We start from the raw sequence: 72,089 nt of genomic DNA, 5'->3' as shown, positions 1-72,089 counted from the left end.
CAATGAACTGATTAGAATTGGTAAAAATCCTCCCTTTTGGATGAGAACTTTTCTCTTGGAATTGATTGAACGTTTTGGACATGAAATATAACGTAATGCATTTTTATACTTTTTGAGAGCATATAGTTGAGATTTTGATATCTTATGATTTCCTTGTAATGTGTTCAATACTATTTCCACTAATGCTTTCACCGACTCAATATCACAATTACTTATAATTGCATTTCGAAGTTTGTGGTTAGCCCTTTTGAGCACATACAATAAATGTTTGTTCGCTTTCAATCGATTTAGATTCTTTTTGTAAACCATTTTCATCAGCAAAGCAAATTGTGTACACAGAATTAAAAATATCTGTTCGAAATCTCAAGAGATCATTTATTCCCTGAGTAAGGTCAATAAGTAAATAACCATGTGGCTCATCTGTAACCTCCTTATATATTCTAAATAGTTCCTGAGAGTTCTCAGGATAAATTTGTCTTGCCAAGCATTGAAATTGCAGTTTATCTCTGGGGTTTTTGAATGCAACGATGTATTTTGTGTTTAGAGAAATATCTCGCGTATGTGATGATTTATGAAATATGTTTTGTGTAACTACTATTACAGATAAGTTCCTGTGGTGAGATCCTCTCGTGAAAAGCTCGCATACATTTTTATTAAATGCACCCATCATCAAGTCATCTAATATTAAAAGAATGGGTTCATTAGCTTCATTTTCAATTGTTTCAGGAATTCCTTTATAGTATTCGATGTTATTGAAATTTGGTTTAGCGTGTTCCTCACCATAACACCACAGTATTCGATCAATTGAAATACTTAGCATTTCATTCCTTTTGTTTATTAAATTTTCTAAAAACGTTGTCTTTCCAGACCCTGAAGGACCACAAATTAGCATTGTAAAAGGATGTATAAATTGTTTAAACATTTTTTAGTAATTTTTATTTATTAATCATTTATAAATGTTTTCTATAATTTAATTAGGTTTCTCCTGATCGCGTTTTTTGTGACAGTTTTTTTCAAAATGAGTATCAGATCCGCAATAATTACAATAAACAACTTGGGAGTATCCTTTTTTGCGTGGATCATTTTCAAACAAACGCTTAAATGTATCCATTTTAATCAACTAGTTAATTCCAATGCTTAATACATACTGAAATTCTATACATATGAATCACCATTACAGTATACATTATAATTTGAATTTTCCAAGATAACAAAAAGCTTAAATAAATTATTTAGAGCACATCTAAGAGGCATTTTTTTGTGAATTCTACAGTTGGTAAAAAAATTTGGATATAAGGTCAGACTTTTTCCAATATCGATATCAATAATGTTATTTTTTAAATACTTTGATAAAAACTTTTTTTTAATTTCACCTCTTACAATGACAGTGTTAAATCTGTTTAGTGGTGAAAGTATTTCACCTAAACTTAAATATGATATTTCACCGTCTGACCATTCCAATCCATTTATGGTGTGATGATGTATGTTTTGTTGTTTAATCATTTCATTATCCAATTCATTTAGGTTGTATGGTGGTTTGAAATGAAAGAAGTTTGGAGTTACTGTACCGGTTTGCATAAACGCTAATTCCTTAATAAAAATTTGTTTGTTATTTCCAAAGAGATATTGAAAATCAACAATAACGCTTGATTTCCTGTCGATTGTGTTCATGTTGGCTTGAGATTTTGTAATAAACTAAATGAGTCGGTGATAGCTTTCTCCTTTATATACAGCTCATTTCAGTAATAGTTCTCAGTTTAAAAAAAGCATTCAACTCTAATGGACACGCTTCAATCAAAAAGAATTAGGTCTACTAGAAAGAAGCAGGATCACGAAGTCATATTCGGACTCGAATATTATGTAATACATAATTTAAAGTTAAAGTGTGGGTTTTCAACTTCAAGAAAATTCACTCCCATGATCTGGATGCAGCAAAGCAAAAACAATTTCGTTGGATTAGATAAAGATGAATGGATGAAATTGGTTACATACAAGGAGTATATTCAATTAAAACTTGATCAGTATGATTTCTTGATGCCTGATACAATTATAGACCATCCATTATTAGGTACTATAAAATGTAATTTTAGATTTCGAAAATCCGATAAGCAGTATGTTTTTATAATAAATCAGTTTGGAAATAAAATTGAATTTGATAGTGAGTCCTGGAGATCATTTTTAAGATTAGGCATTTTTTTTACTACATTTTTATGTTGGAATACGATACTTAAACAACAAATTACATTTCTTTACTATAATAACATTATTCCTAAGTGTGCAGAATTGCAAAAATTTGATGTTCAACTATCTGATTTAGACGGAACTTATGATAGAAATGTTGAAATAGATTTAACCCGGTTATGTTTCGAAATTTCCAAAAAAATGTGTAATCAAATAAAACGCGATGTTCTCGAGTATAAGCAAACACTATTAAATAAGCAATCAATCAACAATAATATTAAAAGTAAAAATTAATAAAAATGAGTAAGCAGCAAGTTGTTAATGAAATACATAAGCCTGCTAGAAAAAACTTTACTCGTCGCAAATTCGTTCAAAAGGGCATTAATGACACGTGGCAAATAGACTTAGTTGAAATGATCCCCTTTTATAAGGAAAATAAAGGATTTAGATATTTGATAACAGTGATTGATACGTTCTCGAAGTTTTCATATGCAGCTCCCGTTAAGTCTAAAACAGCTTCAGATGTGTCATCAGCAATGAAGAGAATATTTAATATATCTAAACATATCCCTAAAAATATTCAATCCGATCAAGGAAAGGAGTTTTTCAATAGTTCCTTTGGAGAGTTAATGCGAATAAACAACATAAACCATTACCATACATATACACACCTCAAGGCATCTATTTGTGAACGTTTTAATAGAACATTAAAAAATCGTATGTGGAAAATGTTTAGTATGCAGGGTAATCATGTATGGATTCATGCCTTGCAGGACTTAGTAAATGATTATAATAATTCATATCACAGAACCATAAAAATGAGTCCTATAGATGTAGACAAGCAAAATGAAGAGTTTATTTTAAAAACAGTTTATAATATTTGCAAGGTATTCCCCAAAAATAAGTTTTCCATTGGTGATCCTGTTAGAATAAGTAAATATAAAGGTATTTTTACGAAGGGATATGAACCAAACTGGACAACCGAAGTTTTTAAAATTTTAAAAGTCAAGTCTACCAATCCTGTAACATATGAACTGGAGGACTATAAGGGGGAAATGATCAAAGGCTCCTTTTATGATCAAGAACTCCAAAAAGTGAAAGATGAAAATGCTTTCTTAGTTGAAAAAATAATCCGAAGAAAACATGATAAAGTTTTTGTTAAATGGTTAGGGTTTGATGAAACACACAATTCATGGATAGATAAAAAGAATTTATTAAAATAATTAAACATCAAACAATTTTTGATGTTGTTTTTTTTATTTTTTATATACATACATTTTTCATTAAAAGTTATACAAAATATATACAAAATATACAATTACTTATCATATTTTTATACTAAATCTAAATATATTCAATTCAGATTACTTATACAATATTTTGTGTATCATTACTAGAATATAAAATATTTTGAATTTCAAAGTGATTATGAGCTAATGTTGAAATATTATCAGGCAATATAAATCTCTTGTCATCCTTATAATTAAGACTTATCTTATTTACAATTTCAGTATATATTTTATGACCTCTACTTCGAATAACTCTCTGCTGACCATAATAAGTTTTTTTATGTTTAATGCATTCAATATAATGATCATGCGATAATCTTTTCACTACTGACTTTTTGACTCCTTTAACCTTTTTTACGTTATCAAAGTCAGAGCTATCATCTTTTGCAACTAAATATGAGTATGCTTTTGCTTTTAATCCTGCAAAAGAGGTCATTATCCGACCTGCATTTTCGTCTTTCATTAAACCTAGTTCCTTGTTATTAGCACGATGTATACCGAATCTGTTTGAGGTTTGATAGTTTGATGTGTCAAAGCGACTAGGATTGTCTTTAATTAGTTCATAAAAATCTTCTTCTGATGATATAATAAATGAATCTGTATCCATATAAAGTATTTTTGATGATGGACATTTTACAGAATGGAAATTATAGAAATAGTCGTACATTAACCATTTTGAAAGTTCTAATACACTAACTCCAATGTATATGGGTTTATCATAATAAATTTTTGATTTAGTTGATTCAATTGCAGCTAAATTATCTCCAAAGACTTCAACACTGTGAAAATTATGTCTAGCTATGCGTTGTCTAAACCCTGCGGAATTCTGTCTGGATTCATAATTTTTGACTAATGCAACCTCACGACGCTTTTCTACATTTTCCATCGTTTTGCCGTATACGGCATTGACCATTAATTTAAAAAAGTTTATCTCAAACTCATTTACAGCTAATTTTCTTAGTGTTGTATTTAGGTCAATATAAGGCTTTAACCAACAGGACTGTTTAAAAGATAGTATTCGAGATATTTTTTCTACAATCATACCTTGCTCTATACATAACTGCAGCTGTTTTAAATGTATTATATAATTCTTTTTATCTGATAAATCAGCTATTAATTTGGGCTGCTTTCCTCCTGGCGGAATTTTATTTTCGGGGCAGAATGGTAAACTATTATGTTTATTATGAACATTTTTAGGATATTTCAGATCTACTTCTAATATGTATCCTATATTACCTCTGGCTGATATATTAAGAGCGTTGAAAGATAAAATTTCATTATTACTTAGAAATTTAAAATTGGAATATGGAAGTGGTTGACTCATAGCCCATCCATATAAATTGTTGGCGTCAATATATGTCAGGTAGTTTATAGGATCGCTAGACTTGAATTTGTCATTTAAGTATTTGTTATTTGCTGTAGCGATCCTTTGGGTACATTGAGTCAACCCTCCCCGGACTGCAGTTTTTAAAAAGTTATAAATATCAGGATCACTTATAAGTTCCAATTCTATCTTTGTGTATTTAAGCATTGCATCCCATGAAACTGAAGGAGCAGTAACATAATTAATGGGATCTAGTCTGTATACTCGTGAACAAAGAGTTCTAAAATTTTCGAATACATCGGCAAGAATTAGAACATCGCTTTCCAAGTATAATTTTAAGTAATCTCTAATACTAGTACAGTTAAACATTCTCCACACGCTCTGAGCAAAGTTATAATCTTCCACGCTACATTCCTCATCATTCAGAGAATTATAAAAATATTCCCTTGAAGGGAGCTGGGATTCCTCAAATTTTTGAAAACTATCTAAATAGTCATAGGGAAATACTCCTTTTCTTCGTAGCATGTCAAATTTTTCGTTTTGATATTTGCTGTTCAATATTTTGAAATTGGATACATCCATATAGCTAGCAAGTTTTTCTAAGCTCGAATTTAAAAATCTATTTGAATCTATGTATCTTATTTTATATTGATGAAGATGTGAATCAAGCTTGCAAGTTTGAGTTAACGCAATATATAACTCTTTATTGCAAGGAATGGGTTTCAATTCATCTCTTATCGATGTTACAAATAAGTGGATGTCATATCGAGACAAGTTGTGACACACTACAGGGAAAAAGGGATCGCTTAATCTAAATGTTTGCTTACAGACCTTATGAATAGGCCCTACATATTGGCCCGTGAATTGATTGAAGTATTTTTCACGATCATCAACCAAAATTTGCTCATCGCAGGCACAGCACGCTTCGTGTTCCTGACAGTCTTCATCCCAAATATTGAATTCATATATGGGCTTTTTACTAGATTTCCAGTACTTCTCATAAAGGCCATCAGTTTTAGCCCTAAGCACTTGACAGAATTTTTCAATACAATCAGGTCCTGAAATAACGAAGTCGTAATGCTTAGAGTTTATTTATATTTATTTATTTATTTTATAATATTTACCTTCATATGTCCACATCTCATTTAGATGAGGATTGTATTTATGTGCAACATAAAATGAAACTGCACATGCTGTATGCCTCTGCGCCATAGTAGTCGATGATTTGGAGGGATCATTAAGATTTCTATGGAAATTTTCCAAAACAGCTTCGATGTCAGCATAAATTACGACTGGGGGTGAAAGTTTTTTCGACCAACTTTTAAATATGGTTTTAGTATTGGGTTCTGGATATAGAGCCGCAACTTTTCCACACTCCTTAGTGTCGTGAATAGTATTTGTAGTACTATAAAATTGCAAACAGTTATCGCAAAAATATGCTGCACTATGAGATTTACTATGTTGGGAATAGCATAACTTCTTCATGCACGTTATATAGGCATAATGCATCATTTGCATATCACTATTGATGCCTAGCAAGTTTATATGATTAGGACGAATTTTATTAGTCCTCACTGTGGGTCCCACAACGTTTTTACCATTATCATCAATTTCATATATATTGATGCTGAAATCCTCATTGGCTTTTTCGAATCGCTTTATTCCTTTGCTTGTTATTGGAAACTCAATCTCAGAAAAATCGAGTCTAAAACCGTTATAATGAATTATTTCCTGGTTTATGTTTAAAATGCGATAGCTTGATGGGATTGCTAATTTGTCTCGAGCCAACCTTTTTTCAACTGATCTTGTAAATGTAGTTTCTGCATGTCTTTTATATGCTAATGATGCTAAAATACACCACTTGAAACAAAAATCATCTACATTTTTAACATTGATGATAGCATTTCGTGATTTTATTTTTTTAGGAGCTTCTATATACCCCCTTGCAGGGATGTGTTCCAGTTTAATTATTGTTAACTCAAAATATTTAAAATTTTTTATAGCCCAACCTGAATCCTTCTCCTGGAATTCGCTGCTTAAAGTTATAAGGTTTTCCAGAGCGTTATTTAAGTGTTCATCAATGAACTCTTGCTCATATATGGGTTTGTATGAAGTTATGAAATGCTTCATTGTTTCTGTCAAGGTTTCATCATCAGTTTGCTTGACATACAGACCATATACTTTTAAATTGAACTTTACGGCTCTGTACTCGCTCAAACAACAATTAAGTAAATTGATTATATCATTTTTACAATCATTATAAAAATCTTTTAAGTCAATCCGATTACTTTTACTGGATTGAACCCGATATGATTTTATGGGAAATTTCGAGTTTGATGCCAGGTTGATAATATTAGGATTGTTATGTATTTGGTCTGCAGCGGCATTCTTATGCTTTTCAGACATAATATGGCGCTTTTCCTTCGAGGGAGTGTAACTCTCACCGCATATTGCACAGTCAATGTTTTCCGCTGGTGCATTCATTCTAGGCCGTTTTGAAGATCTTGAAGTTGACTGTTCTCGGAGGTCAGTTGTCGAAGAAGATTTCCTCATTAGCACGTTGAAAGCATTTCTTTGAGCAGAACATACCTCATAATGAGAGTCTAGCTCTGCTAAGTCGAGGAAATTCAAACATAGATCGCACTCAACTTTTTTCTGGGGACCTAAGCAACTCTCATAATGAGAGTCGATCTCTGTTCCCTCTAAGGATTTATAGCATAGATTGCACTCAATCGGAATCCGCGGTCCTACGCAACTGTCGTAGTGAGAGGCGAACTCTGTTAATTTAACAAACTCTGAACACATAGTGCACGCGATTTCGGGATTCATTTTGAAATTTTTATATTTTGTTTGATCACTTTCACTATTAGAAGAGAACTAAGAGTTTTTCATAAAAAGCGTTCTATTTATCTGCCTAACGCCTACTCAGTCTTTTGTATTCAACAGGTTCAGTACTCGTTTAAAACCGGTTTCAAAACGATTTCTTCTGCTGACTATGTAATAATAGGATGTGAAATTCAACCAATAAATACATTCAATACCAGGTACCTATACCTGAAATGCACTTATTCTTTTGTGTAATCCTCGCTTGGAAAACCTGTTTCAAACGAATCCTATGATTCTCTGGGGGATGTAACATGTAATAGTAGGAAGTGAAATTCACCCAATCAGAAGTAAGGAAACATTGAAAATAAATTTCTTAAATGTAGTATTCTATTTATTATACCTATGTATGTATGTATATAATATTATGATTAGAAAAATACATCGAATATTTTTATTATACATATGCTTTCTCGCCTTATTTAAATCCAGCCTCAGTTCTTTCCAACGCCGCTATTAACTCAGCGTCATCTTCATCCCGAAGTAGATCCCTGAGTCGATCCCTTTCACCGCAGTCTTGATCATCGACCAAATCGAAAATATGATCATCATCCGGAAAAACGAATGGCGTTTCAGTCATGGAGTCCTCACCGACATATTCCTCAAAAATGTATTGTGATGATATCATGAGGTCATCATCCTCACTATCATCATCCCATTTAATCTCATTAATAGGATTCCAATTCCTCTCGAGATAATTTTGGGTTTTAATTCTAAAAATCAGTGACAGGTCCACGGAGTCTGGCTGAGAATCCAGATTTATGGTTTCCTCCGGTTGCGACTCAATAAAAATGACCTCTAGGTTATCCATCTTTGTATACAGTTTACTAGTTTCTGTAATAGCTTATAGCTGTGAGTAGCTATTATATAGGCACTCAACTATAGGACAGTGTTGGGAATACAATACAGAGAAGGAATTTAAACATAATAGTAAAAAAAGGTTTAAGGTCAACGAGATCCTTTTACAGGTAAATGCTTTGGAAAAAAACTACCTCTAAACTATCACATCAGATATAGTTCAAGGAGATGAAAAACCTGTTTGACAGTGTTTTCGAAGAGCCTGAGTGAGAGGAAGGATCAAAGGGTAGAACTCGTTTAGAGAGAGAGAGAGGGAGAATGTAAGGATTGATTTTGATTTGTCACAATTTTCAGGTAAAAAAAAAATCGATATTGATTTTACAGAATTTCCAGAGGAGAAAAGAACTTAGTTCACATTTTCACCGATAGGTGGCGCCACCAAGTAGTAATGAAAAGGGACCTTCTTCGTATATTTACTATAAAAAGTTCTCTTTGCATTCATCTTATACTTTTATTCATTGATTGCACATCCTATATATAAATATAGGTAACTCTACTCTTGAAGGATATGATTATGGTAAATATCAGAAACTAAAACCATATATATTTTTATAAATTATTTTATTTCAACATGATCATGGTAAATATCAGAAACTGAAACCATTTATTTTCCCAAAACAATATGAAAAAATATTTATTTTGAACATGATCATGGTAAATATCAGAAACTGAAACCATTTATTTGAAAACCACATGTTGCTGAGAATAGGGTTGTTGAATCAAATATCATGTTTCACATCCTTAAGCAACATGTTGCGAATTTAGGATTTACTCGCAACACGTAGAAGGGACCATTTCATTACTACTTGGTGGCGCCACCTATCGGTGAAAATGTGAACTAAGTTCTTTTCTCCTCTGGAAATTCTGTAAAATCAATATCGATTTTTTTTTACCTGAAAATTGTGACAAATCAAAATCAATCCTTACATTCTCCCTCTCTCTCTCTAAACGAGTTCTACCCTTTGATCCTTCCCCTCACTCAGGCTCTTCGAAAACACTGTCAAACAGGTTTTTCATCTCCTTGAACTATATCTGATGTGATAGTTTAGAGGTAGTTTTTTTCCAAACCTTTACCTTAAAAAGGTAAACGTTGACCTTAAACCTTTTTTTACTATTATGTTTAAATTCCTTCTCTGTATTTGCATGTTGAGTGCCTACCTGTAAAATTCTCGGATGGCATTTTTTAAGATCACTCTATGAGAGTTCAACGAATTCGTCTCGGTGACCTTTGATGATGCGTCATGTATGGTGTCTTAACTTCAAACATACTTATCCCATTTTCAGTTGGGGGCCTGTCCGGGGTGAAGACGTCGCTTGAAACAACTCTTGCATGATCATATATAATCGTGCCTTCAGCTTTCATCATCTGATACACTATCAGCATATTTTCGGGAGTTACTGGGAGAATTTGTCCCGGCTTTAAGTGATTCCGTATCTGCTCGAGTTGTTCCTTTAGTTGTCATGGCGAAATTAACACAAGGCTTAAGTAAGTGATTCTCGTTATCCTTAACCTTTGCTATTGTTAAGACCTTAAAGAAAAGTCTAGACATTTGCGAGTTGAGTTGTAAATTCAAACTAAATTTTACTCTTAAAATCAGAACCTTATATCAGTTTACAAACAATGTATGTGGTACCATTGATATTCTATTCTGATCGCTAGACCCATGGAACGGCTACATTTAATGTGGGGGTTGTTTGAGTGCATGCAACGCATTGCATACAACATTAATGCTTAGCTCTACATTTGATAAGTGGGATCTCCACTTGTGCGTTGCTTGTCGCGTATTTATTACCACACATCTTTGCCCTTTCATTCAAATCTTTTCTTAATCTACTGGTACATCGACATGTTCATGTTGGAAAGGCCCGAAGGTGGCAAGGTTTAGTAAAGTATTTTTATTTACCTTCTTGTATTATTTAGAATCATAATTATTGATGATAATTTAAGATAATTTACAGTGGGTAGGGAAGAGCTATTGATTGCAGTCTTCTTGATACTTTCATTTTTCTTATGGTATATCTAATTAATATTAACATTATTATTAGTCCGATAATTACGGCATGTGTCACAATACATGATGGAACTTAAGTCCTTTTAATTCGTGATGACCTTCTTTTAACAATTTTAATTCCTTTTTTAATTTATCAATTTCTTCCGTATGGTTGAAGAAGGTACTCTTAATGGATTCCAAGCAATTTTTGGTATCTTACTTATATTACTTATATAAGAGGATGAGATTGTCTCATAGCTTTCTGTATGAAGACTGTTGTAAGGAAATTCCGCTGGGGTATAGCCTCTCAGTCTGGCAAAGGCCCGATCCACTACAGCAAGATTTTTATTTGCTGCGGAACCTCGAGAAGATCTGTATGACTGTCGCACCGATGCATGGGAATGCGAGGGCGGACGTGTGGAGAGGGGCAGTTACAACGGGGAAAAGGGAAGATCAGACCTACGGGCACCGTGTTTCCACGTCCAGTGCCGCAGACTGACTCTCCAAACTAAAGGGAAATAGCTACGGAGGAAGGGGGGAGGGATTACTAACAGCTGACGTGCTTCCGCGTCCGGCTTCTGTAAGTTGAGGTTGGGATTTTGGTGAATCAACTGGACCACAATCGCGGTTGGAAAGGGGTCGGGGTTACTAGTATGAGCTCCCAGTTCGCTCCCAGGAGAATAAACCGGATAAATTTGGTTCATTCGCTCTGTATTTTATTTAATAAACCCCTACACCCTACCTATCGCACCGCTATTGTTCCCTACTCACTTAAGTGAGGCTAGCTTACCCCTTCCACGGCCTGGTATCCCGGGCGGCTCGTTTGTTTGTTGCGTTGTCCCCTGTGTGTATGCCTCGTAAGCGTGGCCACTTTTGGCGGCAGGGCACGGGTTCTGAATTTCCGCGAACACGACTGGTCTCGTAGGCGATCTCCACTTAACTCTCGAGCCGCACTTTTCGACTCCCTCTTTTCCTTGTGTGGGGGTGAGTCCACCCTCTGTTGAGAGTCTCTGCTGCGAGCCGCTGCTCAGCCTTCGTTCCTCTGCTTGCTGCTCGGCCACTGCGTTTTGTTGCTGGGCCGCATTTTTGAGCGAAGTTGCTCTCTCTGCTGTGGTGCGCCGTTTCGGATCGTAACGTATGTGTAGATCGTGGCCTGCTGTTATCGTTCGTCAGGTGTGACGTCACTTGTTCTTTGCTGTGGCTGTGTTTGTGGGCCTGTCAGAGATGACCATTGCGGTGGTTGTTTCCTGGTCACGTCTTGCCCGACGAATTTACGATGTCTTTCCTTCTGCCCTTATTCGCCACTATGTACAGCTATTATGACTAGGTGTAAGAAATGAAAAGACTTAATGCTAGGCTGGATATGAAATAACTTACGAACTATGAAAAATAATAATAAATGAAAAATGAGCTTCTACCTCCCTCTATTTACATATATACATACCCCTCGTAAGGGCACTCCCTTACACTGTGATGAGGTACTAATATCTTATCATCTGTTCGCACAGTACAGCCATTTATTATTGTTAAGATTCCTTTTTGAGGAAGATCAATTAGTTCTTGATTTAAGTTACTACATTGAATTCTGGCATTAGTGTTTACTGGAACTTTGAAGAGCCAACTACCTTTCTTTTCTAATTCGACCTAAAAGGACCTGGTCTCTGCTACTTTTCTATATACACAATTTGAATGACCTTTTGGTTTGAACGCCAATTACCTTCACATACTCTTTTATTTGTCTACCATTTTTGGCATTTATTCAAGGTAGCCTCAGTCATCGAATGATATGAATCAATTTCAAAATTGTATACTAAATATCTTCTAAATATCTGCGGTTAAAAGACAGTACATTTTTTTTAATTCCGTTCCTGTTCTTTTTCCTGGAAGAACTAATGTTTCTAATAAACTATTTTTTATTTTGGTAATTTCCTTTTTCAACTGCATAGGTTTTAAGATATTAGGATTTAACCTACCATTATTAATATCTATTAACAGACTTATAACTGCTGATTGGATTTTCTCGCACTCATCAATCAAGATGCTTTGATACTGTTTGAGCGAAGAGGCGTCTCAGGGTGTCCACCAGAGAGTCCCAAGATAAAAGGCGTTAGAGTCCGGGTTCTTCAAATATATATTTCGGGGGTTTGTTCTGTATATGTATATGTATATGTCGCGAGCAAAAGCCGGCCGTTTTGCGTTGGGTGGAAAAGCGAATTGAAGCTCGATCGGTTGTACTCCAGCTGCCGAGGGCTGTCGGCGGCGAGAGCGGGAGCGTGATCGTGAGCGTGGGCGGGAGCGGGAGCGCAAGCGTGGTGAATATGCGCTCGAGAGCGCGTCACCGGGGGAAAAAAGCTCCTAAGCGTGAGAGCGAGAGCGAGGGCAACAGCTTGCGTAGCTGAATTGCTAACAGTGGTGTGGCTGGAATGCCCACAGAGCTGTTGCCCCGCCAGCGCCGCCCTCACTCTAAACATTCTCCCCCCCCTTGCAGGATTGCAAAGACTCTATATGCTCCGATCTGGAAGCAAGGAGGTTGCTGCTGGATTCGGAATTCCTATGCCGGGGCGGCTCACAGGAAGACGAGGGCGCACATCGACGCTGTACGCTGAAGATGAAGGCGGCGGTGCCGCAGAGGAGCCAGATGGGCGCCGAGACTCGGGAAAGTGGAGTAACGTGTGGTGGCTCCGGTTACACACCTTACACCGATCACCGCTTCGGCAATCGTGGCCGGAGTGTCGGTGAGCCAGGCAATTGGTGCAGTAGCTGAAGTGGAGGACAGCTTGGAGCCTCCTTTCGGAATCCAGGCGGAGAAAGCGGCGGCATTTCCGTAGAGGATGGGTTTCAGAGCAGACTCGGCATTGGTAGGACTTAGTACCTCGGGAACGTCTGCTCTCCACGGTGCGGTCGAAACGGGATCGAGCAGCCATGTCTGTATGTGGAAGGCTAGGGCGAAATGAAAAAGTCGAAAAGGCATTAGAAGTGAGCTTGGAACGGATTACGGGCACATTTGGGACATTGGAAGCTTCTCTGGAAATTTGACAAGAAAAAGATGCAACTTGATGGCTCGCCGTATCGGACACGGGACCAGTGAGCACCCATCCGAAAATGGTTTCTTGGCCGAGAAGAGAGCCACATATGTTGGGATGTAAGCCGCTCAGCATGACCGATGGTAGGATATCGGCTCCAATCAGGACATCGATTGGTGAGCTCTCGAAGAATGTAGGATCCGACAATGGAAGACTCGGCAGATCTTTCAATAAACTTGGCGAGATAGGATGCAACGGAAGATTCTTTGCCAATTCCGGGATAACATAGGCCGAAGCGTTTAATCGTAAACCCGGCCTTGTTGGGGAGCGAATGGAAACTTGACAGAGCTTATCGGAATGAGCGGATACTGTCTGATTGAGGCTGGAGATCTGTGTTTGAATACGTTGGAATGGCAATTGAATCGTGTTGAAAAGGCGTTCCGTAATGAACGTTGCCTCGGAGACCGAGTCGATCAGAGCGCGGGCGCGGAAATTTTTCCCAAGGTGGAAAATATTAATAATTGCCGTGCCTAGAAGGACAGAGCTTGTGCCGGATGCGAAATACGTCTGAACGTTAGGATGAGGTTCGGAAGAACTTGAATTTTCTGCGGAAGGTACTGGTCGGTTGACGTCTGGCCAAGCTGTCGAATTGGGTACGGATGTGGAATTGGGTACGGATGACTCGCTGGAAGCTGGATTGCCACGATGCAGAAGCGTGTGGTGTCGTCCTCCACAAGTGTTGCAATTGTGGGAGCTTGAGCAGTCGCGAAGCTGATGGCCTCTTGCGAAGCAATTTAAGCAGAGCTGCTTTTGCTTTATGCAGTTGGAGCGGATATCCACGGTCATTTGTAGGAAATTAGGACTGTTCAGTCGCATATTTATGCAGTAATTAATATTACATAATATACACTTATCGAATAAGTCAGGTCGACCCATGTAACGGGAGACATAATAACAAACGACAAGGCATTGTAGCTGAGTCAAAAATAACCGCTTCTGCAGCAATTTCTGCCAACGATGCGATCGCTCGTCAGAGGGCAAAAACACTGGTGCAATTGCTGACTATCACAATTGCCCAATAACACAATATCATATTAAATCCAAATTAATTCAATATTAATTCCAATTCCCTTTTACCATATTCTTACTAGACTCAGCACTTTCTGTACCTTTTGTTACCTATAAATAGAAATTAAGTTTGTTGAATAAAATCAGTATCAGAAACAGTACCATCACTGCCTGTTCACTCATTCTCTACAACTGCAATCAACAGAGGCTGTCGCCGTGTCTTCAGACCCTCATTTGCTCGACGTAGGAATCCCTCTCCGCAGTCCAACTGGTTCAAGTTCTAGTTGCGACGACAAATTTGTAGACGGTTTATGTACCGTATGCATACCAAAACACACACACAATCACACATTAACATTTGGTGACCCCGACGCAGGAAAACCTGCAGATCAAACTGAAGAAGTCACCAGGACTTTTCAATACAAACTGGCAACAAGCCATATACTTACGGTAGAATCTCTTACCAATAAGTAGAACAAATTGGTAGATCTGTCACTTTCAGATCATAAGCCAACAAGATCAACGATTAATAATATCAAGATCACAAGTGCGTTTCACCAGCACAAAACCTCCATCCAGTACGTCGTCTGTACTTATACTTTGTACCACATCGGTTGCGAATAGGAGCGTATCCAGCTGCACAGCGAATAAAATACTCCCAACGGGTCAAAGTATAAGTAAGAGGCGAAATGGATTCCCACAAGGAGGAACACGCTGCCGCCACAGAGGCATTAAATGAGCAGCAAGAAATTGGAGATGAAATTTCGAAGATAATAAGAAACTTCAAAAAAGACTCTTCAGAAAGGAAACAGAATATAACGTACTTCCAAACAAAAAAGGCGGCTCTCGAGGATGCATGGAACAGATTTAACGAAATCGACACCAAGATATCAAAGGCATATAAGACCGACCACTACGTTAAATTTCGTGAGGACTTGCGTAAAACACTAAAAACGTACCTTGCGATGTTTACTGAAAGCATGGACAAGCTAAATCAGGCATCAAGTGCTCAGGTGGGTAAAAATGACGAACCACAATCGAATGATCAGAGCCAGCATCCAACGGAAGTTTACAGCAAATTGCCTTCACTATGTCGCCGACAAAAGGCCATAGTAGCGTCCATAAAACGCATTCTGAGACAATTCTCAGAGGCGGGAGGACGTACATCAAGTGATTTGATAAAATCACTATGGACTCAAGCACAAGAAGTCCATTTTACTATTCACGAAGAATACGATAACCCAGAGGAAGGAGGATACAACATGGAAGCCTACCTGACCCTGGAAAAAGAGGTTCAAAGTGCATTGGCAAAACCAGCCACATCAAACAATAATGACGTGCAGCTTCCACGCATTAACATTCCCAAGTTTGATGGGGACATACTGAAATGGTCCCAGTTCTATGACCTGTTTTCATGTATGATACATGAAACAAACATGCCCACAGTTCGGAAGATGTGGTATCTGAAAACAACCGTAACTGGAGAGGCAGAAAGATTGATCCGACATATCGATCTAAAGGAAGAAAACTATTTGAGCGCCTGGGAAATTCTGATTGATACATACAACAATCCCAGAGACGTCGCTAGCACGGTATTAAACCGCTTCCTAAATTATAACACAGTTAATGACGACTCCAAGTCATTAAAAGAGTTGTACGTTACAACTATCGAATCCCTGGCATCACTAAAGGGATTGGGCATCAATATATCCACATGGGATCCAATATTGATTGCCGTCATCAAAAATAAGCTAGATGTCACTAACAGAGCCTTGTACGAGCAATCATTGGGAAGCTCAAAGGAAATACAGGCCTTGGACACAATGCTTCAGTTCCTAGAACAAAGAGTTCGAGTTCTAGGAACAGGCAAAAAGACACAAATGTCAAGGAAAGAGCCAAAAGGCACAACATGTGCAACAGTAAATACTGGAAAATCGAAGACGCCTCTCTGCTCATTCTGCAAGAAGGCAAGCCATTGGCTCTACGGATGCGATGAGTTTCGCTCCAAATCACCATCAGAACGACTAAATTGGGTACAAAAGCAGAAATTGTGTGTCAACTGTTTTAAAACAAGCCACAAAACAAATGCATGCCCAGGTCGGACATGTTTCAAATGCGACAAAAAACACAATACACTGCTGCACTTGGACATACCATCGGGCGTAAGTACAGAACCAAGAGCACCGACGGTTTGCGCAGCAAGTAACAATAATTACAACCTGTTAGCTACAGCAAAAGTAGCAGTAGAAGCAAACAATGGACAGAGAGCCAATTTCAGAGCCTTGCTGGATTCAGGATCACAGATCAACCTGATCTCTGAACGAATGGCATCAATGTTGTCAGTAAAACTTAATGATACAACATTACGCATCGAAGGAATTGGAGGTCAGTCAAAGACCAGCAGAGCACGAGTAAATGTTCTAATAAAATCACTTCACGGCGGATTTACGCAAAGAATTGAAGCATTCGTACTACCTCAGATAATTGCTGATCAACCAGCGCAGGCACTCGATGAAATGAACTTGAACATACCAAACAATTGCCCATTGGCAGATCCGGATTTCTATAAACCGGGAAAGGTCGACATGCTCATCGGAGCAGAACACTATTATTCGCTACTACTCCCAGACCAAAAACAGCCAAAGTCAGGAGGTCCGTTGCTGCAAAATACATAATTGGGATGGATTGTGGCAGGAAAAATCAGGTCTGCACACAACTCCGCATCCATTTGTGCAATTGGTCTCAACGAGCTAATGGAAAACTTCTGGACTCTGGACAATTTAGAGACGGAAGAAAAACCACGCACGCCAATCGAAGCACATTGCGAAGCTCACTTTATAGAGAACTTACAAACAGCATCGGATGGCAGGTTGATAGTAAAACTCCCTTTTTCCGAACACTCTTCAGCCCTGGGGGGGTCTTTGGAAACTGCAACGAAACGATTCCTGGCATTAGAGCGACGGATTTCACCAGACACCTGGAAAGACTATGTGGAATTTATGAATGAATATGAAGGACTTGGACACATGAAGATGGTCCCAGCAACTCAAGTGCCGGAGAGACACTACTTCATACCACACCACTGTGTACTCAAACCTGAGAGCACCAGCACAAAGTTACGGGTCGTGTTTTGATGCATCATGCAAATCAACAAGTGGAAAGTCTCTAAACGACATTCTGCATGCCGGACCCACAGTTCAGAGTGAACTTATGTCCATTCTACTACGTTTTCGTATACATAAGTACGTATTCACAGCGGACATCGAGAAAATGTACCGACAAGTGTGGATAAGTCCAGAGGATCAGTTTCATCTGATGATAGTCTGGAGAAACAATCCATCTGAAGATATCAGGTACTATCGCTTAAAAACAGTCACATATGGGACCACATCTGCTCCATTCCTGGCAACGAAATGTCTGGATCATTTGGCAACTCGGAGCCAAAACAGATTACCTATTGGATCTGCTGCATTGAAGAACGATTTCTATGTGGACGACTGTCTTACTGGCGCGGATACCATTCAGGAAGCGATACAAGTTCAACAAGAACTTAATAAAATATTGCTACCGTTCGGCCTTAAACTTCGCAAATGGTGCTCCAACAACGACCAGCTCTTGCAAGGAATCCCTAAAGAGGACATTGTCAACGACGTCAAACTAGGTGAAACATTAGAGCAATACAGCGTGAAAACGCTGGGTCTCATTTGGATGCCAAAACAAGACCAACTGCGAGGACGAACCACAAAAGGCCAAGCAACACGCATCACCAAAAGGGTCGTGTGCTCAGAATTGGCCCAAATCTTTGACCCACTGGGTCTCTTTGCCCCGACTTTGACTATCAAGGCAAAAATATTTATGCAACAGCTGTGGGAGATTAAAATCGATTGGGACGATGAACTGCCATTACAACTCCAAAACGAATGGAAGGAGTACCGGGAGGACCTACAATCATTAAACTCAATGGAGATTCCCCGGCACGTATATGATGGAAAAGTGCCAGTCACCCAGGATCTACATACCTTTGTAGACGCATCGGAACGAGCCTATGGCGCGGCAGTGTACGTACGAGCCACCTACAAAAACAATCAGGTCTCTGTACGACTATTATGCTCAAAATCTCGAGTAGCACCCACCGCCAAACAATCCCTACCACGTCTAGAACTGTGCGCTGCAGTTTTAGGTGCCGAACTCACCAATCGAGTTAGAAAGGATCTCCATATGAATCTTGACACAGTATCAGGAATCTTCTGGACTGATTCCACGTTGTACTGTCCTGGATTAACGCATCGGCGTCCACATACCACACATTCGTGGCAAATCGAATCGCCAAAATCCAGGCATTGACGAACCAATTACAATGGCGTCATGTTTCATCAGCCAACAACGCAGCAGATGTCCTTTCAAGAGGAATCTTAGCAAGCAAGCTAAGGGATCATAGTCTATGGCTATACGGACCATTATTCTTGCACGGATCAGAAGATAAATGGACAAAACCACCCATCATTGAGCCCAGCAATCTCGAGAGAAAGGCTAAGCATGTCAGCTTGCCAATCGCATCTAGCTCTCTCGGAGAAGAGTTATACACATGCAGACATAGCAACTCGTTCAACAAACTACAACGTATTGTAGCGTACATGTTTCGCTTCTGCTACAAAACTAATAGAGCACCTACAACGACACTTTGCGCAGGAGAACTAAGGCGTGCTCGCACTATGATCCTACGAACGATTCAACAAGTTGAGTTCACAGCGGATTTAAAACAATTAAAACGCTATAAAACAGTGGATAAAAAGAGTTCGATCATTTCGTTATCTGCCTTACTAGGAGATGATGAGCTCATCCGAGTTGGCGGAAGACTCGAAGAAGCTCAAATTCCGTTCAATGCAAAACATCCAATCCTGCTACCGTACAACGACCCAATAGTCAAAATGATTATGCGTGAGCTTCATGAGGAAAATCTGCATTGCGGTGCCCAAGCATTAAGGGCAATCGCAAGACAACAATATTGGATTATCAACGACAAGACGATGGCTAGAAGCATCATACATAGCTGTATTACATGCACCAGAGCCAGACCAAAGCTGATGCACCAGATCATGGGCAATCTTCCAGCACAAAGAGTCACGCAAGCACGCCCATTCCTTAATGCAGGCGTTGACTACTGTGGACCAATTATGATCCACCATAAAATCCGAGGAAAACGGCCAGATAAGGCATACATTGCCGTATTCTGCTTCTTCTCCACAAAGGCTGTACATCTGGAGTTAGTAAGTGACTTAACCACAGATGCATTCTTGGCAGCACTCCGGCGATTCCTTAGCAGACGCGGGAAGTGTCAGACTATTCATTGCGACAACGCAACAAATTTCGTCGGCGCAAATAACAAGCTAAAGGAATTGAAAGAAGCAATATTTAGCGAAAAGGCACATGCTCTGATCACAAATCATTGCAACAAAAAACAAGTGGATTTTAAATTCATTCCTCCTCGGGCCCCATCGTTTGGCGGCCTCTGGGAAGCTGCGGTAAAATCAGCGAAAAGGCTGTTAGTTACAACCACAGAAACAGCATCCTTGACGTTTGAGGAGCTGAACACAGTCATAATCGAAATTGAAGCAATTCTGAACTCCCGACCCATAACTCCAATGTCAAATGATCCAACGGATACAAGTGCGCTTACTCCAGGGCATTTCCTGATCGGTGAACCTTTGACCGCAGCACCTGACGTCAACACCGATCGTCAAGAGAAAACTCTGGTTAAGCGCTGGGAATTGGTTTCACGCTTAAAACATGCATTTTGGAAACAATGGTCTACGGAATACCTCCACGAACTACAAACTCGCCATAAATGGAAAACCACCGCTCCAAACGTGACCGAAGGATTATTAGTTTTGGTGAAGGAAGACAACCTTCCAGTAATGAAATGGCCAATGGGTCGCATCATCAAAACTTATCCTGGGCAAGACAACCATGTACGAGTGGTTGATGTCAAAACATCGTCCGGCGTATACAAACGCCCCATCAGTCGTCTCGCCCCATTACTCTCAGAGGAGGTAGCAACAAAACGCTCCAAAAATGCTATTCAAGACAGTGCGGAAATAGAGGAGCCACCAACACAGCCAAAAAGGTTATCATTACCTACACTAACATCCACATTGGTAGTGTTACTTCTCATGCTGCCATTAGCATTTTCACAGTCAATAAATGTGACGCAATTTGCAAACAAGCCTGGAATATTCTATGAGAAACTTGGAACCTCAAGAATGACCACTTCCGAATGGACCATGATTGTATACTACGACTTGGATCCATATTGGAAGGATATGCAAGTCATGTCAGCCGGAATGTCCGAACTAAGACACATGTGCCCTGAACTAAAAAATGTTCCAGCGTGCAACTCCATATTTCAACACTTTCAACATTTGTACAAAGAACTACAAACAGGAAATATGCTAATGAAGGCCTCTCGACAACGCAGATCACCGCTGGATATAGTAGGAAACGTGGCACACCAGCTATTCGGTGTACTTGACTCTACATATGCTGAGAAAATGGCCAAAGTAATCGAAAAGGTACAAACCAACGAAGACTTTCTGCTACATCTACTACGAAATCAAACGTCAATTGTCGACTCCACAATGAACGTGATCAGGAAGGATAAGTCATCCATGGACAACCGCCTAAAGGTATTGGAACAACAAGTGGCAACCATCAGCCGAGAAAGAGGAACATATCATGGCGATCATCTAATTCAGTCATACCTAGGGCTCACAGCACAACTAACTCTGCTGACAACGAGTCTTCAACGTATGCAGTCTGACATATCTGATGTATTAATCGGCATTCACCATCGGACAATAAGCCCAACGCTAGTATCTCCTGAGCAATTAAGAGAGCAACTAGACCAAATCCGGGATCACTTGCCAGCTGATCAAATGTTGCCTGTCACAACACAAAATGTGATACAATTATACAGGCTAATGCGCGCTGAAGGAACACTGACTACCACACACGTCATTTTCAAGGTGACACTACCGTTAGTTTCAACATTTCAGCTCGAAGTTTTCAGTATCATGCCGATTCCAGTCTGGGACTCAACAAGTTGGAGCTTGTTCAATCTCAAAACAACCATAATCACTGTAAACACTCACCGAGATCAATTCATGGGATTTACTCCAGAAGAATTTCGACGCTGCTTTAAACTACTCAACGCAGAATACATCTGCTTTGATCATCAAACAGTCTTCAATGTCGACAATCGCTGTGAGTTTCAGCTGTTTAACAATAAAACAGCACCTTTATGTGAAGTGACCCACACGAAGGCGGACATGGTGTGGTCCAAAACTCAGCAAGCAAATAAATGGATTTTTGCAACACACTCTACAATGAGACTTCAGGCAGTTTGCAACGGGTCTCCATCAACCATACAACTAGAAGGAACTGGCTTGCTCTCACTGTCACCTGGATGCACTGCTCGCAATACAGAAATAAGCATCAGTACCTTCAGCACAACAATCAGTGAAGTCAAATCAACCTACACTCGATTTGGGGACATACGCTTACCAACGACACCCCCTTCGCCAGCAACTGCACAATTGGAGAACCAGACATCAGACTATCTTCAAGAATTGGAAGATTTACGCCTGCAATTAGTGGCAATCAATCAACAAAGCCTGCCACACCATCTCAACACAGTGCAGCATCATCAAATCGCTACTTATGCTGCCCTAGCAATATCAATGCTATTGATTATTGCGTTCATTCTCCGGAAGAAGTATCAATCATGGAACCCAAGGCCGTCAACAATCAACCAAGCAGAGCCACGCGGATCATCACCGCCGATCCCCATTCCACGCCGCTTTTCAGTCGACTGGGCGATGGTTGAACACCAGTTCAACGGCCGGGAGAATGTTCAGTCGCATATTTATGCAGTAATTAATATTACATAATATACACTTATCGAATAAGTCAGGTCGACCCATGTAACGGGAGACATAATAACAAACGACAAGGCATTGTAGCTGAGTCAAAAATAACCGCTTCTGCAGCAATTTCTGCCAACGATGCGATCGCTCGTCAGAGGGCAAAAACACTGGTGCAATTGCTGACTATCACAATTGCCCAATAACACAATATCATATTAAATCCAAATTAATTCAATATTAATTCCAATTCCCTTTTACCATATTCTTACTAGACTCAGCACTTTCTGTACCTTTTGTTACCTATAAATAGAAATTAAGTTTGTTGAATAAAATCAGTATCAGAAACAGTACCATCACTGCCTGTTCACTCATTCTCTACAACTGCAATCAACAGAGGCTGTCGCCGTGTCTTCAGACCCTCATTTGCTCGACGTAGGAATCCCTCTCCGCAGTCCAACTGGTTCAAGTTCTAGTTGCGACGACAAATTTGTAGACGGTTTATGTACCGTATGCATACCAAAACACACACACAATCACACATTAACAAGGACATAGTCGGATTGGGTGATTCTCCTTGGAACAGAGATCACACGTGCTCTTGCTCGGATTCACGTGGCTTTGGAACGAGTGCGCTGTCCTTGGAACAGGCCTGCCTTGGGAACGGAACGGATTGGACTGGCTTTGGGAGGATGGCGGATTCTGATTGCCTTTGCCTGGTGCCGGATTCGGAGCGCCTTGGGAAGTGGAGGGGTCGTTCTCGATAGCCTCTAGCGTTAGGTATCGCTGAGTCAGGAAAGAGTCGATTTCCTTCCAGGGCGGCACCTCCTTTTTGTCCGTTACGGACGCTTCCCATAACGCCCGGCTTAACTTTGGCAATTTGGAAGCGCAGATGGTCACTAGGAGACTATCCCAATTGTCGGTACAGACGTTGGAGATAGCTAGTGCATTTAAGACCCCCTGCATAGTACTTTGTAGATCCTTCAAAGCCCGACTGCACTCGGAAGTTACGCGGGGCAAGAAGAGGAGGATGTTTATCTGGTTGGTAACCAGAAGCCGATTATTTTCATATCGGCTGCGGAGAGCCGACCATGCGGACTCGAAACCGTCATTAGTGAGGGGGGATTTCTCTACGATGGCCTTCGGATCGCCCCGGGTCTTCTCGGTGAGGTAATACAGCCTCTCTACCGGAGACAATCTAGGATTGTTGATCACGACCGCAGTGAACAGATCCCGGAATGTGGGCCAGCGGACGTAGTCCCCTGTGAATGCCTCAATATTGACGGGAGGCAGTCGACAGCCGCCCTGTTGGACTGGCTGTGAAGGAGGAAGAACTGTGGATGTGGCCAGTTGGGCATTGAGGTCACTGAGGCACTGCTCAAATACCCCATAGCATTCACCGTATGTGTCACGGATGTCCGCTTGGATTTCTGGCTCCTCGTCAGTCATCACCGCGGAGCAGGCCTTATATTCGGCCTCGACGTCCGTCCACATGCTGAGGATTTGGCCTCGACGGACCTCGGACAAAGAGGCGGATGGGGCGGCGGTGATGCGCTCTGCCAGGTGCGACAGTCGGCCAATAGCGGCAGCCAATTTGGTCCGAGCGACTGAGGTGGCGGATTGAGCCATTGTGATGCAGTGGCGGGAGCTGACGGGGCTGCTAACGAAGGAGCCCTTCGGATCTTGTTTGGTCACAGCTGGAACCTTAAGAGTGACAGGAGACGGGAACAGAACCGATTTGGTCCTTGCCGCAGGGCTGCTACTGGCTGCTCTCGGAGTGAGGGGTGCCTTGATTCTCTGAGTAGGCGTAGTTCCGGAGGCGGACGAGGTGCGTAGCCGGTTGGAAGAGGTCGCAGGCAGAAGCTGGTTGCCGTCCTTGTGACCTGTTGGCATATTCCGAACTCACACACGCACAGAAAATCGGATTTGGAAGTCCTGGAGGGGACAGAAGACTGATCTGAGTGGAATTCCAACAGAAAGACGCCAGGAAACAAATATAACCCACTTATGGAAGGCTGTCAGGAAAAAGGCCTCGAGCTTGTTGGAAAACAATAGTCGGGTCGACTCGGATTGTTTGAGATCACGGTGAAGTGAAATTTCTCAAACAATGAGTGACTTATATTGCGCTGAGCCGAGGGGAGGACCGGTTGCACTGATTTTGGCAATATTTTGCAAATATTGTTAGTGCGGGCTCCTCCGTTTACCTCTTTGACGCAGTCGTGATCAGAACTGGGTTATTTGCGGATGGACGGCGGACGGAATGGCATTTATATCCTCGATAGGTGATTGGAATGGGCGATAGTTTGCTCTTGATGTCGGTTTGGATCGACAAAGTGCAGATAAACCTAGTCGCCGTAAGCGTTACCGGAAGCTACAGTCAAGAATATGACTGCGGAGTGGGCGCTGGAGAACTATCGGGAGAAATACCGAAGGAAAACAGAAAATATCGGAAAAAGGAGGACGAAACGGTTTAAATAAGAAATCGTGGATCGTTTAATTTATTGCTTGTAGTGTCGGTGTGTTTGTTTGGAAATTGTATTTTTATTTTTTATTAATTTATTTTCGGTCGAACGCAAGACTCGGTTACGATACCGATATTTTTGGATTGCGCCACCTCTGATGCACGGAACAAAAAAAACAACAACAAAGGACCGAAACACCAATTTGCCAATTGGCAGTGGAAATTGCCAAATAATTACTATAAGTGCGCCGTGCCTTGGTCGCGAGTAATTTATTTGGAAAGTGGAGGATGTTGGAGTTGGGATAGCGATCGTGAAAAGTGGCTAGAGTGCACGAATTGTACGGAATCGCGAATTTTATATTAAAATTGGCACTTGCGCGGAGTATGTATGTAGTGTATGGAGCGCGGTATTTTTCTACGGGGAGTGGTATTTTTATGGTATGGAATTATGTATGTTAAATAGTTGGGAGCCAACTATGCAAGTAAATGTAATAAATAAATAAATAAAATAAATAATAAATTTAATTAAGAAAACACAGGTAGCTGGATGGATACTTTTATTGCTGCTGTAATGTGTATATAGGTTGGTATGTGTGTGTGTTCACTTGCACTTGGAGTGTGCCAGTGTATATTGTATTCGGGTAGGGCGCGGATGGAATGCTCGTGGAGACCTGTATATTAATGTAGGTGTGTGGGAATTCACTTGCACTTGGATCGTGCCAATGTATATATTATTGGGGTAGGCCGCGAATGGAACGCACTGAAGAAATATTAGTGTATGTGTGTGTGAATTCACTTGCACTTGGAGCGTGCCAAGGTATATTTTATTGGGGTGGGTCGTGCTGAAATGCACCTGTTGAGACACGGATGTAGATGTGTGTGTATGTACGCAAGCCGCTCTTATGGGCTGGAATGTGTGTACATACCCTGTAGTACTGGGCACTAGTTCGGTGGTGGTGATATGACCCGTCCCTAACAGACCACCACTACCCACTGGACACACCCTAAGCAATGCTATTCTTCATTTCCATTTTTACCCACAATGTCCTAGGGCATGGGGACCAGCGACACCACATCGTTTACCCCCGAACTAGTGAAATGGGTACTCTTCTGGTGGTTGACGATTTGGGTACCCATACAATGGGTAGTGAAATGGGTACCCATCTGGTAGGTAGTGAAATGGGTACCCATATAAGGGGTAGTGAAAGGAAACAAGGAACATAATTAGAAAAGCTCGTGCAGTTGACAATTTCACTTATTTTATTTGTCTAATTTCCTTATGAGTTATTATTATCTATTATTTTGTTGTTGTTATTGTTGCTTATATTTTTAAAATGTCGTTTTTTTTGCAGCTGAAGAGCTTTTCTTAGTTGTATTTCCGCTGATCCAGTCTCTGCCTCTACAGTTATAGCATCTATAAATATAAAAATCAAATAAATATTAATGGGCAGGAAATTAGAAAGACAAACAGATATGCATACCAAGCAAAACTCCATAAAAATTCTTAAGATCTTTCAGCGCCGACTTGCCTTGCACTCCATCCACGTTATAGGCTAACACAACGGCATTAGCAAGAATATTTTTAAAATTTTTTAAAATACCGCTTGGCAGGAGAATCGTTTTTATTGCATCAATCTGTGAAAATACAATAAGAATAAACAATAACATTTTGATTTACATCATACTTACGTATAAATCTCTGTTTGAGCTGTTTATATCTTTGTCCATCTGTACCAGTCCCTGGACAGATAGTACCTCAACTTTTTCTGTTTCACTGGACGACACTGTCTCTGCCCTCACTAGTTTTAGTTTGTTAGCATATTTATCGCTAGTTTCCTTCCTAAGTCTACGTAAATGCCGCCTGCTGTACATATTTAATTAAAGTTGCTTTGTCTTACCTTTTTTTAAATAATTGATTTGATAAATGTTCACTTTTTTCACTGGAACTCACAAGCGCGTCTCAACAAATTCAGCCGAAAGAAATAGAACATTCCAGCAATGCAATGTCAAAAACCGAAAACGAAGCAGCGCTCTGCTCCGCAGAAGCAGCGCAGCTTCATTTTTGGCTACTTTCTTACTTCTTTTGTTTCGTTTTTTTTCGTTTCTTTCATCTACTGGTGAGACGTTGCAGTCCCATCGAACTAGTTCGCTGGGTGGTACGCGGTGGGTTGTAAAGTATACAGAGTAAGATTATTTTCTACTCTTTGAGTGGTTCCGCGTTCGCTTACCATAGGGTTACTTCGGTGGGTACCCATGTACGGACCAGAGTAGTAGGTAGTTCGGCAGGGTCAATCGCCACCGCCAGTACTACAGGGTACATATGCGCGGAATGCACTTATTTTGGTAAAAATTTTTTTTTTTTTTTATTTAAGTTGTCCGCAAATCATGGACAGACACAAGTAATCGGAAAAAACTACCGTATCACTGGTAGTTGAAGGTGAATGACGGGAGAACGGCAGGAATCGCCGATAATATGGCGGTGGCGAAGTTGGAAGCACTACGGATAACGGAGATGGCGAGAGTACATATATTTTTTTTTTTTTTATATTCCATTTATTTAATTGATCTACTTTACTTAACTATTTACAATAAGGTGACATGACTATGCGAGCCCGACAAGTGTGGTACGGCCGCGAAGCAATGCTTCACACAAGTGGAGGCGTCGCTTAGCCTTGCTGCTCCCTTCTCTGGCGCTCAACAGCGCGCAGTTCCGTCATAATCGCAGCCGCGAAGTTACTGGTCGCCTCCCAGTTACCTGGGGACCTTAGCATGTACTGCACCAGGTTGTGCTTGGATATCGCCCCACCCAGGGCTACTTCCAGCTGGTGACGCTGCGCCGTAAACCTGCCGCACGCAAATATTGAATGTTCGGCGTCCTCCTCCACGTTGTGTCCGCACCATGAGCACTCTGGTGTGTCCTCATGCCCGAAGCAGTGCAGATACTTGCGAAAGCAGCCGTGGCCGCTGAGTAGCTGAGTTAGGTAGAAATTTACCTGGCCGTGCTTTCTGACAACCCACGCTTCGATGGATGGGATGAGTTGGTGAGTCCAACGCCCCTTGGGGGATCTATCCCAATGTTGTTGCCACTTCCGGAGGCTCTGCTGCTTGCAAGCCTTGCGCACCTGCCGTTTGTCCGCTGCTTCCATGCCTCTGCCATGCGTATCCCGATGAAAGGTGCACCGCTCCTCCGCTAGGAACTCAAATGGTGCTATTCCCGCTATCACGTGAGCAGCATCGTCCGAGACTGTACGGAAGGCACTGACTATTCGAAGTGAAGAGAGTCGGTGAGTGGCTGCCAGGCCTCTGGTGTAGCTCGCTGTCTGTAGGGCCTTTGTCCAGATTGGCGCCGCGTAAAGCATCACCGATCTCGTCACACTCGATAGAAGCTGTCGTCGCCATTGCTTGGGTCCTCGGGTGTTCAGCATTATCCTCGACTGCGCTCTGTTACTGGATGCCGCCTTTGTGTTCAAGTACGCCAGATGCTCTCGAAAACAGAGACGTGTGTCTATCAGGACGCCAAGGTACTTGATAGCCCGCTTTGATGACACTAGGGTGCCTGCCACTGAGATGCTGGCCGTCTCCACTTTCTTCCGGCTGGACACCAGCACTGCCTCGGTCTTGTGAGGTGCGAGTTCAAGCCCGACCAGCTCTAGCCACTGCTGTATAAGCGCAATCGTCTGGTTGCAGGTCGTCTCTACTGCGGCCAAGTCCTTAGCCACTACCAGGACAGCCACGTCGTCCGCAAAGCGCAAAGAGTACATATATAAGACTATATATATGTACTTCGGTCGCGGCACTTTAAACTCGCGGAATTTTCTCTGGAGCACAAACCGCTAAATGGAGGCGGTTTATGGTAAAGAAGGCAAGCGTACTTATCTTGTGATTTCCTGGTGAAGGCGATGCCGTGCTCGAAGGCTGGAGAAGCTTTTGGGGAAGCAGCAAATCCGGCTCGAAGGACCAATGTTTGAGCGAAGAGGCGTCTCAGGGTGTCCACCAGAGAGTCCCAAGATAAAAGGCTTTAGAGTCCGGGTTCTTCAAATATATATTTCGGGGGTTTGTTCTGTATATGTATATGTATATGTCGCGAGCAAAAGCCGTCCGTTTTGCGTTGGGTGGAAAAGCGAATTGAAGCTCGATCGGTTGTACTCCAGCTGCCGAGGGCTGTCGGCGGCGAGAGCGGGAGCGTGATCGTGAGCGTGGGCGGGAGCGGGAGCGCAAGCGTGGTGAATATGCGCTCGAGAGCGCGTCACCGGGGGAAAAAAGCTCCTAAGCGTGAGAGCGAGAGCGAGGGCAACAGCTTGCGTAGCTGGATTGCTAACAGTGGTGTGGCTGGAATGCCCACAGAGCTGTTGCCCCGCCAGCGCCGCCCTCACTCTAAACAGATACCATAAAGAAGTTTATAGATTCCTTGTAAAAATATTAACTTTCCTTTAAATCCTCCGTTATGTTTTCTACTCTCGTGTTCATACTTCTGACGTTTACATTTATTTCATCGGTAGTTCTTTTAAAAATATTTACCGTTGACTCTACCACTGAAGTTTGCCTTTTAATTAAATCTATTTTTTCCCAAAGGCCATCTGGCTTGGTGACAGTTTTCATCTTTTATTAATACAATTTGCCCTTTTTTAATATTCTGCATTCCTATTTTCCATTTATTCCTTTGTTGCAGAGTGTGTAAATAAACTTCCTTCCATTTAATCAAGAATTCTTTTTTCATTTTCTGAATTAATTTCCACCCATCCAGATTCCCAATTCTTTCCTCTGTAATCGTTTCAATGGGGACAAATATTGGCCTTCCAATAATAAAATGACCTGGTGTTAATATATCCAAGTCGTCAATATCGTATACAACGGCCGTGAATTCAGCATAGCTTCAATTTGACATAATAGGGTTGCATTTCCTCCTAGGTTAAATTATTGTCCGCAATCACTCTTTTAAGTGATATTTTACTGATTTTACACCAGCTTCCCAAATACCTCCAAAGTGAGGTACTGCAGGGGGATAAAGTGCCACTCGATCTGTTCTCTTTCTAATATTGGAACTACTTTAATATTTTCCTTAACGGCTTTCTGGTATTCTTCGTCTAATTTGCGCGAAGCTCCCACAAAATTTGTTCCATTATCGGAAAAGATTTTTGCACATTTTCCTCTTCTTGAGAAAAATCTTCTAAGTGCAGCTAGAAAGGCATCTGCAGTTAGATCGCTGACAACTTCCAGATGAATAGCCTTTGTCGCCATGCACACCAATACGGAAATATATCCTTTATAAGATTTCTGCCCACGGTTTCTAGAACATCGGATATGGCAAGGTCCGGCGAAGTCTACTCCTGTATTTGTGAATGGGTGCGACATCGTTGTTCTGTGTTTCGGCAGATTTCCCATAATGTGTTCTGCGGTATTCTGCCGATACCTAGCACAGGTAACACACTCTCTAAGCTTTTGCTTTAAACAATTCCTTAGCCCAAATATCCAAAACTTTCGTTAGATGTATTTTCGCATCAAATTAATTCCACCGTGCAATGTTTCTCTACGCGCTTTTTTATACCAGTACTCAAAAAAGAGTTAAGGGGTATATTAGATTTGTGGTAAAAGTGGATGTGTGTAACCCAGAGAAGGAAACGTTTCCGACCCCATAAAGTATATATATTCTTGATCAGCATCAATAGCCGAGTCGATATAGCCATGTCTGTTTGTCCGTCTGTCTGTCTGTCTGTCTGTCCGTCTTGTTGAGCGCGTAGATCTCAGAGACTATAAGAGCTAGGGCAACCAAGTTTGGTTTTCAGACTTATGTGATATCACACTGGTGCAAGTGTATTTCAAATTTTCGCCCCGCCCCCTTCCGCCCCCACAAAGAACGAATCATAACTATAGCCAGAATGAAGAAATTAATTTTCGGTTGCTTCCCCTGCCCCCTTCAACCAACGACAACGCAACTCATTTTCCTTCTCGCTCGCACACTCTGCCGCGTCCAGTGCGCGAGCAACCCCTAGCGGAGAAGATGTAGAATCTAAATGGAACATGAACAATCAACAATCAAGCAACCTCTAGCGGAGAATATGTAGATGTAGATAACAGATGTAGCAAAAAAATGTAAAATGTAAATTTTTTTTGGAATTCTAAAAGTCTAAAAAATCATAAGCTCAAAAATGTATATACTGACTGAGTACGGGTATAAGTAGAATCGCGTCCCCACAAGCGACTCGCACGTTCCTTCTCGTTTATAATTAAAGATGTTAAGTGACATTTATTTAAAATCAAGGGATGTCTAACCCCAAATTCTGCGCTGGAGTTTTGTAACCCACCTCCAAGTCGCAGTAACCCATCTCTATCTAAAAATGGATTCAAGCCTAATATTTTACTTTTTATTTATATTTCTTTTTATTTATTAGTTAGGCAAGTTATTTCTGAACTGAATTGTATAGCTTGTTGTTTTTTCAGTATTAATATTCTGGCGATCTTAATCTCGTTGACCGTCAAATATGGAGGAAATTCTTTATTATTTTTATACCGGTACTCAAAAAAAAGTTAAGGGGTATATTAGATTTGTGGTAAAAGTGGATGTGTGTAACACAGAGAAGGAAACGTTTCCGACCCCATAAAGTATATATATTCTTGATCAGCATCAATAGCCGAGTCGATACAGCCATGTCTGTCTGTCCGTGTGTCTGTCTGTCTCGATGAGCGCCTAGATCTCAGAGACTATAAGAGCTAGGGCAACCAAATTTGGTTTCCAAACTCATGTGATATCACGCTGCTACAAGTGTATTTCAAAATTTCGCCCCACCCCCTTCCGACCACACAAAGGACAAAAATCTGTGGCAGCCACAATTTTACAGATACGCTAAACCTAAAAACGCAGTAGCATAGAGAATGGAGAGATCGGATCATAACTAGAGCCAGAATGAAGAAATTAATTTTCAGTTGCTTCCCCTGCCCCCTCCAGCCAACGACAACGCAACTCATTTTCCTTCTCGCTCGCACACTCTGCTGCGTTCAGTGCGCGAGCAACCCCTAGCGGAGGAGATGTAGAATCTAAATGGAACATGAACAATCAACATGTTAGATGTAGAATATACATTGTACAAGTAGATGTAGAAGCAGATGTAGCAAAAAAATGAAAATTAAAAATTTTTATTTTTATTTTAAAATTCTAAAAAATTATAAGATTAAAAATGTATATACTGACTGAGTACGGGTATAAGTAGAGTAGCGTCCCCAGAAGCGACTCACACGTTCCTTCTCGTTGGTTTTAGTTTGAATAAACCTTAATATATATGTTACAACTCTTTCTAGTTTGTGCATGCATGAGTTTTTCTCTAATAAATCATTAATTAAATTAAATCATCATAGCTTTATCGTTTAAAAACGTTTTGCCAACAACTTTATTTTCTTTTGGCCAATTTTCCTTAGATTTAGCCAACCATTGATGACCCTTCCACCAAATTTCAAAATCTTTCAGCTTATCTGCACTAATGCCCCTTGACGCTACATCTGCTGAATTGTCTTCAGATTTGACATGTCTCCATCTAATTTCTTTTACGCTTCTAATGTCGTCAGTTCGACGCCTGATAAATTTATCTTTATTATTTCCACTATTTATCCATGCTAGAGTAATCATAGAATCACTCCATGCATAACTTTCTGCTTCACTTCCAACTGCTTTTTATACACGTTGAATTAATTTTGCTAGAAGATGAGCTGCACAAAGTTCTAACTTAGGAATAGTTTTCCGATTTTTCTTCGGATTAACTTTGCTTTTACTGGCTACTATAATTGAAGAACCATCTACCCTGGCATATACTACTGCAGCATAAGCTTTCTCGGATGCATCAGCAAACCCATGGATTTGCATCGGATTGCTGTGCTGAGAATTCAGCCATCTTGGTATCCGAGTTCTCTCCAATTTTGTCAAATTATCTTTAAACGAATTCCATTCGCGATCCTGATCTGATAGTTCTTCATCCCAATCTTTGTCTGATATCCAAAGTTTTTGCATAAATAATTTTCCAACAATTGTGACTGGAGACAGCCAACCTAAGGGGTCATACATCTTGGCAAATATAGATAAAACTGTTCTCTTGTTAACTCTCTTAATGGGTTCATAATAGAAGTTGAGCCTAAACTCGTCTTTAACTGGCTCCCATTGAAGCGCTAATGTTTTGACGGATTCATTCTCCTCAATACTTAACACCTTATTCTCTTCGTTATCTATAACGGCTTCTATAATTTCTGGGACATTTGTTATCCACTTTTTTAAGTTAAATCAAACATTTTCAAACTCCCGGGTAACTTCATCTACATCTACAGTTATCTGCTATCGCAACCAACACCCTAGTAGCTAAGTAGGGTGTTGAAGCTGTACCGTACGTAACGGTTGTTAGCTTATACTCCTTCACTTTGTCGTTTGGAGTATCTCGCCAAATTATATGCAAATACTATTGATCTTCTTCATCAACATTAATTTGCCGATACATTTTTTCAATGTCCGCCGATATTACAAAAGGCCACTTACCCCATTTAACCATAATATCGAAGATATCTTTTTGGACTCTTGGTCCGACCCACATGATATCATTTAAACTCTTATTATTTGTAGTTTTTGCTGACGCATCAATAACCACTCTGAGTTTTTTCGTTAGACTGGAATCTCTTATGACTCCTTGATGGGGTAAATAATATTTCCCCTCTTTTTTGGACTCTACCATGTGTCCTACATTTTTATATTCATGCATGAATTTTTGATAATTTTCTTTTAATTTTACATTTTTGCTTAGTTTTCATTCTAAGCTGTAAAATCGCGCCATGGCTTGTGCCTTTGAATCACCTAGATCCTTTTCTTTTGAAAAGGTATTTTCACCACATACCTTCCATTCTCATCTCTCCTAGTGGTTTCCAAAAAATGCTTCTCACAAATCTCTTCTTCCACGTCATTATTTTCGGTTTCCATTTCCCAGAAACGTTCTAAATCGTCAACTTCAATTGTTGTCGCCACGATCAATTTGTCACCTTTCGACTTGTTCCAACCGGATATGATCCAACCGAACTCTGTATTTTGACCAAGTAGTCCATCTATTTTAACTACTCCTTCATTTACAATATGGCTATATAAATCTACCCCGATTATTACATCTACCCTACGTGGTTTATTAAAGTCAGGGTCTAGCAGCACATAATATTTCCATTTAGATTTGTCAATATTGAAAGACTTTATTGGTAACGCTTTCATAAGTTTTGGGAGAATAATAGCTTCAATATTAAGCGGTTTTCTATGAGTTTTTACCGACAAAGTATCTTTATATTTTTTAAATGCCTTAAAAGAAAAGACATCTACATTTGTTGAGTTCAATATTAAAACTTTATCTTTATTAAAATTGTATGACATTAGGTAGCTCTACTGTGAAGCAAAACTAGGCTTAGGCCTAGTGCCAACTCAGTGGTATGTGTTTGTGTGTGAGCACACTGGAGCTCTGGTAACAAAATAAGATAACACATGTGTGTACAATTGGTGTGACATCGGCGACCAACGCATCGCAGACATCTGTCAGCGTGGGACCTTTTTAAGAGATTTCTCGGCTGTGCACTTAAGAACTAGACAATTTATGAGTTTGTGTCTAAATATCAATTTACATTGGTGTACAAGTGCGGTCGTTAAATTGGTTATTATTACCCCTCATGTTTTAGAGCATTCTAAACATTCTGCAAAAGGCCAAGAAAGGTGCCGAGATGTATTACTTTACAATTTTAATTTTCTTAATGTCTATTTTTGTATTCACACATACATACATACATAGGTGTAATACCTTAATACCTTGGGCCCGCAACCATCGAAAAGGTATTTTTTGTTCATTTTTTTCATATTTTAGGTTTGGTTAACGAATTTTAGCTCCAAAGTCTCTCAATAGATTTTAATGAGCGATACCTGGAACGACGCCAAATTAATGCACCTATACACAAAAAAATAGAGGACACAGGATATAATTTTTTTTCGACTTTTCCTGAGTTTTTAAAGTCAAAATTTCGTAAAAAATACCGCCCAAAAATCATCATTTTGCATTTCAATGGTTTATATTTCCCAGACGGTAAGCTGTAATCACAAAGTGAGTTAAGCCCAAACACTTTGTGATTACAGCTTACCGTCTGGAAAATAAACCATTGAAATGCAAAAATGATGAGCTATTTTAATTATCTTTTCAAAATAGCAAAGTTCTTTACAACCAGACGTAAGATACTAGAGCTATGTGAAAAAAACAAGCGCTACCTCTAAAAAAAGCTTTAAAAAAAAATACCAGTTTTCAAAAATTCTTAAAAAAAAAGTTCTGCCATAGAAAAAAAAAAAAATCATCAAACCATTTCTAAGCCCCAAATCTTTAAGAAAAAGTTCGTTTTGTTCCTTGAGGAAAAATCGTGTTGACTAGTGTAATTAATGCCGAAGGTTTGCCTACTTGTGAGCACGCTACATACAGTTGACCATGTGAAAATACCGGATGCTCCTAATTTAAACCACAAATTTGCAACGACTGTCCTTGTGATTTATTAATAGTCATAGCAAAAGCAAGACGTATCGGAAATTGTAGTTGTTTGAAATAAAATGGCATATCAGTCGGAATCATCGGAATTCTCGGAATTAGACACGTTCACCACAAAATTTCCCAGTCAAAATAGTTTCTTCAAGTAAATTAGTCATAACTTTTTTCACAGCAAGTCTTGTACCATTGCAAAGTCGTGGTGGATTAAGATCCCGCAGCATTATTATGGTGGCTCCAACTTTTACTTGTAAATAGTATGGCGGCAATCCAGGTAAGTTCAATGAATTTAGAAATTCGACTGGATAATTTACAACATCATCTTGATTGATAATTGTATCAACCGACTTATACGCAACCATTTCTCCTGGGATGGAATTTAAAATAGATGCGTTGATCTCATGGACACCTTTATTTGTTCCGTCCAAAATTGCTCTTTCCCTCAACCAGTCATGGTTTCTATAATTTTGTACAATATTTGGAAACACGCTCTGAATCAAGTATTCCTTCGATGAGACAAAAGTGCAAAAATTATTTGGAAGCGTTATGAAGCCAGAATTGTCAACGGGAAGTATGCCATTATCAATGTCTAACAGTTTTCTGGAAAACAAATCTGCTGAAGCATCGTTTTGCAATTGAACACGTACATTTGTAGTCAATCTAAGTGTTTTCACAGAGCGCCACAAATTAGATGTTTTCAAACACGCATTAATTTTGTGAGGTCCTATCTCAGGCTGAGGTCCAGGGTCCGCTACAAGAAAATTTGTAGATTGCAGGTGACTTCAGGTGGCGGGCTCGCTTGAAAAGCAGTAGGCAAGGGAGAAATGATGACGCGAGAGTTTGGATTTTGGGTTGTTCTTGGTTTATTCATTATATTTTCATTCACTTAGTTCTTTTACATTGTTACTCTGGCTTGTAGTTGTTTGGTGCGCTGGTGGATTGCTTAGTCAGTGTCTCGTGTTTTCGGGCTGATGGACTGCCTCGTGCAGTGTCTTGTGTTCGGGCTGATGGACTGTAGTGTGGCTTATCTGGACGGCCTAAAAGTATGTTTACGGAATGGGTTTACGGAACTGAAGGCGGACTTCTCTCTCGGACCTTTGAGTGAAAGTAACGGACAGGGGAGGTAATTTCCCCAAAGTGGCTCGGGTCGGAGAGAGTCTGGAATGGAGTTTCGATCGCGGCTTGAACGAGAGAATGAGGCAGGGGCAGTTCCCGAGGAGTATTGAGACAGTATAGTAGTGCGCGCTCGAAAAAATTTAATCCAGTGAAAGCAAACGAAAGGGCGAAATATAAAAATAAAACAGCCCATCAGCAGGCAGCGCCAGCAAACAACCGAGCGTTCAGCTAGACGCGCTTGCCCAGCTTCATCAGACAGCGCTAGGCCGCCAGCAACGGCATATAGCGGCTTTAATCGCAACGGCCGTGCTAGCCTTATTGTCATCATCAGGCAAAGCACGCCCAAGCAGAAGCAAAAGCAGCAGCTCTCAGCCAACAACTGCGCCAGCGCGCCCAAGCAGAAGCAAAAACTGCAGCTCTCAGCCATCAACAGCGTCAGCGCGCCCAAGCAGAAGCAAAAGCAGTAGTTCCCATCCAACAACAGCGTCAGCGCGCCAACCACAGCGTCTGCGCACCAGCAACAGTGGCAACGCACCAACAACAGCGTCTGCGCACCAACAACAGAGGAACGCACCAACAATAGCATCAGCCGCAACAGATCAGGCAAACGCCGTAACGGCCCTTTAGTGTAGTGTAGTTAGTTAAGCGCCTTCCGCGCAAGCGATCTTATAATTCACATTAAAGGGAGGGGAAAGTAAAGCGGGAAGGAGTATAGGCGTCAGGCAATGCTGTAGAGCGATCCAGCTATTCCCTCTCCCATCTAATTCCTTTATTCCCTCTCCTATCTAATTCCTTCATTCCCTCATCCACCTTACCAACAAATCCCGCCAAGCTAAGCATAGCGTAGCTTGGAAGTATATCGCGAAAGCGAGAGGGCAAGACGCTGCATCGGTACGGATGAGAGTAGGTGCAGAGAGAGAGTGGTAGCGCTCTCTTCGAGGTATTCGCTTTAATTTCGTTACAGCCGACGTCGAGGCGCTTCTACGTTGGAGAGGAATGAAGTGGGCATATAACTGCCACTAAAAGGTACCTATTGTAATTTTCAGCCCTCTCATGCCCTATATCCGGCCTATGCCGTTCACTGCCTCATAATATCTTTTCCTTACCACTCCCTCTCCTACATAGCTTAAGCAGCTTATCCAGCAGCTTGCGCTTGTAGCCCATTACAGCGGGTTAACATTTAACATTTAGCATTCACAGCATTAAAGATCATAATTATTTGACGCCCAAGGTGGGGCACGAAGCTGTTGTAATGACAGGTCCATCCGGTATGCCCCGATCTCATTAATGTAAAAGTATACGTCCATAACATCTGACGAAACATCTGTTTGACATTTACCTATCCACAAGAGTAGACCCTCATTAAGTAAGTACACGAGACCCGTACCCTTAGAATCGCAGTATAAGTTTTAGCTATCCGAGCTTTAACACTGCAAACAAAAAGGGGACTTAATGCTAACTTATTTTTTGTTATTTAGATGTCGTTTATTGGTTTCTACGCGAACAACTGAGCTGTGGCCATCCCATCTTTTCACAATTAACACTGATAGAGTTGGCGTGTGTGTAGTTTGTATCATTTTTTTTGTATCTAGTCTGTTTTACTTGAGTGTTAGTGTCACGGAAGTCCTTAAATCGACAGAACCAAATTGTTGCCGTTTGCCTTTTTGTATTCTGTGCGTGTGGGTTTCGTCAGTGATCCGTAAACTCGTAATAGTAATAGTAAGATCAGTTCATTAAATGTTCGGTGTGAGTCGTGAATGTGTTGTTGTTAATATACTTTGTTATTGACAAGCCATCCTCACATGTAGATGCACATACCGTGGAGGTACATAACTTTCCCAGGGACGGATATAGGACAAGATTGATGTAGAGGACAGTAACGGCAACCGATTGCATGGCACCCAAATTATAGACTTTTTGATTGTTTTATATCTCTTTTGTTAAGCGTTTACCGTTTTTATTTTGTTCATTATTACCATATATTTGTATTCCTATTAGTCATACCATAGATAGGCAAAAAAAAAGAAAAAAAAAAAAACCATTAGTTATGCCCCTCGCTCGAAGTACTGAGAATTTGTCCACATTGCAAGACACGGGAAAGATCTGTTTGATTTGCTCGGAAGGAATTTCCTTCAAGCCCAATTGCTAGTTTCTAGCTGTGGTCACGAGTTTCATAGAGCTTGCTTTTCCTCCCAAGCGGGGATACCTAAAGTCTGCCCCGTGTGAGTGAGTGCATCTCTGGAAAGTTTGACCTCTGACCTGCAGCCTTCTGGTTCAAATCATCGAGCTCCTACAGTTGCGCATTCATTATTGACGCGAGCACAGAGTAAGAAAAAGACGGAAGCCAATATGTCGAACCCAAATGTTCCACCTAGTAGAGGTGGAAAAACATCGATGTTTGGAGACATCGATGTTTTCGATGTTTTAGTGAAAAACATCGATGAAACATCGATGTTTTGCAAGATAACAAAAAAAATTTTTTAAAATACTGGAAAGCATATGATTAAAATTATAAAAAATAACAGTTTTATTTCATTTGAGATCAAAATCCATTCAGAACAATATACAAAAAAAAAAGGTAATTTTCCCAGATTTTAAAACAAGTCCTGATTCTTGTTTAGAAATAATAACTGGTCCACCACTTCCGGCTTAAGGCGACTACGACGTTCGGAAATAATTTGTCCAGCCTTGCTGAACATCCTCTCTGACTCGCAGGATGTTGCCGGGATGCAAAAATATTTTCGGGCTGCAGCTTTAAATGGCATCATGCCGCCTGTATTCATCCACTAAAAATGTAACTATGAATTTAAAAGTATTTCAATTGAAATATTAGTATTACCTTCCAATATAAGAGAGGATCAGTTTCCTTGGGCTCGTTAAGGTTTTCCAGATGTTGTCTTAAAGTCATAATGGCATCCGCGCGAGTTGATTTAACTTTAACCTTTACTTTGTTTTGCAGAAAAGAAAATGTTGGATTCGGTGGAGGTTCGGATAGTGTTTGAAGTTCCTGTGGAGTTTTCGACAAGAAATTATCAATTTCCTTCTCCAAAGCAGTAGCTGCTTGATCTGCATTCGTAATCGTTAAAAATCCCTCCTTTTTAAAGCGTGGATCAATTATTGTTGCTATTTGAGCAACAGTTCGTGTTTCGTAGTGAAGGAACCTTGTGTTTAAACGAGTACATAAGAATTTTAAGGCACTCAGAACTTCTACAGTTTTTAGTTTCGATTTTAAGTTGTTCAGCTTTTGCTGTATTTCGCAAGTAAGTGGAATAACCAGAGATATGGTTACATACTTGCTGCCGGAAATTGCGACAGTTGCTTCTTGGAACGGAGAAAGGAGTTCAGCTAATTCCTTCATAATATCAATTTCCTCTACGGAAAATGGTAGTGGCGCCTTAGGCAAACTAAGCAAGACGGTTGATAATGTGTCGTTAGTATCTAAGAGCCTTTTAACCATGGCGAACGCACTGTTCCAACGAGTAGCCACTTCTTGAATTAAACCCATCGGATTTTCAACATCCTGTGCCTGTTTAAATTTTGCCATTCCAATAGGGCTGCGTTTCATAAAAGTAACAATAGCTTTACATTTCGACAAAACTGGATCAAGAATGTCTATTTTTAGCACATCTTGAATCAGCAAGTTAAGTGTATGGGCAAAACAAGGAAATGTGTAATTCCGAGACGCTCACAAGCCTTTTTCATCGAAGCGTCATTGTCTGTCACAATGCAAACAACTTTCTCCACTAGACCCCACTCTACTAAAACCACTCGAATCGATTCTGCGATATTGGCAGCCGTGTGGTTAGTTTGGTTTATCAGAGTCGTTGTGGACAGTACGGCTGAATTTAGCTGGAATTCCGAATTTATAAAATGGCAAGTTATGGTTAAGTAGCCCTCATTTGCCATGGACGTCCATCCGTCGGCTGTGATCGCCACATTTTCCACGCAATCCAAGGCAAATTTAAGTTTTGTTTTCAAATCTGCATATGCGTTTGGAATCGCTACGTTACGGAGATGGGTTTTGCTTGGTAACTTGTAGCGGGGGTCCATTTCTGCTAACAACTCACGAAATCCTCTATCATTGACAACACTAAACGGTTGCACGTCAATTGTATTATTCACGTTTGCTTTTCAAAGGTCCAGCCTCACAGTTTTCCTTTGAAGTTCCTATGATATAGAAATAATATATTTATTAATATTTTATGCATACATATGTATGTATGTGTGTGCATGTGAAAAAGCACATGTGCGTTTACTCTATTGTTGAATAACGTGAATAACTTACTCTTAAGATTTTTTTTCCATCGCTCAATAATTGCACACTGCACAGGCTACTTCCAATCCAAACGAAGACAATTTATAAGCTATATATAAAAGAGGGTTTTAATATAAATAACAAATAGCTCCATTAACGACATACATTTTGCGCTTAATCTTCTTCTCTCTTTATGTTTTTCTTTCATAGAGACGGCAAAAACATAACAAAAAAACATCGATGTTTAGACAAAAAACATCGATGCTTATAAAAATTTTAAAAACATCGATGCATCGATGGTCTCATCGATGTTTTTCCACCTCTATAGTAGCCATACCTATAGCTAACAAAAGCGCTAATACAGTTGCTAAAGCTATATTTGAATCATTTATTCTAAAGTACGGTCCTATGAAGACGTTCATAACGGATATGGGTACAGAATATAAGCATTTTATAATCAATCATTTGTGCAAATATCTAAAAATAGACAACATAACATCAACAGTACACCATCACCAGACTCTAGGAACGGTTGAGCGAAGCCACAGAACATTCAACGAATACATACGTTCATATATATCAGTAGATAAAACTGATTGGGACGTATGGCTTCAATGATTCGTATATTGTTACAACACTACACCATCAATGACACATAATTACTGTCCTTACGAACTAGTTTTTAGTAAAAAATCCAATTTACTACAACATTTTAATACCATAGATAGAATAGAACCTCTATACAATATAGAAGACTACGCTAAAGAATCTAAGTTTAGGCTAGAAACAGCATATAAAAGAGCCAGAACAATGCTGGAAAGCAAAAAGCAAAAAAGAAAATTAGAATACGATAAAAACATAAATGACTTTAAAGTATCAATAGGGCCAATAGTTCTTTTAAGAAACGAAGTATGACATAAACTAGACAGTAGATATGTATGGTGTTCACCATTTACAGTAGTTCAAATAGAATATAACAACAACATAATAATAGAAAATAAAAATAAAAGACAAAAAGTTAATAAGGATAGACTAAAACTATTTAGGGAAACATGAAAAAATAATGGCCTGATCAACCAAAGAAAATTCGTTTATTATTGACAAATAAAAAAAATATATATTTTCATAAAACATATTTTAATACAAAATAAATTAAAAAAGGAAGAAAAAAGTGAACCATTTTATTTTGGGAAATCTTTAATCAGATATATGTATTTACGCAAAGAAAATTTCTTTTCAATTATATTAAACTCCTATACTTAATACATATTACTATTACAACTCTATGACAATAATTTTTATAAATAATAACTTTTATAAAATAACTCCAATATAATACGTTATTTTTCAAAAGGAAGGAGATGTAGTATGCACATATTCAATACCCACTGTACCAAGTGTACTTAAGGGGAACACACTGTAACCCTTTGTTGCAGTGTTTATGTAATTAAAAGTCCCAGACACAACTGAGCTATCGTATTACGATCGGCCAAGAATGTCTCGAGCGACATAAGTGCAGCGTCAACATATTCCCGGCACATGCATACACACATACATATACATCTTCCCTCGCGCCCTCGCTGTCAGCAGCGCTGGGCATATACACACATATATACATGCATAAACATTAAATACATAAATGCGAACGCTCCGCTGCCGACGCTCCGCTGCCGACGCTCCGCTGCCGGCGTTCCTGGTAGAGGTGGAAAAACATCGATGTTTGGAGACATCGATGTTTTCGATGTTTTAGTGAAAAACATCGATGAAACATCGATGTTTTGCAAGATAACAAAAAAAATTTTAAAAAGTACATACAATACTGCAAAGCATATGATTAAAATTATAAAAAATAACAGTTTTATTTCATTTGAGATCAAAATCCATTCAGAACAATATACAAAAAAAAAGGTAATTTTCCCAGATTTTAAAACAAGTCATGATTCTTGTTTAGAAATAATAACTGGTCCACCACTTCCGGCTTAAGGCGACTACGACGTTCGGAAATAATTTGTCCAGCCTTGCTGAACATCCTCTCTGACTCGCAGGATGTTGCCGGGACGCAAAAATATTTTCGGGCTGCAGCTTTAAATGGCATCATGACGCCTGTATTCATCCACTAAAAATGTAACTATGAATTTAAAAGTATTTCAATTGAAATATTAGTATTACCTTCCAATATAAGAGAGGATCAGTTTCCTTGGGCTCGTTAAGGTTTTCCAGATGTTGTCCTAAAGTCATAATGGCATCCGCGCGAGTTGATTTAACTTTAACCTTTACTTTGTTTTGCAGAAAAGAAAATGTTGGATTCGGTGAAGGTTCGGATAGTGTTTGAAGTTCCTGTGGAGTTTTCGACAAGAAATTATCAATTTCCGTCTCCAAAGCAGTAGCTGCTTGATCTGCATTCGTAATCGTTAAAAATCCCTCCTTTTTAAAGCGTGTTTCAATTATTGTTGCTATTTGAGCAACAGTTCGTGTTTCGTAGTGAAGGAACCTTGTGTTTAAACGAGTACATAAGAATTTTAAGGCACTTAGAACTTCTACAGTTTTTAGTTTCGATTTTAAGTTGTTCAGCTTTTGCTGTATTTCGCAAGTAAGTGGAATAACCAGAGATATGGTTACATACTTGCTGCCGGAAATTGCGACAGTTGCTTCTTGGAACGGAAAAAGGAGTTCAGCTAATTCCTTCATAATATCAATTTCCTCTACGGAAAATGGTAGTGGCGCCTTAGGCAAACTAAGCAAGACGGTTGATAATGTGTCGTTAGTATCTAAGAGCCCTTTAACCATGGCGAACGCACTGTTCCAACGAGTAGCCACTTCTTGAATTAAACCCATCGGATTTTCAACATCCTGTGCCTGTTTAAATTTTGCCATTCCAATAGGGCTGCGTTTCATAAAAGTAACAATAGCTTTACATTTCGACAAAACTGGATCAAGAATGTCTATTTTTAGCACATCTTGAATCAGCAAGTTAAGTGTATGGGCAAAACAAGGGAAATGTGTAATTCCGAGACGCTCACAAGCCTTTTTCTTCGAAGCGTCATTGTCTGTCACAATGCAAACAACTTTCTCCACTAGACCCCACTCTACTAAAACCACTCGAATCGATTCTGCGATATTGGCAGCCGTGTGGTTAGTTTGGTTTATCAGAGTCGTTGTGGACAGTACGGCTGAATTTAGCTGGAATTCCGAATTTATAAAATGGCAAGTTATGGTTAAGTAGCCCTCATTTGCCATGGACGTCCATCCGTCGGCTGTGATCGCCACATTTTCCACGCAATCCAAGGCAAATTTAAGTTTTGTTTTCAAATCTGCATATGCGTTTGGAATCGCTACGTTACGGAGATGGGTTTTGCTTGGTAACTTGTAGCGGGGGTCCATTTCTGCTAACAACTCACGAAATCCTCTATCATTGACAACACTAAACGGTTGCACGTCAATTGCGATCATTCGCAATCATTGAGTATTCACGTTTGCTTTTCAAAGGTCCAGCCTCACAGTTTTCCTTTGAAGTTCCTATGATATAGAAATAATATATTTATTAATATTTTATGCATACATATGTATGTATGTGTGTGCATGTGAAAAAGCACATGTGCGTTTACTCTATTGTTGAATAACGTGAATAACTTACTCTTAAGATTTTTTTCCATCGCTCAATAATTGCACACTGCACAGGCTACTTCCAATCCAAACGAAGACAATTTATAAGCTATATATAAAAGAGGGTTTTAATATAAATAACAAATAGCTCCATTAACGACATACATTTTGCGCTTAATCTTCTTCTCTCTTTATGTTTTTCTTTCATAGAGACGGCAAAAACATAACAAAAAAACATCGATGTTTAGACAAAAAACATCGATGCTTTTTAAAAATTTTAAAAACATCGATGGTCTCATCGGATGTTTTTCCACTTTAAGCGGCATCGTTCATTGTCAAGAAATTACCTGCCTCAAGAATGGTCTTTAGTCTACCATGCTCACAATTTTTAACCATTGTGCTAATGGCTTCTTTTGTGCTGAATTTATCAGCATGTTCTGAAGGTAGACCTTCATCGATGTACGAAGCTTCAAGGAGCTTTCGTAAATTATCGATTTCTGTTTGTAAATTGGGCCGATGTCTTCCCTTTTTGGCAAATTTTTGCAATTTTAGCCTTTACGACATCTGATGATTCACCGACAATTGTGTCTTGCCATTTCTTTATTATTGCGTTTATGGTGGTTTCATCCTGGATTTTGTAGTAGAAGGTCCCTACAACTTTAGATTTGATGACCTCTACAGCTAGAGTTTCGTATGGTCCTTTCGTTAGATTGACTAATTTGACTGCTGTAATAAAGCGTTGTAAATGCAGTTTTTGCCCATTAAACTCTGGGATGACGTGCGAAATATCTTTGATATATGCCCGTTGGGCTACAGTTTCGTCTGCCATTGTGACGGTTTGATTATGTTGGTTGCTCGATGCTGCATTAGTTGACGAGGTGTCGTCGTTTATTGGAAGGTTCGATCGATTTGATCGAGAATCGTCTTCCGATATTATGCTAATATTTTTGATATTCGGGGGCCTGGGGCTTTTTGGCCTTGATCCCGATTCTACAGCTGGTATATATGTCGCTGCTGTGTTGAGAATTGTTGGTATATGTATGTCCAAATTGAGCTTTTCTTTAACGGTAACCAATCGTTCTCTTAGACGTTTGAAAATGTCTGTTGCTTGAAACCAATGTATATCGTCAAGTCTTTGTTTTTTTGTTAGAAAAAGCTCTCTGATCTCATTGTAGATTTCTACTAGGTTGGTTACATGTTTAATGACCGTACTATTTTGAGTAGGTCTGTTTTGCGTTAAGCATTTATAGGACTTATCGAACTCTGCTCTAAGACTACAGACTTTAGCGCAGATCGTAAGCCAGGCCATGTGGTGTTTCTATGTTGTTCATTCCGAATGGAAGACAATCTGACATCATTAACCAAAATTCTCGAATTTAAGATTTAAATATTACGAAGTCGATGAACCTGCCTAGAATGGAATGCTCATTTATTACTGATTTTACCGCGATACCTGGAATGGTAGTTAACACAATTGCTTTTTGTGTTTTTGAACAATGTATTAAGGGTGAGAATTCTAGTTGAAATGCATCCAGGTACATATATTCGAGATCTAGTATGCTCCTAGGGGTCGTTGAGACCAATTGTAGAATTCTATTTCAAAAATTTGGGTCCCTATTGTAGACTTCTTCTATTATTTTTTAAGTAGTCATGATAAATTAGACCCTATCTAGATTTATAGCTCTACTCATATATCTTTTCTTTATTATTTTGTTGTGCTTAACATATAATGTTAGCAAAAATTGTAGCGTACTGACTATGGTCAGTATTAGAAGTAATACAAACAAGGCTTGTATACCATCTGTGTGATCAATAATTTTTACATTATTGACCACATTGGCCGTATTGTCTTTCGTCTGACTGTCGTCAGAACCAAACCAGCCCATGGTTGTATATTTCCGCTAATCGGGTTTGAAATTCGTAGTTGAAATTTAATTTGAAATTGGATTTTATTTTGGAAATGTTAAGAAAAAATTTTTTTTGTTTTTTTATGAAAATGTTAAGTAAGAAAAGTTTAGGGCATATGGCTGATTTACATTTGTTTGCTCTATATAATTTCTATATCAGCCATATGTTGTTAGTTATAGCACTATACCACTTGCTTAGTGGTTATAGCCTATCATTAAAAAATTTGTTAGTGTTTTACAAGCAGCGTTTTCGCGCATCTACTTGTGGTTTTAAAACTATATTATATTATTGGTAAATGAAGGCATTTGCATTAATGCAGCCTTATTTACGTTTTTCCGCACCAATGCGAAGTTCTGCATTAATCCTGGCTAGTTCCTGCATGTGGATTTGTTTCACGTCTTCTTCCGTTGCGGCGCGCATCATTTCCTTGGCTAAACGCCGTTGGCGGAGGAGTTTTACTTTTTTTTCCTCCCCGCTTCTTTTTTGGTTTAGGCTGCTGTTGCTGCTGCTGCCATGCCCGGTACTCAGCTATTGTGAGTGGGCGTGGTCCATCGGTTGGACAAGCCTCCAGAGCCTCCTGTAGGCTTGGCTTGTCCCTTTGCTCGATAGGAGCAGCGTTGATGAGATCCGTCTCCAGTTTGGTCCAGCGATGGCGCAAGGGGCGACAGGCCTCTCACGCTTATATTTACAGCTGCAGCTGTCCTGGGCCTATGGGCTCAGGCGGGGCCGGTGCCGGTCATCGCACAGGGCATTGTAGTTGTATTGTATTTTTTTTTTTGTTAATAATTGTATTTGCAACAATTGTATTTTTTTTTGTTTTTCGATTTTCCTTTTGCGTGAAAAGAATCCACACCAAAGCATCCACTTTTACATTTTCTCGGTGGGCCGTTGTTCTCCAAAGACACGTTCAATGCTCATTTTCACAGTCTTTGAAATATTATATTCCATTCCAACTTAGGCAGCCCATTTAACACTTGCACTTGCGTTTTATTTTAGTTAGTTTTTTTTTTCACTGTCACGGTCACCATGTAGAAACAGTATTCATTAATTGTAATTCTTTGAAAGAGAACATCCGTTCTCTTTCGTTTGCTTTATTCGAATCTTCACATGAAATATATCTTAGAATCTACTTGGCTAAAGCCAGCGTAGCTGCGCTGCCAGGAACGCCGGCAACGGAGCGTCGGCAGCGGAGCGTTCGCATTTATGTATTTAATGTTTATGCATGTATATGTATGTGTGTATATGCCCAGCGCTGCTGACAGCGAGGGCGCGAGGGAAGATGTATATGTATGTGTGTATGCATGTGCCGTCAAGTCATGGGAATATGTTGTCGCTGCACTTATGTCGCTCGAGACATTCTTGGCCGATCGTAATACGATAGCTCAAGTTGTGTCTGGGACTTTTAATTACATAAACACTGCAACAAAGGGTTACAGTGTGTTCCCCTTAAGTACACTTGGTACAGTGGGTATTGGATATGTGCATACTACAGTATGCTCACGAGAGTTAGTGTTGGGTATGTCTGCAATTTGCTTAAGGAAATTTTGATGTTCAAAATCATTCCAAGTACTTTTCTGTACTTAGACCTATGACTTCAAGACTTGTATTGCATTTCAAAATTTTAAATTGTATATTTTTCCTTATATAAATTCCAATACCTCCGTAACCATTCTCCCGCTCTTTACAGATAAAGTTGAAATTTAACTACACATGGCATTATTTTTGATCCAAATTTCAGATATTATGGCAATATCAATGTTAATCAAGAAAATTTCTGTTGAACAGAGTTTGACCAATGCCGTGGAAATTTATATTTTAACAGAAAAAAGGTAGCCGTTGAGTTCGTTCATTTGCAATGTTTATTTGTGACTGACTGAGAAGTTCTGCTCGCAGGCAGATGGAAACCAAAGAAGAAAACAGTCTGGTTTACCGGCCTGAAATTCCCCAATAAATTTCTCAAAATAGCCAGTGGAGCAAATTAACGTAATCTCACCTTTGTTTTCTATTTGCATTGCCCACTGCATATATATATATTGTAACCGATTATAATTACTCACGGCAGCGGCCGTTCTTTCGCCTCTTTATATCTCCTTTTTCATTTGCTACTTCAGCTGCATCATCTATGCTGTTCTTTCGCATTCTCTCTCTCTATCTATCTCTCGTGCTCGGCTCAGCGGCAGCCGAGCTTCTATCGCTTCGTTCGTTCTCTCTCTCGCTTGCATTAGGGCACGGGCAATTCGGTCCGCCTGCCCTCTTTTAGTCTTTAATTGATCGTCATCATTATCGCACTCACGTTCTACCGTCTTGATCAATCACTCACTTCTCTCGCATATTGAACAGACCCTGCGTCTTCAATTCTCGCTTTGATTTGATCAACCGGCACCTCTCGCTTTATTTCGCTACACCTACGCATCCCATATTTCGCCTACTTAACAAATAAACTGTACACACATAAAGTATATTGAATCGCTCGGCTTCTTAATTTAATCTAAATTCAACAGCTAGTGAAAAAGCTCGCTAGCTCAACATTTGGTGACCCCGACGTGATTTGTGCAATAAACAATTCGGTAGTGCAAATTACAAACTACAATTTAATATCGAAACTACCCTCAAGTTCCGTTCGTTCGTTTGCCTGCTGTCTCAACCCGTTTCATCGACCACATAGGTGCTCTTTTCGGTCATCTTCCCGATAGAAACGTTTCTAACTCTGCCCTTGCTATGGGAACCGATGCTGGAAACGACATTGCAGTAGCCGCTGCTAAAAACAGGGTGACTTTCCTGCGACTGAAAGTACAATCATTAATAAAAGAATTGGAAAGGATGAAGGCTATTTTGGAGAGTGAGATATCGCTGCGTGATTATTTTACGCTAGTTGTATGGCTTGAGGAGATCGAGGAGCTGCGGGACACTTTTAAAACCCTGCACAACGAGCTCCAAGAGTTGGATTACGACAATAATCACATTAGATTGTGCGAAAAGTTTAATTGTGGTTTCATGCCGCTGAATGCTTCGATTCGGCTTGAAATCTCTCGTCTCAACCCTCACCTGCCTCCTCCCTCTACAGTTTCAGCAAAAACTATTATTGCTAATATTGTTGGCAGACAGCTTCCACCACGGAGGAATCCGGCACTCGTTCTATGCCTTGTGCAATCGCCATCTGCGGATACAAAGAAGCCTGCCACATGCTTATCTGTGGGGCAAATGCTGCAGTTGACAACAGATGAGCGGGTAGAGCAGTCTGTTGATGCAGAAAATCATTTTCGCGACGTATGCATGGATGTCTCGGAATCCAGCTCCCGTTCTCAGGAGGAGTACAATACGATTTTGTAGAAACCAGCTTTGTCAGCTGCTCAATTGACGACAGGTTACAAGGAACTACATTTGAAGTTCGACATTGGCAGCGATGACCCAGCACCGTTGGAACTAGCTTCGGAACCGGCTACTGAAGAACCAATACTCTCGTGCTTGAACATTCAGTCGTCGACGCGCCCCTGCAGGCGATCAGTTCATGCCTTGTCTACAGAAGAACAGCCCAACGACCCCTCCGGACTACCTGGTCCTAAACTTCCTTTATCAAGACCCGCTCTAAACTCTGAGTGTGAAATTGACGGATTCTGCAACGTCAGCATTGAGACTTATCGTGCCAGTAGCTGCATGAAATCAAACGGTCAGAATCCGGATGGTCTTCCTTCTCGTTGGTCTCGTCGAATTCACTTGAACAAGCCCCCTCTTTTGATTTATGGAACACATTCTCAATCTTCGTTAGTTCGGCGCACCATCACCTTAGCGTTCATCAATGCTAATAAGCAGAAACTTCACGCTGGACTTCGTGCTCTGCTTGCACTAAGTCCATCCCAATATTGGACTATTGCTTACAATTACTTACGTATCACTGACAATTCAGGCCACATTTTGGGCATTTTTAATCCTACAACATTAGCTTCAATTACAGAGAGCTCTGCCGATCTGGATGGGCCAGTTCGTGGCCCTCTCTTTTCGTTTCCTGAACCTAGCGTAACATGCCTGATCTTGCGTCAATTGCGTTACTTACTTACTCCATATCTTCTGTACGCGATGGAAAGAAGACTACATCTTGTAACGAACCATGGATTCCATGGTTCGTCACAAGCATGCGACGCAGCCAACGCTACTCCCAGGTGAAGCGATCAACACCCAGAAAAAATGCAAACTCAGCACACGCCAAAAGACAGGAGACCAGCACAAGGGGCTTACGCAATAATGCCAACGAAATTCCTTTCCCACGGTACCGGTGCACACCGATCACCTTACCTGGGACATTGGACACTTGTTGGGAGGCGATTGCTTAGGTAACCCTCGATTACCGGGCAGACCCCCCACATGCGCGCGCCAGTCAGTAGTCTCCGACTTTCCTTACCAGGAGTATTGGACACTGACTGCAGGGCTAATGATTAGGTAACCTTCTGTTACCGATCAGCCCGTCTGCACGCGCAGACTATAATTCGGCAATATATATTTATGTAAGAACCCTTCCCACATTCTGGAGTAGAAATAAGATATCTGTAAGACATTCATGGGAAAATGGAAGGCACTGCCTTGCATGAAGAAAAAGGCAGCCATCGTAGGCAGCGAGTCCACCAGCCGTAGCAGGACCCTGGACAGACTGATGCATACCTCAGCCTGAGATAGGACATTACAAGTGGCGTCCGAGCAGGGACTTTAAAGGATTTTTCGTGGAAACTTCAAGAAAACCGAAATCAGGGACTTCGTGGATTAAAGACCCACTGCCATCAAAAAGAAAATTGAATCAATAACAAGTCCGCGCACTTACATAATCCGGGCGCGAAAACAAACGCGAAAGTATACGCAGTGCCGATCCTAAAAGTGCCGTTTAACAGTGACTCATTGCCAAAAATCAACAGAAATCAACATGGAACATCACGACGATGAACAACCAGAGGAGGCATACCATGCGGGACACTTTTCCAATCCAGGGGTCAGCACCGGCTGGATCCACAAACTCCGTCGGGACGAACTAGAAGTCCTCGCCGAAGAATTTGGATTCGGCAGCGAAGGAACGGTCGATGAACGCCGAAAGAAATTTGCCGCAGTAGTCGCCGGGCCACTCGCGCAAGAAGCCTGGGTTCGCCTAGAAGAGTTCGAGATGCACTATGCCAAACCAGCCTCACGCTCTCGCTTCCAAGTCACCCACTACTCCTGGACCCGGAACGCATCCGAAAGTGGGGAATCCAGTTTGACGGCCAGGATGACCCTCTATCATTAATCGAACTGCTCGAAGAACGCGCGCTCTCGTATGGGGTGGACACAAACCATCTGCCGCGGGCCATGGCCGAACTTCTCACAGACCGTGCCAGTCGTTGGTTCCGCACCAGCCGCCTACAAATTTCCTCATGGGAAAATTTCCGCCAGGAATTCTTAACGTTCTTCTTTTGAACAATTGGAAGACCGGAGCCCGCAAGCAAGTGGCGGGGTAACTGTTCAAAGATTTCCTCATCGAGATACGTCTACTCATGCACCTCTCCAGGTACGACGCAGCCAAGGAACTGAACAGGATCTACGACAACGCGCTGCCAGCATATCAGATGTACGTGCGCCGACACGAACTACAAAGCTTAGCACAGCTCACACTGTTGGCCACAGAGTTCGAGAGCATCCCAGAGCGGACCATTCCGACCACTTTCGCACCCCCGCGGAACACGCCAAGATACCCAAGGCCAGCTACAGAGCAGAGGAACAGTGACTCGCAATGGACGCCATTTCGGAGACCACATTGGGAGTCGACAGACACACCAGGGTGACCGCCAGCTCAACCAAACAGTACGACGAATCCCGATATAGCACCTCGCATGATCACGACCCCATCGCCAACCCACGCACCGCCTGTCGCCGGTGTGGTGAAGCCGGGCATGCGGCATACGACTGCCATAGTCCCTCGATCCTATTCTGCTGGGAATGTGGCAAACGCCGCACACGGACCGTCGATTGCTGCCGCCAGAATACGTCGGGAAACGACATGCGTCCCCAACTGACACGGGATCAGCCGGGAACGACGCCTCCTGCAACCCGCGACTAAATAACTCTCTACACGTAAGCAACGTCCGGATAGTGGCGATGGTAAGCATAGGGGGATACGGAAGCCACAATCGACACCGGGGCTTCCAGAAGCTTTATCAGCGCAAACCTCGCCCGACAACTAGACAACAACACCAACCTGCAAGATGCATTCGTCCGCATACGCCTGGCCGATGGCTCGGTCAGAGAGATCTCACAAGTTCTACTGGCGCACATTAAGCTGGATCAACGAGAGGTTCAAATCCCGCTCCTGGTCCTGCCAAACAAGTTGGGACAAGTCATTGTCGACATGGACTTCCTAGGTGCCACCGAAACGACGATCCAATGAGGCTCCACGCTGCTACAGCTACGAGACCGTCACCCCATGCCCACTGAACCCGTGCTTACAACCATCCACGTACAAGACGCCGAACCTCGATACCAGAAACTTCAACAAATCGCAACGAACCCACGTCCACGACCTACCACAACGCTCACGGAACCCAATAACGCAACGAAGCACTTGACACCCAAACCAATCGTAACGAATACGAAGCAACGGCACATTGCGGAGAACACGAATCCAAGGTCAACACCAGCAAACAGCAACCAAGCAATCGGGAAAACGAGTCCCACGGTCACTACGGAGCAACCGCGTCCTAGGCCCACAACAGGGAACACGCATCCCAAACAAACCACGAGGATCTCAAACACGAGACAAACACACTTGAACCCGACGCTCGACACAGGAAGCCCAGATCGAAGACAAGCAACAGAGCAAGCACGCACAGAATCCGCAACGGAAGAATTGAACACACGGACACCCTCAAAGCCGACCACCAGCATCGAACAAGGACAACGGCAGCCACCATCCGACAGCCCAGCAACACGGGAAACAGCCACGCTAACCCCACGCTGGTCGGAGCCCATAATTGAACTGATATCCACAGAGCCCCTCAACGCGGGCCCGGAAATCAGGACGATAACCCACGATGCACCGACCGCCGCCCTGTCGTACCCACGGCCGACGCCACCCCGATCCTCGCCAACACACTGGAGTTAGAGGTGGAAAAACATCTTTGAGACCATCGATGCATCGATGTTTTTAAAATTTTTATAAGCATCGATGTTTTTTGTCGTAACATCATTGTTTTGTTGTTATGTTTTTTCCGTCTATGAAAGAAAACATAAAGAGAGAAGACGATTAAGCGCAAAATGTATGTCGTTAATGGAGCTATTTGTTATTTATATTAAAACCCTCTTTTATATATAGCTTATAAATTGTCTTCGTTTGGATTGGAAGTAGCCTGTGCAGTGTGCAATTATTGAGCGATGGAAAAAAATCTTAAGAGTAAGTTATTCACGTTATTCAACAATAGAGTAAACGCACATGTGCTTTTTCACATGCACACACATACATACATATGTATGCATAAAATATTAATAAATATATTATTTCTATATCATAGGAACTTCAAAGGAAAACTGTGAGGCTGGACCTTTGAAAAGCAAACGTGAATACTCAATGATTGCGAATGATCGCAATTGACGTGCAACCGTTTAGTGTTGTCAATGATAGAGGATTTCGTGAGTTGTTAGCAGAAATGGACCCCCGCTACAAGTTACCAAGCAAAACCCATCTCCGTAACGTAGCGATTCCAAACGCATATGCAGATTTGAAAACAAAACTTAAATTTGCCTTGGATTGCGTGGAAAATGTGGCGATCACAGCCGACGGATGGACGTCCATGGCAAATGAGGGCTATTAACCATAACTTGCCATTTTATAAATTCGGAATTCCAGCTAAATTCAGCCGTACTGTCCACAACGACTCTGATAAACCAAACTAACCACACGGCTGCCAATATCGCAGAATCGATTCGAGTGGTTTTAGAGAGTGGGGTCTAGGGAGAAAGTTGTTTGCATTGTGACAGACAATGACGCTTCGATGAAAAAGGCTTGTGAGCGTCTCGGAATTACACATTTCCCTTGTTTTGCCCATACACTTAACTTGCTTATTCAAGATGTGCTAAAATAGACATTCTTGATCCAGTTTTGTCGAAATGTAAAGCTATTGTTACTTTTATGAAACGCAGCCTGATTGGAATGGCAAAATTTAAACAGGCACAGGATGTTGAAAATCCGATGGGTTTAATTCAAGAAGTGGCTACTCGTTGGAACAGTGCGTCGCCATGGTTAAAAGGCTCTTATACTACGACACATTATCAACCGTCTTGCTTAGTTTGCCTAAGGCGCCACTACCATTTTCCGTAGAGGAAATTGATATTATGAAGGAATTAGCTGAATTCTTTCTCCGTTCCAAGAAGCAACTGTCGCAATTTCCGGCAGCAAGTATGTAACCATATCTCTGGTTATTCCACTTACTTGCGAAATACAGCAAAAGCTGAACAACTTAAAATCGAAACTAAAAACTGTAGAAGTTCTGAGTGCCTTAAAATTCTTATGTACTCGTTTAAACACAAGGTTCCTTCACTACGAAACACGAACTGTTGCTCAAATAGCAACAATAATTGATCCACGCTTTAAAAAGGAGGGATTTTTAACGATTACGAATGCAGATCAAGCAGCTACTGCTTTGGAGAAGGAAATTGATAATTTCTTGTCGAAAACTCCACAGGAACTTCAAACACTATCCGAACCTCCATCGAATCCAACATTTTCTTTTCTGCAAAACAAAGTAAAGGTTAAAGTTAAATCAACTCGCGCGGATGCCATTATGACTTTAAGACAACAAACCTTAACGAGCCCAAGGAAACTGATCCTCTCTTATATTGGAAGGTAATACTAATATTTCAATTGAAATACTTTTAAATTCATAGTTACATTTTTAGTGGATGAATACAGGCGGCATGATGCCATTTAAAGCTGCAGCCCGAAAATATTTTTGCATCCCGGCAACATCCTGCGAGTCAGAGAGGATGTTCAGCAAGGCTGGACAAATTATTTCCGAACGTCGTAGTCGCCTTAAGCCGGAAGTGGTGGACCAGTTATTATTTCTAAACAAGAATCAGGACTTGTTTTAAAATCTGGGAAAATTACCTTTTTTTTTGTATATTGTTCTGAATGGATTTTGATCTCAAATGAAATAAAACTGTTATTTTTTATAATTTTAATCATATGCTTTGCAGTATTGTATGTATTTTTTAAAATTTTTTTTGTTATCTTGCAAAACATCGATGTTTCATCGATGTTTTTCACTAAAACATCGAAAAACATCGATGTCTCCAAACATCGATGTTTTTCCACCTCTAGGCTACTAGGTATTTTGACAAATCACATACTAGGGTGATTGCATATTCATTGCCATTGTCAGATTTTGGTAATGGTCCAATCGTGTCGACTAGTACTCGGTCGAATACACTTATTGGTGACTCTGTAATGGTAAGAGGGGTTTTAGTATGTTTAACTATTTTTGATACTTGGCATTTTGGACAATTACGTACGTACTTGGTTATATGACGTGTCATGTTTTTCCAGTAGTAATGTCTTCTTATCTTTGCTAACGTTTTAGATATGCCTGTGTGTCCTCCTTGTATTGGATCATCATGTAGTGTAGACAAGATTGCTTCTTTTTCTTTAATATTTGTTATTAGGGTCACCGGGTTGAGTATCGCTACTCTTAATGTTCTCAATATTTTATTGCCCATATTTTTAAAATTATCTATTGAAATGTATTCAAAGATATTTTCCCACGGTGCCACTTTGAGTTGGCTGATTCTTTGTTTACCGGCTTGCATTTCAAGCCTTTGGAAGAACTGACGTAAGTCAAGGGTTCCATTAGTATACAAATCGCTAACTTCATATCTTGCTGTAATTATACCCGTACTCAAAAAAGAGTTAAGGGGTATATTAGATTTGTGGTAAAAGTGGATGTGTGCAACGCAGAGAAGGAAACGTTTCCGACCCCATAAAGTATATATATTCTTGATCAGCATCAATAGCCGAGTCTATATAGCCATGTCCGTCTGTCCGTCCGTCTGTCCGTCTATCCGACTGTCCGTCTGTCCGTCCGTCCGTCTTGATGAGCGCCTGGATCTCAGAGACTATAAGAGCTAGAGAAACCAAATTTGGTTTCCAGACTCATGTGATATCACACTGCTACAAGTGTATTTCAAAATTTCGCCCGCCCCCTTCCGCCCGCACAAAGGACGAAAATCTGTGGCAGGCACAGTTTTAAAGATACGATAAAACTAAAAACGCAGTATCGTAGAGAACGCCCATATCTACCAGATTGCCGAATCTGAATCAGATCGGGTCATAATTATAGCCAGAATGAAGAAATTAGTTTTCAGTTGCTTCCCCTCCCCCCTCCACAAACGACAACGCAACTCATTTTCCTTCTCGCTCGCACACTCTGCCGCGTTCAGTGCGCGAGCAACCCCTAGCGGAGGAGATGTAGAATCTAAATGGTACTTGTACAAACTACATGTTAGATGTAGAATAGACATTGTAGATGAGATGTAGATAACAAATGTAGCAAAAAAATGTAAAATGTAAAATTTTTTTTTAATTCTAAAATTCTAAAAAATCATGCTCAAAAATGTATATAATGACTGAGTACGGGTATAAGTAGAGTCGCGTCCCCAGAAGCGACTCACACGTTCCTTCTCGTTTTTTTTCCATGTTTGAAAAAACATAAATTATTTTTTACATGCAAGGTCACTATTTTGCGTACTTCGTCATTGTTAATGACTTCATATACGTTAGGCTTTGTAGCTTTTTCTAGAGAATGAATAGGCAATTCTATCTTTTGTTTTCCTGCGCAGGATTTTTGTCTACTTGTCTGTCTTGTAGTGACTTTTAATATTGTTTCTGCCATATTCTTTAATTCTTTGATGGTTATTCTTGATAACGCATCTGCTACATAATTATCTTTTCCCTTTAGATACTCGACTGTGAAGTCATATTCCTCTAATTCAAGCCGCATGCGTGTAAGTTTTGAGCTAGGATTGACCAATGAAAATAGATATGTTAATGGTCTGTGATCTGTTTTCACTGTAAAGTGTCTGCCATATATATATGGTCGAAAATGAGTAATTGCCCAATGAATTACTGCTAATTCCTGTTCAGTTGTACTCTTGTTACTTTCACCTTTTGTGAATGATCTTGATGCGTATGCAATAGGAAGTTGGAGTTCATTGTGGTTTTGAGTTAAAACCGCTCCACACGCTTGCTTACTTGCATCCGTTATTATAAAAAATTCTTTTGTGAAGTCTGGGTATTGTAACAGAGTTGGTTTGATAAGTTGTTCCTTTAAATGTAAGAATGCATTTTGGCAATCATCTGTCCATACAAATGGAACATTCTTTTTACATAATCTAGTTATGTGCCGTGAATAGTCGGCGAAATTTTTGATAAAACGTCTGTAATAATTGCAAAATGCAACGAATCGTCTAGCGCTATTCGCGTCATGCGGGACTGGATAGTTTTTGATGACTTCATATTTTTTGTCATCATGCAAGATTCCTTTATCTGTGCATTTATGACCGAGAAAGGTCACTTCATGCATAAAAAATGAACATTTTTGTGGGTGTAATTTTAGGTTGTGTTTCCTACATAACTCAAAAATATCTTGTAAGTTTTTGAGCATATGTTTTTCGGAACAACCAATGACTATAAGATCGTCCATATATAGGAATGCTTGCGAAGCTTCAAGTCCAGATAATGCAATAGTCATCATTCTTTGAAATGAATTTGGCGCTATTTTTAAACCAAATGGTAGTCGCGTGAAGCGATATGAGCCATTGATCGTTGAAAAAGACGTTATATTACGTGAACCTTCTTCTAGTTCCATTTGATGAAAACCTGACATTAAGTCAAGGCATGAGAAGTATTTTGCTCTACCTAGTTGATCTAAAATGTCATCAATTCTAGGTAGTAGAAATTTATCTGACAGGAGTTTTTTATTTATTTGACGATAGTCAATTACTAATCGCCATTTCTTTTGCTCTGTGCCCGGAAGGGCTTTCTTTGGTACAAGTTATAAGGGGCTATTATACTCTGACACGGATGGTTCGACTATTTTGTCGTCTATTAATTTTCCTACCTGTTTTTGTATTTCCTCAACTTGGCTATGCGGGCTTCGATAGTATTTTATGTATACTGGTTCATCATCCCTCAATCTCAATTTCTGTTTATAAAAATTATTTGTTGTTATTGATTCGGTGTCAAGTCCGAATATGTCACTATATTTGGAACATAATTCCGTTAATGGTTGTTTGAATGCAACTGGAAAGTTCTTTGTGAGCTGAGCTAGGACAGTTTGTTCCCTTATTTTAGGAGTTGGTTGAACTATAGTGTAATTCGAAAGTGGTTCATATTTTAAATTATTTAAATTAATTAGCTGGTCTCTACTGGTTATATTTAGTAATCGGACAAATGCGTTTTGAGTGGTTGCAACGGTGTTTGCAACATATATACCAGTTTGAATTTCCTGGTTTGGGATTAGCACACTATCTTCACTCGAAGTTAGTTCTACTTTTCGGACAACTTGTGATCTTGCTGGTAGCAGTATTGTATTGTTACCAGAACTGTATGTTATTGGGACATAAATTTGAAGGTCTATATTATCTGGTCGTATTATAAACCAGTCTTCTGAAGGTTTCAGATCAATTTGACAATTTAGTGCTTTTATAAAATCGATCCCTATTATTCCATCACATGGGATTGCGAAATTTTTGTTAACTGAATGGAAATTGTGTGGAATTATGTATTTATCTGTCTGTAGCTCTATTGGGGCAAGGCCTAGGGATTTTATAATACCTTCACCTATACCTTGAATATTTATTTTACTATTTATTTGTATGTCGTTGAAGACATCTGAAGTTTTTTTTATTAGCAATATGTTCGCTCCTGTATCTACTAGGAAAGTTAGATGTTTTCCTATATTGGCATTGCTAAATGACACGAAAATGTTAAGATTGAGATTGATGGTTTGAACCTTTGCTTTTAATAATTTGGAGTATCTAAAGGTGCTTGGGAGTTTCCCGAAGCCGCTTGGGTAACAGTGACGCTGTTGTTGTGTCTTGTGTTTCCGGTTCTGTCGTTATTTTGATTGTTATGGGATCCGCCGTAACTACGGTTATTTCCTCTATAACTACCACGACCTCTATAGTTGTTAGATTGGTGATTATTGTTATAATTGTTGATGTTGTTATAACCACGGCCATTTCCTCTACCACGATAGTTACTTCTATAGTTACTACCGCGATAGGCTTCGGGTGTAAAGTATTGAACTCGCACTGCCGGTCATTTCAGTACTACACTGTATATATTTGGTATGCCTTGACTCATCCTCAGAAGGGGATCAATACTTCACTTCTGCTATCGATAATGAACTAAGGGAATGTCAGGAGCTAAGGCTTGAGCATCTGAACGATGAAGAGAAAGAAAAGTTGAAGAAGGTGTTGTATGAATTCAGCGATGTGCAGTACAGAGATGGTGGCAATTTGACCTTCACAAGTACTGTCAAACATCCAATTCAAACACAACAGGAAGATCCGGTATACAGAAAGCCATACAAGTATGCCCAAATACATGACGAAGAAGTCAATAAGCAAATCAAAGAAATGATTGAGCAAGGAATAATTCGTAAATTGAAATCGCCTTACTGTTCCCCCATTTCAATGATTCCGAAGAAGATAGACGCTTCCGGAAAACAGAAGTACAGGTTAGTCGTAGACTATAGAGGTCTCAACGAGATAACCATAAAGGATAAGTTTTCAACTCCAAGAATGGATGAAATCCTAGACAAATTAGGAAAGTGCCAATATTTCACCACAATCGATTTGGCAAAAGGTTTCCATCAAATCCCAATGGAACCTAATTCGATCGCGAAAACAGCTTTCTCTACCAAACATGGTCATTACGAGTATACTCGAATGTCATTTGGGCTAACCAACGCCCCTGCCACATTCCAAAGATGCATGAACGATCTTTTGGAAGAATTAATTTTCACAGACTGTTTGGTGTACTTAGACGACATAATAATTTTCTCCACTTCATTGAACGAACACCTTCTGTCTCTAAGAAAAGTCTTTGGCAAGCTGACAGACGCAAACCTCAAGATACAAATGGATAAGTGTGAGTTTCTGAAGAAAGAAACTGAGTTCCTAGGTCATATAGTTACACCCGAAGGAATAGTACCAAATCCTAACAAGATCACAGCCATCTCAGGGTTTCCCATCCCCGAAACCACGAAACAAATCAAGTCATTCTTAGGACTATGCGGATTTTATAGGAAGTTCATTCCTAATTTCGCTAACATAGCCAAGAATATGACGGTCAAACTAAAGAAACGAGCAATAATAAATCCTAAAGAAGAGAAATATGTCGAGGCATTCGAGAGACTAAAACTACTCATCACCTCAGACCCAATTCTCGTGTATCCAGACTTTAACAAAATGTTTTCTGTTACTACCGACGCTAGTAACATGGCTATCGGTGCATCCCTATCGCAAGACCATAAACCGATCTGCTACGCCAGCCGAACGCTGAACGAACATGAGATCAATTATTCCGCTATCGAGAAAGAATTGTTAGCAATTGTTTGGGCTAATAAGTATTTCCGATCATACTTGTTCGGAAGAACATTCGAAATACTTAGCGACCATAACCGTTAGTATGGTTAAACAACCTCAAAGAACCAAACATGAAACTACAAAGGTGAAAGATCAAATCAAACGAATTCGACTTCAAAATCAAATATCTACCTGGCAAAGAAAACCATGTAGCGGACGCCCTTTCCCGAGTTAAAGTTAACGAAAACCTACTCGGAGAAGTTTTTGACAGTGCAGGCGCGACAATACACAGTGTGCAAGAAGACAATCTCAATCATATTCCCATTACAGAACGACCAATCAACTATTTCAATCGCCAGATTGAGTTGATCAAGGGAGATGAACTATTTCCATAAATTGATTATCAAAATCACATACAAGGAAATGACCAACACCTTGGCTAAAGAACTCATTAAGGAATATCTATGAACCAAAAAGAGTGCATTATATTTCCATAACGAGACTGATTGCCCAATTTTTGCAACAAGCGTATTTAGAAATTATCAGTCCAAACAATTTCACAAAAGTTATGAAATCAAGTTAAAAACTCCTAGATATACCCAATTACGCGGAATTCAAAGAATTGATAATGAAAACCCATAAAGAATTACTTCACTCTGGAATAGAGAAAACCATAAATTGGTTTAAGGGAAAATACTACTACCCTGACCACCAAAAATTGATACAAAATATAATAAACGAATGCACAACGTGTAATATTGCCAAGACTGAGCATAGAAACACCAAGTTGTCATTTGAAGTAACACCGGAAGTCTTAAACATCCGAGAACGTTACGTAATGGACTTCTATCTGATAGGTAACCAACAGTTCCTATCATGTATCGATATATACTCAAAATTCGCCACACTAATAGAAGTGAACAGTCGTGACTGGTTAGCTGCGGCTGCCTGTTTCATCCAAGCCGACGCATCTCCGAAGCCTCCCACACATAGGCCAACGCATCGCTTATCAGCCGCTCTCACCAAAGCAACGCCTCTCGCAACCGAAGCTTCGTCTCTCTCAGCCGAAGCCATCATCACTCAATTACGAAGACGAAATATCAGCCGAAGGCCAAAGCTTAAGGAGATAAGCTTTAAGCTTCCCAACAGAGGTCTCGAGATCAATAACTAGAGAACAAGAAGACAGTTCCGTTTGAGACTTTCTAACATTGAGTTGGGGAATTCATTATCATATCCTATGTTCTATTATATAGGTTCGGTTAAATAAAATATCTTTTTAAAAACCTACTTTTTAACTCGGGAATTCTTATTATATGTATATATATACTAGCAGACTAGCAGAAGCGCTTCGCTGCTTAATAAATGAATTTAATGTGTAGGAATTCATCGAAATTAAAAAATGATAATTTTGATGTAATGACATATTTTATTTATTGCAATGCTTTGTAATAAACAGTATTCTTTGTTTTGCCGTCGGTACAATGAATAACACTACTCGACAAAATCGAACTTTTTTTTTCCTCAAGGATCCAAACCGACTTTTTCTGATAGATATGGGGATTTAAAATTTTTTAAAGAATTATGGTTTTTTTTCTATGGCAGAACTTTTTTTGAAGAATTTTTGAAATCTGGTATTTTTTTTCAAGCTTTTTTCAGAGGTAGCGCTTGTTTTTTTCACATAGCTCTAGTATCTTACGTCTGGTTGTAAAGAACTTTGCTATTTTGAAAAGATAATTAAAACAGCTAGAAGCTAAGCCCAAACAATTTGTGATTACACCTTACCGTCTGGGAAATATAAAGCATTGAAATGCAAAAATTATGATTTTTGTGCGGTATTTTTTACGAAATTTTGACTTTAAAAACTCAGGAAAAGTCGAAAAAAAATTATATCTTGTGTCCTCTATTTTTTTGTGTATAGGTGCGTTAATTTGGCGTAGTTTAAGGTATCGCTCCTTAAAATCTATGGAAAGACTTTGGAGCTAAAATTCGTTAACCAAACCTAAAATATGGAAAAAATACCTTTTTGAAGGCGGCGGGCCCAACTGCCAATTGGGAACAAATCAAACGAACAAGGGTTGTACATTTGGTACCTGATCGCGATCCCAATTCCCCGGGGCAGTTGAGCTCGCAACCTTCCAAAAGGTATTTTTTGTTCATTTGTTCCATATTTTAGGTTTAGTTAACGAATTTTAGCTCCAAAGTTCTCCTATAGATTTTGAGGAGCGATACCTTACACGACGCCAAATTAAGCACCTATACACAAAAAATAGAGGACACAAGATATAATTTTTTTCGACTTTTCCGAGTTTTTAAAGTCAAAATTTCGTAAAAAATACCGCACCATAATTTTTGCATTTCAATGCTTTATATTTCCCAGACGATAAGCTGTAATCACAAATTGTTTGGGCTTAGCTTCTAGCTGTTTTAATTATCTTTTCAAAATAGCAAAGTTCTTTACAACCATACGTAAGATACTAGAGCTATGTGAAAAAACAAGCGCTACCTCTGAAAAAAGCTTATAAAAAATACCAGTTTTCAAAAATTCTTCAAAAAGTTCTGCCATAGAAAAAAAAAATATCATCAAACCATTTCTAAGCCCCAAATCTTTAAGAAAAAGTTCGTTTTGTTCCTTGAGGAAAAATCGTGTTGACTAGTGTAATTGGTGAGTCTAATTGGTTCCAAACAATCTTGGGTATTTCGCTGATGTCTTCTATATATGACAAAGACAATGTTCCCTGATCTTCTGTTTCTATACTGTGATGAGGAATTAGAATCTTATCATTAATTCGAGCAGTACAATCCGACCTAATTGTTAAAATCCCCTGTTCCGGCAATTCTACTATCTCTAAGCTTGTGGTGCCGCATTGTATCCTAGCCCTTGCATTATTCTCAACCTTAAAAAACCAACTACTTTTTCTTTCCAACTCTATCCAATATGACTTACTCTCCACTATTGACTTATATATGCAATTTGATGCTCTATTTGGTTTGAGAGGCTTCAATTCACAACATCCATCGCTGGCACTACTCCAAGGCCAACTTCCTTCACAAACTCTTTTATTAGATTGCCACCTTTGGCACTTATTGAGGGTAGATTCTTTCATCTATTATTTTTCATCTATTCATATTTCATCTATCTCGAAGTTATAAACTAAATACTGAACATCGACGTGCACCATAATTCTGATTATTATTGGAACAACTCTAAATAACGCTGAGGCATGTCGACCAAACAAAGGTATCTTCGCCTTTATTATAAGTCTTTTGTCAACAAATAAGCCCCTAGCTGTTAGCAGAGAATAAACTTCTTTTAGCTCTGTGCCAGTTCTCTTCCCTTGCAAAACGTAATTTTCTGATAAATTATCTTTTATTTTTGAAATCTCACCCTTTAATTGACTGGGCTTTAAAATGTTAGTATTAAGTCGACCATGATTAATATCTATTAATAAGCTTATGATTCCAGATTGTATTTTCTCGCATTATGTTACTTAATTGTTTGGTTATCATGAAGAATTTTATAGATTCTCTGTACACATAATATGAGTCTTGTAGTGTAGCAGTCATATTCTCAATTCGCGTATTCATTCCCTTAAAATTCCTATTTACCTCATCAGTGATTGTTTTTAAAATGTTTTTTGTAGAATCGACTAAAGAAGTTTGTTTCTTACTTAGCTCATTCAGATTGTGCTGATTGCTTAATAAGTTTTTCATATTATCCTCCATTTGAAACCTATCGTCTTCATCCATTATCCCAAATAAAATATGATATAGGGATCCCATAAATCCAAATGGAGCTCGCTTATTTCGTGCCCTACTTTGAGCCATGAACAGTTTGTTATTTTCTTCCAAGTCTAACATTTTCTTTTCTGTATTTTCCAAAACTAAAAGGAATTGGTCTTCGAAAGTATGAAGCCTTTCGCAAATCAATTTCATTTTCGGAACTAAATCTTTAACCATTTTTAGCATCTCAAAATAGGTGTCCATATTATAGAAAATTATTAGATTCCAAGAGGAGGCTTCTATTTCAACATCCCCCATTGGATCTATATATATTACCGAAGTCTTATTTATTTTTTCTATTGTATATTTTGGTTTATCAACCTTGGGTTATGCGTTAGAAAATTGATAACTTAATATAAATAACAACATGGCCATTATAAACCCGAGTTTTGATATTCTCGATGAATTTCTAGTCTGCCTTTTTTGCTGGATCTCTTCAGTTTCAGCCTCAACCTTGGCGACAGACTTAATTCCGTCTAAGGGACAAATTTTACTGATGAGTCTAGTGATAAATACATCTTGCAATTTTACCTCTACCACTCTGACCCTTTCATCTTTGCCTTTATGGATTTTTTCCACCTTTCCTATTGGCCATCTGGCTGGATGACAATTTTCAACTTTTAAGAGGACAATTTGTCCTTTTTCTATATTATGACTTTCCCTCTTCCATTTGTGCCTCTGCTGAAGAGTATGCAAATACTCCTCTTTCCACTTCACCCAGAAATCTCTTTTTATCTTTTGAATTAGTCTCCACCTATCTAGATTTCCAATTTTTATACCCGTACTCAAAAAAGAGTTAAGGGGTATATTAGATTTGTGGTAAAAGTGGATGTGTATAACGCAGAGTATGAAACGTTTCCGACCCCATAAAGTATATATAATCGGTTACAATATATATATATGCAGTGGGCAATGCAAATAGAAAACAAAGGTGAGATTACGTTAATTTGCTCCACTGGCTATTTTGAGGAATTTATTGGGGAATATCAGGCCGGGAAATCAGACATACTCCCCCCGTTGAAAGCCTGACTTTCAACAGATGCTGAAGGGTTTTACAGCCGTCGCTTGTGGCTGATTTGATGTAGCAATCCTGATTCCGTACTTAGCAAAGCATCTTGAGACACGCCAATGAATCCGGGAATGAATTTGACCAATGTCCCAGGGTTCTGTATACGCTTTGAACGCAGCTGCAGCGACGAGATTGTAATGTCCTATCTCAGGCTGAGGTATGCATCAGTCTGTCCAGGGTCCTGAATTACAAGTTATTTATAATACACGAGGACTTTATCGGGAAAACCAGGAACTTTGCCAGAACCTGAAATAGAAATCACAACACTTTTTGGTTCTTTTAATTTTAATGGGTTTCTTTATTCTTCCGTATTATTATTCTACCCGGTTATGTTATGTTTAATTGTTCTACGACGCGTATGGTGGTTTGACTGCGTGTTTGTTATTTGCCTGACTGCTACGGCTGGTGGACTCGCTGCCTACGATGGCTGGTGGACTGCCTTTTTCTTCATGCAAGGCAGTGCCTTTCATTTTCCCATGAATGTCTTACAGATATCTTATTTCTACTCCAGAATGTGGGAAGGGTTCTTACATAAATATATATTGCCGAATTATAGTCTGCGCGTGCAGACGGGCTGATCGGTAACAGAAGGTTACCTAATCATTAGCCCTGCAGTCAGTGTCCAATATTCCCGGTAAGGAAAGTCGGAGACTGCTGACTGGCGCGCGCATGTGGGGGGTCTGCCCGGTAATCGAGGGTTACCTAAGCAATCGCCTCCCAACAAGTGTCCAATGTCCCAGGTAAGGTGATCGGTGTGCACCAGTACCGTGGGAAAGGAATTTCGTTGGCATTATTGCGTAAGCCCCATGTGCTGGTCTCCTGTCTTTTTGCGTGTGCTGAGTTTGCATTTTTGCTGGGTGTTGATCGCTTCACCTGGGAGTAGCGTTGGCTGCGTCGTCTGCTTGTGACGAACCATGGGATCCATGGTTCGTTACACCCCCCCTTTCTTCCGGGTGGGTGATGGAGAGATTTGTGGCGTCGCTTGGCGGGTGGTGAGGTTCGCCCTTTTCCGGGTTATCCTGTCCTTTGGCTTGTGCCGAGTCTCCGGATTCGTCGCTGTTAATCTCGTCACTTTAGCGTGGCGTCGGTAACGTTATATTTTCCACTGCTGCTGTGATCGTGGCCTTTCTGCTGTTCTGGGTGCTTTGTAGTTGGTGTAGTTGGTGCTTGGTGGGTCGATTATCCCATATGACGATGGTTTTCTAGGCAGTTTTCTTTGGTAGTTATTTGTCCAGGCATTCTCGAATCTGCGGTGCTATGTCGGGTGGCCAAGGATCCGTCGGTAGTTCTGGGTGGTCTTCGGTGGGTTCGGTGGCTCCGGGGTCAAAGGTTTGATTCGGGTTTTTCGGAAGGATGCGTTTGTCAAATGCTTGATGGATCGATGCTCCGGTGGTAATCGCTTATGTGGGCGATGATCGGGGAGGCGTTGGACGTGGGTAGAGTAGTTTCGTAGCTCTGGCGGAACACTTGGGTAGTATTGTCTCCAGACTGGTGCATGAACTGGCTGGTCTCGACGATGTCTGTTTTGTTGGACCAATGGCTTGTTTGGGCGACGGATGCTTGGGTCTGCGGGGCCAAGTCCGGCGGCCACGGCTCCGGGACTGGTTCGGGCTCATGTTCGGCTGGCTGGGGTCTTCGGGTAAAAGGGTTGTGTCGAAGGCGCTGGTCGTTTCATTTATAAGTTGGTAGTCGCTTATGTGGGTGACGATGGGTGTGGTGTCGACCATGGGTGTGATGTTTTGGTATGCCGGGTGTAGTACTCGTGTTATACTACAGCCAGACTGGTACGTGAACAGGTGAGTCGCGATGACGCCTCTGGTATCGCAGCAACGACTTGTGTGGGCGACGAAGATCTCGGACATTGCTCTAGGCATGGCTCGTTGCATGGCGCTAAGAATCATGTCGGTACGCGGAAGGTACTCCAGTTAGAGGTGGAAAAACATCGATGTTTGGAGACATCGATGTTTTCGATGTTTTAGTGAAAAACATCGATGAAACATCGATGTTTTGCAAGATAACAAAAAAAATTTTAAAAAATACATACAATACTGCAAAGCATATGATTAAAATTATAAAAAATAACAGTTTTATTTCATTTGAGATCAAAATCCATTCAGAACAATATACAAAAAAAAAGGTAATTTTCCCAGATTTTAAAACAAGTCCTGATTCTTGTTTAGAAATAATAACTGGTCCACCACTTCCGGCTTAAGGCGACTACGACGTTCGGAAATAATTTGTCCAGCCTTGCTGAACATCCTCTCTGACTCGCAGGATGTTGCCGGGACGCAAAAATATTTTCGGGCTGCAGCTTTAAATGGCATCATGCCGCCTGTATTCATCCACTAAAAATGTAACTATGAATTTAAAAGTATTTCAATTGAAATATTAGTATTACCTTCCAATATAAGAGAGGATCAGTTTCCTTGGGCTCGTTAAGGTTTTCCAGATGTTGTCTTAAAGTCATAATGGCATCCGCGCGAGTTGATTTAACTTTAACCTTTACTTTGTTTTGCAGAAAAGAAAATGTTGGATTCGGTGAAGGTTCGGATAGTGTTTGAAGTTCCTGTGGAGTTTTCGACAAGAAATTATCAATTTCCGTCTCCAAAGCAGTAGCTGCTTGATCTGCATTCGTAATCGTTAAAAATCCCTCCTTTTTAAACCGTGGATCAATTATTGTTGCTATTTGAGCAACAGTTCGTGTTTCGTAGTGAAGGAACCTTGTGTTTAAACGAGTACATAAGAATTTTAAGGCACTTAGAACTTCTACAGTTTTTAGTTTCGATTTTAAGTTGTTCAGCTTTTGCTGTATTTCGCAAGTAAGTGGAATAACCAGAGATATGGTTACATACTTGCTGCCGGAAATTGCGACAGTTGCTTCTTGGAACGGAGAAAGGAGTTCAGCTAATTCCTTCATAATATCAATTTCCTCTACGGAAAATGGTAGTGGCGCCTTAGGCAAACTAAGCAAGACGGTTGATAATGTGTCGTTAGTATCTAAGAGCCCTTTAACCATGGCGAACGCACTGTTCCAACGAGTAGCCACTTCTTGAATTAAACCCATCGGATTTTCAACATCCTGTGCCTGTTTAAATTTTGCCATTCCAATAGGGCTGCGTTTCATAAAAGTAACAATAGCTTTACATTTCGACAAAACTGGATCAAGAATGTCTATTTTTAGCACATATTGAATCAGCAAGTTAAGTGTATGGGCAAAACAAGGGAAATGTGTAATTCCGAGACGCTCACAAGCCTTTTTCATCGAAGCGTCATTGTCTGTCACAATGCAAACAACTTTCTCCACTAGACCCCACTCTACTAAAACCACTCGAATCGATTCTGCGATATTGGCAGCCGTGTGGTTAGTTTGGTTTATCAGAGTCGATGTGGACAGTACGGCTGAATTTAGCTGGAATTCCGAATTTATAAAATGGCAAGTTATGGTTAAGTAGCCTGGCTGTGATCGCCACATTTTCCACGCAATCCAAGGCAAATTTAAGTTTTGTTTTCAAATCTGCATATGCGTTTGGAATCGCTCCGTTACGGAGATGGGTTTTTGCTTGGTAACTTGTAGCGGGGGTCCATTTCTGCTAACAACTCACGAAATCCTCTATCATTGACAACACTAAACGGTTGCACGTCAATTGCGATCATTCGCAATCATTGAGTATTCACGTTTGCTTTTCAAAGGTCCAGCCTCACAGTTTTCCTTTGAAGTTCCTATGATATAGAAATAATATATTTATTAATATTTTATGCATACATATGTATGTATGTGTGTGCATGTGAAAAAGCACATGTGCGCTTACTCTATTGTTGAATAACGTGAATAACTTACTCTTAAGATTTTTTTCCATCGCTCAATAATTGCACACTGCACAGGCTACTTCCAATCCAAACGAAGACAATTTATAAGCTATATATAAAAGAGGGTTTTAATATAAATAACAAATAGCTCCATTAACGACATACATTTTGCGCTTAATCTTCTTCTCTCTTTATGTTTTTCTTTCATAGAGACGGCACAAACATAACAACAAAACATCGATGTTTAGACAAAAAACATCGATGCATCGATGGTCTCATCGATGTTTTTCCACCTCTAGTTCCTGGCAGCGCAGCTACGCTGGCTTTAGCCATGTAGATTCTAAGATATATTTCATGTGAAGATTCGAATAAAGCAAACGAAAGAGAACGGATGTTCTCTTTCAAAGAATTACCATTAATTAATACTGTTTCTACAATACTACCATTCCAGAGCGATGGGACCATTCACTAACTAGAAATAATTTTAACTTAGATGAACTTTTATTTTTTCTAAAATCCAGAAATCCCTACTCAGCTAAAGGAATAGATAATATATTTTATAAAATGCTACTCTCTCTTCTCTTGGATCAACAAGAAAACCTTCTTTCATCATTAAACGAAATTTTCTTCAGTGGAATTCCGAATAGTTGGCGAATAATAAAGGTTATTCCTGTACAAAAAAATGTAGACGCCTCCATAGTCTCAAACAACAGACCTATCTGCCTCCTAAGCGTTTTATTTAAAAGCTTGGAGGGTATGATAAAGATTCGTATGGAATCTTTTATAAATAGGCACAATATACTGCCTAATAGATCTTATGCCTTTAGAAAAAACCACTCCACTGCACACTGCATAAATGATGTAATAAATAATGTAGCCAATCTCAAAGCCAAAGGCTTTCAGGTTGTTGCAGCGGTTTTGGATATAAGCAAGGCATTTGACGCAGTCAACATATCTCTGCTGTGTCGGAAGCTAATAGATTTGGAGTTTGACATAGACTATATTAGGTTTATAATTAGTTTTTTGAAGAAAAGGGTTTTAAAATGCGGCAAACAGGAAAAAACTGTTCACAAGGGTGTGTGTCAAGGTAGCTGCCTTAGCCCAATACTTTTTAATATCTCCACATCAGATTTTCATTCTATAAATGATGAAAATTGTATTCTATTTCAGTATGCAGATGAATTTTTTATTTTATGTTTTCACAAAGTTTTCGATTCGGCTAAGAACATTTTAAAAGAAAAAATAATTTCTGCCAATAGCTCCTCAGTACTTCACATTGATGAAATAATTTCAAAATCAAATAAGAATAACATGTTTTTACAAAATCTAACAAAATTAAAGTTCATATAAATTTTCATCTTAGGCGAGCACTAGGCCTAATAAAGTCCACCCCGGTAAATATAATTTACAATCTAGCTGCCGAACTTACACCTGAATACAGACTAAAATTTATTACAGCTAAGGAGCTGGCTAAGGTTTTTGCCTATGGTCTTCCGGCGTCATCGCTTTTGGTCAGTTCTTTTTCGGCACGGAATACCAGCTACGCCAAAGTCTACGACGAATTTAAAGATATTTTGAATGTAATTGTACCGATACAGACACAGATCGACACCGACACAGATTTTTTCAAGTGCTCATGTCCAAACAAAAGATCTGCAAGTAACGTTCTTATAAATTCGTTAGCTCAAGAAAAATTAACACATTTAAAATCTAAACACTTCAATTTAATTTTCACGGATGGTTCAGTCACAGACAATTACGTGGGTTGTGCCTTTATCCATAAAGCATCAGGATCCGTTAAAAGTTTCTTTACCAACAAAAAGTTATCGTCACTCACAGCTGAGCTTATAGCCATTAATAGGGCCATTGACTTTGCCATTTCCGAAAACTTTCTTAAAACTGCAATCCTCACTGATAGTCTCAATGGGGTTTTAAATTTAAAAAAGATCAACCCAGATAATTACATTGCCAAAGAAATAATAAACAAAATTGAAAACGCTCCCTGTTTGCTCGTAGTGGAATTTCATTACATTCCAAGCCATGTACATATAAAAGAAAACGAATTAGCTGATATTGCTGCAAAGAATGCTCAAATTAATGGAACATTCTTTATTTCTCGCTGGTCTCTTAAAGACGCCATCACAAATATTTATAATAAAATTAAAGAAAATTGGGAAAAAGAGAATATATTACTTACGCCACGGAAAGAAATATATTTATAATAAAATTAAAGAAGATTGGGAAAGAGAATATATAACTTACGCCACGGAAAGAAAAAAAGGTAACACAAAATATTTCCTTATATACTGGACAAACCATGCTTTAAAGACAAAAACTGTAATCTAAGCCGTCTGGAAATCAAACAAATTATTAGACTACTAAGGGGTCACGGAATACACAAAGTTTCGCTTACTAGAATGAAAGTAATAAATAACAATT

At 40.0% G+C, this 72,089-nt stretch overlaps 4 protein-coding genes and 3 long non-coding RNA genes across 7 annotated transcripts; 1 reads left to right on the top strand and 6 right to left on the bottom strand.

Annotated features, from left to right (window-relative positions):
• Positions 1-3,549: 3,549 nt before the first annotated feature.
• LOC121405148 lies at positions 3,550-7,853 on the bottom strand. Its single transcript, XM_041595754.1, has 3 exons — positions 7,384-7,853; positions 5,919-7,308; positions 3,550-5,852 (listed from the first exon to the last, which is right to left on the bottom strand). The coding sequence occupies exons 1-3, from the start codon at positions 7,621-7,623 to the stop codon at positions 3,550-3,552; spliced, it is 3,933 nt and encodes a 1,310-aa protein (XP_041451688.1). The 5' UTR covers positions 7,624-7,853.
• A 162-nt stretch (positions 7,854-8,015) lies between these two features.
• On the bottom strand, positions 8,016-8,745 carry LOC121405129. The gene is made up of 2 exons (XM_041595735.1): positions 8,670-8,745; positions 8,016-8,556 (listed from the first exon to the last, which is right to left on the bottom strand). Exon 2 carries the CDS (start codon positions 8,486-8,488, stop codon positions 8,096-8,098), a length of 393 nt encoding a protein of 130 aa, XP_041451669.1. The 5' UTR covers positions 8,489-8,556; positions 8,670-8,745; the 3' UTR covers positions 8,016-8,095.
• Positions 8,746-26,207: 17,462 nt separating this feature from the next.
• On the bottom strand, positions 26,208-27,308 carry LOC121405108. Its single transcript, XM_041595707.1, has 4 exons — positions 27,226-27,308; positions 26,687-26,861; positions 26,479-26,632; positions 26,208-26,411 (listed from the first exon to the last, which is right to left on the bottom strand). The coding sequence occupies exons 2-4, from the start codon at positions 26,723-26,725 to the stop codon at positions 26,275-26,277; spliced, it is 330 nt and encodes a 109-aa protein (XP_041451641.1). The 5' UTR covers positions 26,726-26,861; positions 27,226-27,308; the 3' UTR covers positions 26,208-26,274.
• An 11,920-nt stretch (positions 27,309-39,228) lies between these two features.
• LOC121405135 lies at positions 39,229-40,282 on the bottom strand. Its single transcript, XM_041595744.1, has 2 exons — positions 39,476-40,282; positions 39,229-39,422 (listed from the first exon to the last, which is right to left on the bottom strand). Exons 1-2 carry the CDS (start codon positions 40,199-40,201, stop codon positions 39,231-39,233), a joined length of 918 nt encoding a protein of 305 aa, XP_041451678.1. The 5' UTR covers positions 40,202-40,282; the 3' UTR covers positions 39,229-39,230.
• A 3,653-nt stretch (positions 40,283-43,935) lies between these two features.
• Positions 43,936-44,690, bottom strand: LOC121405121. Its single transcript, XR_005968381.1, has 3 exons — positions 44,660-44,690; positions 44,526-44,603; positions 43,936-44,407 (listed from the first exon to the last, which is right to left on the bottom strand). It is a non-coding gene; the product is annotated as an uncharacterized LOC121405121 (long non-coding RNA).
• Positions 44,691-53,625: 8,935 nt separating this feature from the next.
• Positions 53,626-54,201, top strand: LOC121405142. The gene is made up of 3 exons (XR_005968390.1): positions 53,626-53,670; positions 53,727-53,804; positions 53,923-54,201. It is a non-coding gene; the product is annotated as an uncharacterized LOC121405142 (long non-coding RNA).
• Positions 54,202-69,428: 15,227 nt separating this feature from the next.
• Positions 69,429-69,846, bottom strand: LOC121405145. The gene is made up of 3 exons (XR_005968391.1): positions 69,816-69,846; positions 69,682-69,759; positions 69,429-69,563 (listed from the first exon to the last, which is right to left on the bottom strand). It is a non-coding gene; the product is annotated as an uncharacterized LOC121405145 (long non-coding RNA).
• Between the last annotated feature and the right edge of the window lie 2,243 nt (positions 69,847-72,089).

Source organism: Drosophila obscura, unplaced genomic scaffold, assembly GCF_018151105.1.
Source record: "Drosophila obscura isolate BZ-5 IFL unplaced genomic scaffold, ASM1815110v1 contig_75, whole genome shotgun sequence".
NCBI classification, from domain to species: domain Eukaryota; kingdom Metazoa; phylum Arthropoda; class Insecta; order Diptera; family Drosophilidae; genus Drosophila; species Drosophila obscura.
Note: the sequence above shows the minus strand (reverse complement) of the source record. Positions and strands in the feature narration are given on the sequence as shown.

What these genes read in the sequence shown, in the direction of transcription:
- LOC121405148 (XM_041595754.1), bottom strand. Translation starts at nt 7,623, where the DNA reads ATGAATCCCGAAATCGCGTGCACTATGTGTTCAGAGTTTGTTAAATTA. An exon ending in AGCTAGACTCTCATTATGAG is followed by an intron (nt 7,309 to 7,383) that starts GTATGTTCTGCT and finishes CTCCGAGAACAG; the next exon opens with TCAACTTCAAGATCTTCAAA. An exon ending in TGAGATGTGGACATATGAAG is followed by an intron (nt 5,853 to 5,918) that starts GTAAATATTATA and finishes TCGTTATTTCAG; the next exon opens with GACCTGATTGTATTGAAAAA.
- LOC121405129 (XM_041595735.1), bottom strand. Translation starts at nt 8,488, where the DNA reads ATGGATAACCTAGAGGTCATTTTTATTGAGTCGCAACCGGAGGAAACC.
- LOC121405108 (XM_041595707.1), bottom strand. Translation starts at nt 26,725, where the DNA reads ATGGACAAAGATATAAACAGCTCAAACAGAGATTTATAC. An exon ending in GCTCAAACAGAGATTTATAC is followed by an intron (nt 26,633 to 26,686) that starts GTAAGTATGATG and finishes GTATTTTCACAG; the next exon opens with ATTGATGCAATAAAAACGAT. An exon ending in TTTTTATGGAGTTTTGCTTG is followed by an intron (nt 26,412 to 26,478) that starts GTATGCATATCT and finishes TTATATTTATAG; the next exon opens with ATGCTATAACTGTAGAGGCA.
- LOC121405135 (XM_041595744.1), bottom strand. Translation starts at nt 40,201, where the DNA reads ATGAAACGCAGCCCTATTGGAATGGCAAAATTTAAACAGGCACAGGAT. An exon ending in ATCCTCTCTTATATTGGAAG is followed by an intron (nt 39,423 to 39,475) that starts GTAATACTAATA and finishes TTACATTTTTAG; the next exon opens with TGGATGAATACAGGCGGCAT.